At 38.1% G+C, this 72,089-nt stretch overlaps 3 protein-coding genes across 3 annotated transcripts; all 3 read right to left on the reverse strand.

The window, feature by feature from the left end:
• Positions 1-646: 646 nt before the first annotated feature.
• LOC131196994 (vomeronasal type-2 receptor 26-like) lies at positions 647-3,354 on the reverse strand. Its single transcript, XM_058180535.1, has 4 exons — positions 3,210-3,354; positions 2,269-2,456; positions 1,682-1,808; positions 647-1,545 (listed from the first exon to the last, which is right to left on the reverse strand). The coding sequence occupies exons 1-4, from the start codon at positions 3,352-3,354 to the stop codon at positions 647-649; spliced, it is 1,359 nt and encodes a 452-aa protein (XP_058036518.1).
• Positions 3,355-14,969: 11,615 nt separating this feature from the next.
• On the reverse strand, positions 14,970-25,618 carry LOC131196999 (vomeronasal type-2 receptor 26-like). Its single transcript, XM_058180549.1, has 5 exons — positions 25,419-25,618; positions 22,222-22,513; positions 18,758-19,621; positions 16,005-16,131; positions 14,970-15,868 (listed from the first exon to the last, which is right to left on the reverse strand). The coding sequence occupies exons 1-5, from the start codon at positions 25,616-25,618 to the stop codon at positions 14,970-14,972; spliced, it is 2,382 nt and encodes a 793-aa protein (XP_058036532.1).
• A 15,009-nt stretch (positions 25,619-40,627) lies between these two features.
• LOC131197000 (vomeronasal type-2 receptor 26-like) lies at positions 40,628-49,927 on the reverse strand. The gene is made up of 5 exons (XM_058180550.1): positions 49,728-49,927; positions 47,632-47,923; positions 44,493-45,356; positions 41,664-41,790; positions 40,628-41,526 (listed from the first exon to the last, which is right to left on the reverse strand). The coding sequence occupies exons 1-5, from the start codon at positions 49,925-49,927 to the stop codon at positions 40,628-40,630; spliced, it is 2,382 nt and encodes a 793-aa protein (XP_058036533.1).
• Between the last annotated feature and the right edge of the window lie 22,162 nt (positions 49,928-72,089).

A 72,089-nucleotide genomic window follows, 5' to 3' on the forward strand; every position in this document is an offset into this window, starting at 1 on the left:
AAGTATTTGGAAAATCCAGTTGATTCAAAATCCAGCCACCATTATGTTTTTGTCCAAAGCCAGGTATGCACATGTGTCACCTCTCCTGCAGAAGTTGCATTGGCTGACCATTTGCTTCTGGGTAATTTTTTACTAATTTTATGTAGTGCTTTATGAATTGAAAATAGTAAAACCATGAAAATGTCTCTACAGACCTTGGACATCGATTGCATCAACGTCTCAAATATACTAACAGGAATTAAGAAAGCAATGTGAGTGTTGAAAGGGAGAAAAGATTAGGTTCAAGAATCTTGAAAAATGGTGAAATCAAAGCAACATGAGCACTTCTTTTGGAATGTGCAATCACAATAAATCTTACTAATCAAAAATATCCAACATAAATTGTTGTTTAACAAAAGTAAAAAAAAAAAGTTTTATAACTGGTTAGAACAGAGAAACAAAAATGTACAGGAATAAATGTAAATACCTGTAAGAGACATATGACACAGTACTGTTAAGAAATGTTTATTGTTACATAAATTAAAAATAAAAAAAATAAAATTATTTTTTTTAAAAATTTATATACTGTATATTTCCTGTGGACAGCAAACAGTCTTTCTATTTCTTTTTCAGCAATTTTTTCTAGGCAGAAATATCACATGTGGCACTAATTCTTCTTTATGAGTTTCCCACTGTGGTTGAGGTCAGGTTGGAAAACAATGATGTAGCATTTTGGCAAAAATATGCATCCTAGTAATGCAGCACTGGAGGACAAGATGGAGAAGACCTCCACAGCTACCATGGCTTTTCCCTTTGTGCTTAGATAGGCTGGAAAGAAGGAGATCCATACACTGCAATAGGCCAACATGCTGAAGGTGATGAACTTGGCTTCATTAAAGCTGTCAGGTAATTTACGGGCAAGAAAAGCCACAATAAAGCTGGCAATGGCCAAGATACCCATGTAGCCAAAGACACAATAGAAGAAGGAAGCTGACCCTTCATTGCACTGTAAAATCATTTCTTGGAGCTCTGAGTGCATGTCCAACTCAGGGAATGGGGGAAATGTCGACAACCAAAGAATACAAATACATACTTGAAAGAGGGAACATGAAAGGACAATAGAAAAAGCCAATCTTTTCCCCACCCATCTCCTCATCTGAGATCCTGGTTTAGTGGCCATGAAAGCCACAACCACGGTGATGGTTTTGGCCAGTACACTAGAAATGGCCACTGAGAAGGTGATGCCAAAAGTTGGTTGTCGAAGAAGGCAAGTCACTTTGGCAGGTTGGCTAAGGAAGAGCAAAGAGGAGAGAAAACAGAGCTGAAGAGAGACAAGCAGGGTGTAGGTGAGGGACCGATTGTTAGCTTTGACAATGGGAGTATTTCTGTGCTTAATAAAAGTTCTAAGTACCCAAGTTGTCAAGAAGAAGAAACAAAGAGCTGCTGACACTAAACCAATTCCTAAAGTTTCTTCCAACGGTAGAAAAACTACTGGTTTCAGAATACAGCCTTTCTTTTCTTTATTTGGATAATGATCTTCTGGACATTCAGAATAGTCATCCACATCTGCAAGGAAAATCAAGGAATTTGTCATCTACAACTTCCAAATTATTGAAAAATCACTTTACTGATTTTAGACATCCTAAGTAGCATATTAAAGTTTCTTTCATTCTAATGAACTTTGGTAGAATTTCTATCCTACCATTTTGGTTTGAAATCTTCCTTTCTGGGCATGGAACACAGTCATAGCAGCAGAATTGACTTCCCTCAATTCCTTTCTTCCAATATCCAGGGAAACAGGGATCGTTGCATTGTGAAAATGGAAGGTTCTGGTGAGCATAAAAAATGTTTTGAAAAGTTTGGTTTTTAAAACAATTTCTTTTCTTTTTTTCTCTTTTATGGAGTGAAGCTATTTTCGGATTCCCAAATTGATTTTCAATTTATGAACTTGGATTTATAATATAAATTAAAAAGAAGTAGAAATTGCAGTGATATACAAAAAATTCTTTTTAAAATGCAGGGTGAATAAACAATTGCACATGGTGAAAATTTATGGGAAAATAGGCACTCTTGTGATTTCAAATGGAAATGCAGGCCAAAGATGCCAACATGGGTTTTTTGTTATAATATTATTTTGTCCATTTGATCAATGTTTGATGATTAACATCATTTGAAAAGAATATGCCGTGTCTTATTTTAAGAAGCAGAAATTAGATTTCTAAACTGACTATGCTCAATATGGGATTCTAATGGATCCAGGCATGGTTGCATCATTGACTCCTTCTATACCTGATTAAAAGCTGGGTGCCAGACAATCAAATCTTCATCCATGAATAATTCTTTCCCATGGGGAGCCTGGAGATCCATCTTACCAACTCTAACTCTTTGAAGGGATCTGTTTGAAAAAGGGATCAAGTTGATGATGTCGAATCCTCCAGTTGCTTCCCCTTTCTCATTCAGGAACACTCTCTCCCCAGCTGAATTGTTAAAAGAAATACCCTGAAGAAATGGATGGAGCTACTTGAAAGAGAATAAAAGAGGGAGGGAGTACATTTCCACCCTGTTTTTAATTTCGTATTATTTTAAGGAAAAATAGAAAATATCAATCAAACAAAGCAGAATGAAAATATACAAATGCCTTCAATTTTAAATTAAGCCCACTACAGTTAATTAAAACCAGATCATATTTAATCATTCCTGATTGGTAGAAAGCCATAGGACAGTCTTTAGCCAGATTTTAGAACTTGAGACTCAAACAGTTTTCCTTAGATAGATGAGAGATAGAGATTGCTGCAAACAAAAGGTTGTTTCATACTATGGATGCCATATTTAAAAAGGGCCAACCTTTATCTCATTCCTCTGATATATCAGTTTTCTGATAAAGACAGAAAACTCAGCCCATGGAATCTGAAAATCTAATGAGCCACACAAAGTATCTTGAAGAATCGGTTATTTTTTAGGGGACAATGGATAGTAATCTAAATGAATTGTTTTAACCATCTCTTATTAGGAAACCAATGGTGATTTCATACATACCACCTACTGCCATCTAAAAATTTCTCATATACTGGCTTCTCAGTGATCACGTTTAACTTGTTTGCACACGCAGAAAATATTAAAATTTTCCACAATGGTTCCAAAAAGTAATTCTGCTCATTAAAATAAAAGAGGTGTCCAAGGCATAGGGAATACCTGCCAAGCCTGCAGATGTGGAAGGTCAGGTTTTTTACCCATCTTAGTTGTCTTCCTATTGAACCCCAACATGTGTACAACGTGCAAAGCATGAGCCACAGCATAAACAGCATTGTAGATGTTGTAGCTGTGGCCAGTCATTTCCATTTCAAAGACAGCCCCGGGAAGATCCTCCAGCTTCATCTCCCCAGTGCACTGCCTACTCTGCGTTTTTTGTAATTCTGGTTTTGGAAATGAACAATCAAATGTTTGTTCCCAAACATTGTGCAGAAACCCATCTCTGCTGTTTGAAAGAGGATTTACGGTCTGAAGAAATTCCTTGAAACCTGCAACTGCTTTTGAATGAACGGAGAAGGAAATAGTCCCATGGAACATCTGAAATCCCATGAGCTTTGAGTGCCTGATAGTAGAAAATCGATCTGTGCAGTCATGATCCACACCTTTCTTAATAATGCAGTGTCCTTGCTTTCAGGATCTACCAGAAACATGACAACTCTCAGCCACATCATTGCCAATGATTCTCCATAGATGAGGAATGCGTTGGCTTTGCTGCGCATCAAATAAATGGAAATATGGGAGAGTGTGTGATCAAGTTCCATGTAGTCTTCCAAGTGTATTTGTTCTGAAAGCCGTTCTATGAATGATGGGCAGATTCCATTCTCTGAAAGCAAGGGCTGCATTTTCTGTAAGAAATTTTCTCCATTGTTGTTATCAAGCACAAAAATCCCAATCCAGGTCCATCTGAAATGATGAAGCAGTTGGATAATCCCAGTGTACTGATGGTCCTCTTTTGGGGCCATGAAATAAAGCGAAGAGAGCTTACTGGTCTCAAATGCATCTTGGGCTAATGAGCCGTATGTCAGCTGCAAGAAAGTGGAGTAGTATTCTCTTGAGTTGTTGAATCAAATCTGACTGTCCTTTCTAATTTTTGTATAAAATTTTATTTATTTATTTATTTATTTATTTTTGTCACAACAATATATGTAAGTATCATACAGAAAGGTTATATAGTATATAAACATATATATGAGTAAATATTAGGAGGTATAAGCATATATATAAGAGCACAAACGTGCCTACCGTTCCTGTCCTATTGTTTTTCTTTTCTTCTTCATATATATATATATATATATATATATATATATATATATATATATATATATATATATATATATATATATATATATATGTAGGTCTTTGGTTATTCGGGTTTTCTCCCGCGTAAAATTGAAGTATCAGATATATCAGTATAAGCGAGTTTTCAGCACATTTTTGTGCTGAAAACGTCCTCGGCTTATACTGCGGTCTATCCGGCTTATACTCAAGTTTTTTTTTTTTTAAGCCCCTCGGCTTATACTCGAGTATATACGGCTTATACTCGAGTTTTTTTTTTCTTTTTTTCACATTTTACCGGACTGAAGCCCTGCCGGTGCAGTGAGAGGGCGGGGCGGGGGAGCCGCCAGCCTTCTCAGCTGAGGGAGGGAGGGGTTCCCCAACCGGTAGGTGCCTCATTTCCCACCCTCGGCTTATACTCGAGTCCCCAGTTTACCCCAGTTTTTGGGGTAAAATTGGGGACCTCGGCTTATACTCGGATCGGCTTATATTCGAGTATATACGGTATCTTGGCGACGTTTCGACGAAGTCTCGATGAAGCACGAAGCTGAAGCCTGAAGATGACGAATGAGACTTTGTCGAATATATATATATATGGGAAGAGACCACAGAGTCAGGTAAAGTATTCCAAACACTGATGATTCTGTTACAGAAATCATATTTTCTGCAATCTAGATTAAAGCGGTAAATAAATAAATCCAAGATTAAATCTAAATTAATCTAAATTAATCTAAATTAATCTAAATTAAACTAAATTAATCTAAATTAGATTAAAGCGGTAAGTAAATAAATCCAAGGAATTTTTTTTTCCTGGATTTCTTGAAATTATTAATATAGAGAGGAATTACTTGGAATTACTTCAAATTGCCTTATACACTGTAAGCCGCCCTGAGTCTTCGGAGAAGGGCGGGGTATAAATGTAAACAAACAAAAAACAAACAAACAAACAAACAAACAAAAACAAATTCATGTAATACTGTTATATTATATTATATTATAATATGATATTATAATATATTATATAATATATTATATTATATTATCTCCTTCGGGAGATGGGCGGTATACAATATAATAAATAAATAAATAAATAAATAAATAAATAAATAAATAAATAAATAAATAAATAAATAAATAAATATGTACCTGAAGTAATTCCAAGAAATATGGAATACACATTCAACTCTTCCCTCAGCTATGGAATGTCCTGGGACACTAGCTTCATATAACTGGCATTGTAATTTCAGAAAAGACAGCAAAGTATTACTCCTTAAGCCCGTAATGGCAAACCTATGGCATGCATGCCACAGGTGGCACACGGAGCCATATCTGTGGACACGCGAGTGTTGCCCTAGCTCAGCTCCAGCGTGTTTTTCGGGCCTTTTGGGCCCACCAGAAGTTGGGAAACAAGCCATTTCTGGCCTCTGGGGCAGGGGTGGGGAGGCTACTTTTGCCCTCCCCAGCCTCCAAGAAAGCCTCTGGAGCCTGGGGAAGGCGAAAAATGGACCTACCGTGCCCACCGGTAACCTTTTTGCCATTGCATGCCAAAAGTGGGGGGAGCACCGGGACGGCGTTGAATTATGGGTGTGGGCTCTCATGCGCACGATCCCCCATGTGACCCCCACTTTTGGCATACAATGGCAGTGCAGAACATATTAACATTAATCTAAGCCTAATTTTAGATGCATATGAATTATTCCACAGCAACAATAAGATTAAGAATTTTCTTTTCAATCCCTTTTTACCAAAAACATCTGGTAAAAAGAAAGGAGGAGGCTTATGCCTATATATTAGCAGAAACTGGTGTCAAGATTTTAAAATAATTTACAAATTCTGTGACAATAATTTAGAGACTCTAATTATCAACTGCAAACCTTACTATTCGCCTCGGGAATTTTCCTCATTTCTTCTAATTGCTGTTTATGTCCCATCACAAGCCTGTGTAAACAAGACATTATGAACTCTAGCTGACCAAATCATGGAGGCTGAAGCCAAACACCCTGATTCACTGGCCATTGTTTTGGGAGATCTAAACAAGGCAAACTTAAGGAAAGAGCTACCAAAATACTTTCAGCATGTCAATTGTCCCACCAGAGGCAAGAATACTCTAGACCATTGCTACACAACACTAAAAGATGCTTATCGGTCTTTACCACGTGCAGCTGTAGGACACTCTGATCATTGCATGATTCACCTTGTACCTGCTTACAGGCAAAGACTTAAAGCCACAAAACCAATAATTAAATCAGTGAAGACCTGGACGGAGGAATCAAAATTAAAGCTACAGGCATGTTTTGACTGCACTGATTGGAATATTTTTAAAGATACCTCTGCAGACCTGGATGAACTCACAGATACTGTAACATCATATGTCAGCTTCTGTGAAGACCTATGTGTACCTACAAGGAACTTGCAAATATACAGTAACAACAAATCTTGGTTAACACTTAAACTTAAGCAGCTACGTCATTCCAAAGATGAGGCCTACAGAAAAGGTGATAAAATGCTGTACAATCAGGCCAGAAATGCACTAACAAGGGAGATCAGAGCAGCAAAAAGAAGCTACTCTGAAAAGCTAAAGAATCAGTTTTCAGCAAATGAACCAGCAAACATATGGAAAACTCTTAAATATCACTGACTACGGCAAACCTCCTTCCCAGGCTGAAGGAAATCAGCAACTGGCAGATGACCTGAACGTGTTTTCCTGCAGGTTTGAAAGGAAACTACAGCCACCTAACTCCACAACCCCCATCTCAGACACACCAACAACAGCCAAGCCTCCTACAACTGACCCCATTTCATTGGGTTCACAACCCCTAGTGATCAGAGAAAAAGAAGTGCAGGACCTATTTCACAGACAAGAGCCAGGAAAAGCTCCAGGCCCAGACAAGATAACTCCTTCTTGCTTAAAAGTCTGTGCTGACCAATTGGCCCCCATCTTCACCCATATTTTCAATAAATCACTAGAGATGTGTTATGTTCCTTCTTGCTTCAAACGCTCTACCATCATCCCAGTGCCGAAGAAGCCTACCATCAAGGAACTGAATGACTACGGACCAGTTACTCTAACATCTGTAGTCATGAAAACCTTTGAAAGGCTAGTGCTTTCCTACTTGAAAACCATCACGGATCCGCTGTTAGACCCCTTGCAATTTGCATACCGAGCAAACAGATCAACAGATGATGCTGTTAATATGGCTCTGCACTACATCCTACAACATCTTGAGTCTCCAAAGACATATGCAAGGGTCCTTTTTGTAGACTTTAGTTCAGCATTCAATACCATCATTCCAGACATTCTTCTAACTAAGCTAAACCAGCTACAGGTACCGGAACAGACTTGTAAGTGGATCACAAGCTTCCTAACAAACAGGAAGCAGCAGGTGAAGCTAAGCAAGATCACATCAAATACCTGTACAATTAGCACAGGGGCCCCCCAAGGCTGTGTGCTCTCCCCACTTCTCTTCTCTCTGTATACCAATGACTGCATCTCCAATGATCCATCTGTTAAGCTACTGAAGTTTGCAGATGACACAACAGTGATTGGTCTCATTCGAGACAATGACAAATCCGCATATAGACGAGAGGTCGAACGACTAGCCTTGTGGTGCAACCAAAACAATCTGGAACTGAACACACTGAAAACCATAGAAATGGTGGTAGACTTTAGGAGAAACCCTTCCATACTTCCACCTCTCACAATACTAGACAACACAGTATCAACAGTAGAAACCTTCAAATTTCTAGGTTCTATTATTATATCGCAAGATCTAAAATAGACAGCTAACATTAAAAACATCATTAAAAAAGGACAACAAAGAATGTTCTTTCTGCGCCAACTCAGTAAGCTCAAACTGCCCAAGGAGCTGCTGATTCAGTTCTACAGAGGAATTATTGAGTCTGTCATTTGCACCTCTATAACTGTCTGGTTCGGTTCTGCAACCCAACAAGAAAAACACAGACTTCAGAGGATAATTAGAACTGCAGAAAAAATAATTGCTACCAACCTGCCTTCCATTGAGGACCTGTATATTGCACGAATCAAGAAGAGGGCCGTGAAAATATTTACAGACCCCTCGCATCCTGGACATAAACTGTTTCAACTCCTACCCTCAAAACGACGCTATAGAGCACTGCACACCAGAACAACTAGACACAAGAACAGTTTTTTCCTGAAGGCCATCACTCTGCTAAACAAATAATTCCATCAACACTGTCAAACTATTTACTGAATCTAAGAATATAAATATAGAACAGAAACAGGAAATGATTACTTATAAAGAACTTTTGTATGCTGAAGGAGGTAGATTGCAATTAAAATCATTACAGGTATTAAATGAAGAAGGGAGGAATTATACTTGGTTTCAATATGGGCAAATAAGTGCTAGATGGAAAGAAGATCAAAAAATTGGTATAATGCAAAGGGAGGAAAATTTAATAAAGCAAATTAGAAATCAGACCCAGGAGCATATAAAGAGATTGTATAATGTGTTGCTTGAAATAGATTCGGAAAAGGATTTGGTAAAGGACTGTATGATAAAATGGGCACAGAATATTCAGGAACCCATAATGTTGGAAACATGGGAGAAAATCTGGGTTAGAAATGTTAAGTTTACACAAGCACAGAATTTAAGGGAAAATTTTTATAAGATGTTTTATAGATGGCACTTAGATCCCAAAAAATTATCACGTATGTATCCTAATATCCAAGCGAAATGTTGGAGGTGTGATTGTGATGACGCTACATATTTTCATATTTGGTGGACTTGCAAGAAAATTAAGGCCTTTTGGATAAGAATTTGGTGGATTATTCAAAATGTACTGAAGAAGAAGATAAAGTTCCTGCCACAATTTTTCCTTTTGGGAATTATAACGGATTGTACAGGGATTGAGACTAAACTGATTCTGAATTTAATAACAGCAGCAAGACTGTTGATTGGACAATATTGGAAGAAAGAAGAGGGACCTACAATAGAAGAATGGATACTGAAAGTCATTAATTTGGCTGAGATGGCTAAAATCTCAGCTTTTTTAAAAGACAATACGCAGGAAAGATATTTAATTGAATGGAAAAAATGGATTGATTATCTACAAAACAGATATCAGATTAAGAAATATCAGATTGCCTTTGAATAATTAGAAAATTATTTTATCTAATGGGGAGGGGGTTGGGAGATGAAAAGTTTTGGATGAGGTTAATTGGATTGGAAGGGAAAATTTTATTCTATGTTTGGTTTATTTATTTATTTATTTATTTATTTCGATTTTTATACCGCCCTTCTCCCGGAGGACTCAGGGCGGTGTACAGCCAAGTAAAAATTCAATATATAAACATTAAAAAGAAGTTAAAAAGAAATATTATAATGTGGCCAAAATTTTAAAACCATTTAAAATCTTAAAACATAAATACCCCAATAAAATTTCAATCCAGTCCCGCTTGAATAAATAGGTAAATATTGTTATGTATAACAATACCTTGTGATTGACCCGGGAAGCCGGGGGGGGGAAGGGAGGGGGGAAGGGGGTTTTCTGGGAGGGAGGGGGAAAAAAAGGGGGGAAAATGTCTTTGTTTTTTTAAAAACTTTTTCAATAAAAAAAAAACTATTTACTGAATCTGCACTACTATTAATCTTCTCATAGTTCCCATCACCAATCTCTTTCCATTTATGACTGTATGACTATAACTTGTTGCTGGCAATCCTTATGATTTATATTGATATATTGACCATCAATTGTGTTGTAAATGTTGTACCTTGATGAACGTATCTTTTCTTTTATGTACACTGAGAGCATTTGCACCAAGACAAATTCCTTGTGTGTCCAATCACACTTGGCCAATAAAAATTCTATTCTATTCTATTCTATTCAGAACTTACTTGCAGAATCTTGAAGAAACCTGCAATTTCAGCTATATAAAATGATGTATCGAACCCCAGTCCTCCAACAATAGCCATGAGATTCTTCTGTCTATCACATTTGTAGTTCGGGACAAATTCCCGGGATTTGAAAAGCAGGTCCAGAGTGGTGCGATAGGTCATTCTTGAATTGTAGTAACTATCATAGATGTGGAATCCAAGAGTGACGTTAGGTAAGATCTGGAAGTCCTCATTGATCTCCTTCACAGCAAAGGCCAAGGCAAGGATGTGCTGGTAGAATTTGATTATTACACTGCAAATGATTTAAATACCGCAGTTGAAAAAGGAAATTGACAGTTCTCATAAAATGGCATTATAGCTATATAAATATCAAACTTTTCTCTCATGGAAGATAATAGGCTTTTTAAAATGCTCAATAATTTGTACAGGTGTTTGTTTTTTTAATACAGTATTTCCATAGTTTGCCACAAATATCTACTACTAGAAACAAAAACAGTGCTTTTTTTTTTTTTACGGTACACATTTATTTTACCTTTTTTTAACAATTCAGAAGGATCAGTCGTTTATTGTATGCGTGTTTTGTTAAGAATTTTTTTAAAAAAATTTTTTACAAAAAATTCCTTAAGCTCACTAAGTGTTCTTCAGAAGATTTCTTCCGCTAAAATATCATATATTATAGGTCAAACGCTTTGCCATAAAGTAAAAAAAAAAAATCTCCCATAACTAGAAAGAGACAGAGATGATTAGATTAGCAATAGTAATAGCAGATATTATATTGCCATCTCTAAATGGCTGTAAGTCCACACATTGCCTCCAATGATCTGGATCCTGATTTTACTGACTTTGGAAAGATTGAAGGCTGAGTCAACCTTGAGCCCTTCAGGATCAAACTCCTGGAGAAAGCATTCGCTCATTGTCTTCATTCTAACTGCTGCACCACCATAGTTCCTTACATAGATTACATATAAAAACCTACATTTTTGCTGAAAACCTTTTACTCATATAAGCAATTTTGGGGGAGCTTATTAAGATTAGAAATAAAATCCTTACTTTGATGAGTTGTTAAGTCCCATACAACGATTTTCCTTAAACTTCATTTCATAGAAATTGTAAATGATGTGGGATGCCATCCCACCAATGATGAGATCACCAGGCTGGTACCACTCATGAGGAACAATGAAAGTATCACTCGTAGAGCAGCTCAGAGTCACTATTTTCGTCATCAGGAACATCAAAAGGAGCCACATCTTCCATTCTTAAAAACGTACCTCTTCCATCTTCTCCTATCCTACACCCGATGGAAGTTTGAATTATTACAGTGGTGAATCTTGAGATTAATGGAAGGAATTTAATCTGAGAGTGCACTTAATCAGAAAACCCACCGTTGTCTATTTGAAGAGCCACAAGCGTGCAAATTGGCGTCTTGAATATCACCAGGGTTTGAACACATGTAGCTCCGACACAATCATGGTTACCCTTGTGCCAATCTCCCTGGAGTTCATATAACCATATAGATACAGTGTGCTTTTTGTTGTTGAATTGAAATAGCCTTCTGTGCAAAATTCGATGTTTTGACTAGTTAATAAATATGGTGAATCCTACAGGAGATAATTATTTTGGTTAAAGAATAAGTGGCTGATGGTTAAACTCCTTTTTTTTTTTCAAATGCATACCTGCTAATAAAATGTATAGAGGGGAATTTGCAAAACAAAATACACTTGATTTTGGAAAGTTATTTTATTTTGTATGATGAATGGTAAGTGTTGGCATAGTATTAAGATATCTGGATATTGTATTATGTCATTGGCTTACTTTAAGAGGTAACAGTAACAGTGTTGGAAGATACCTTGGAGGTCATCTAGTCCACCCCCTTCTTACGCAGGAGACCTATACTATTTCTGACAAATGGCCGTCCAATCTCTTCTTAAAAGCCTTAAAAGGAAGTTTGTGCACGCACAATTTCCCAATGCAATTTGTTCCACTGATCGATTGCTCTCATTGTTAGGAATTTTCTCTCCTAATTAGTCTCCATCCATTGCTTATTTTCTTAACTTCAGGTGCTTTGGTAAATAAGTTGGCCCCCTCTTCCTTTTGGACCCCCTTAGAAGGGAGGGGACATCTCTTGTTGATGATGTAAACCCTCCGAGTTACCTGAACCATGAGATGGCTAGCAAATAAATTTGATAAACACATCAATAAATAAACAAATAAAATGTGATAGCTTTTTTTCCCTTTGTGTGTTGGTTGGGTGACCCTTCCACTTATATTAGCTATGAGAAGGCAGTAAGTTGTTTTATTTTATTTTGAAATGGACAGGAAACTGTAGCTTCAGATCTAAATATGGTCTCTTCCTCCTCCACCTCCTCCTTCTCCTCCTCTCCCATCCCTTTCTCGTTTCATTTTACTTTCACTGCTGAACAGAAGAGTACTGAAAACCTCACAAACTAAAATGCACCAAGTGAGAATTCACAGTAGATATCTACAGTATGCGATAGAGCATATAAAGGAGAAAAGAGGCATTGTAGCCTAACATTTATATGTAATGCTAACATTTATGCTCTCTTCAGGTCATCAGCTCAATAGTAGAAGCCAGAGCTCTGTTTTACTGTAGTAGAAATGCAAGGAGTCTGAATTTCTAAAGGACAGCAAAGAGCTACAACGACACTGAAAAAGGTAACTTATGACCATTTTTCACATTGGAAAGTCTAATGAAGAGAAACCCTATGGGTGACATGGTAGCAGTGTTCCAATACTTGCAAGAAGTAATGGATGGAAACAACAACAATGGATGGATCAACAAGAGACCCAACTTAGAATTAAGGAGAAATTTCCTGAGACAGTGAGAACAAGTAAACATTGAAAATGCTTGCCTTAAGAAGTTTTGAGCTCTATCATTAGTGGTTTATAAGGAGAGATTGGACAGGCAATTGTCTGGAATGTCACAGGGTCTCCTGCTTGTGCAAGGGGTTGGAATAGAAGACCTCCACAGTCCTTTCCAACTCTGTTATTCCGTTAAATATTGAGATCTAGACTATACTTTGCTGTACTTTGAGTTCAGGTTTCTAACATTAACTGTTAGATCCAATGATGGAAGATACGGACACCGTTCTTTAAGTAATAACAGCTCTTTATTAGTAGACCAGTACAACCCAACAGAGGGCTTGTCTGGCAGTATCCTCTTTTATAGAGGGCTGCCAGATGGCTTAACCAATGAGCTTTAAGTATTTTCCCGCTCTTTTGGAGGACCTGAGTGAAACCTATCGCTCACTCCTTATATGGTACATAACATTAACCATAACTGCAATGAGAATTGCACTTTCATATTAATTGAGGCCATTTGTCCAGTCCATAGATACTCTGCCTCTCTGCCTCTCCATCTCTCCTCCTTTCTTTCTCTCCATTCCTACCTACATACCTACATATGTCAGCTTTGGAAGCCATACTAGGCCGGAAGCTTCCCTGCTTCCATTTTCTCATGTGTGGGAAAGTAGGAGGGGGGGATTTAGTAGAGGGGCCCATTAGACACAATAACATTCTTCCTTCCGGTCAAGGTCAGGCCAGTCCTGCAGCTGGAGAAGGAGGGGTTGAAGCGATGTATCAAAATGGGATGGTTGGTGATTGGAGCATGTGATCAGCAGAGGAATCAGGGAGTAGTTTGGGGTTTTTGATTTACTGAGGTAAAACCCGGACCTATCAGATTCGGATTTTCCCAGATGTGCCAGTTTACCTATCTTAGTAAAAAACTTTGAAAGATGCCTGCTTCGGAGTTTTTGCTTGGGGAGGGGGCTTTCTGGAACGCTGACAATATACTTATTAATCATCTCCATATAGGAGCAGGGGTGTTAAACACAAGGCCTGCAGTCCGTATTTGGCCTGTGGGGCCATCCTGGTCTACCTGGTGCAAAGAGAAAAGATCGGGCCAGCGTGGCTTTGGCCCAGTCTATACAATATGAAGAAGAAACATGCCAGCAGTTTGTGGAGTGGCATCAAGTTGGCCACGCCTATGCAGTTGGCCAAACCCACCCAGTTGGCCACACCCAGCCATGCCCACCTGGTCCCCCGAGGTCAACCACAGCCCTGATGCAGTGCTCAACAAAATTGAATTTGACACCCCTGATGTAGGGGAACACTCACAATTTTTCCCCAGATATTTTCAGCTTTGTTGTTCCTTTGTTCACCTTTGGTTTTATTGAAAAAAAATGCCAGATTTCTAATTCCAAACCAATTCAAATCACACTTTATTATGGTCTTTGGTCAGCACAACTTTGAATAAAGGATGAAGCAGAAGGAAGAATACATTTCATTTCATTTCATCAAATTTTTCATATTATTGAAATCTGAAAACAGGTTGCAATAAAGATAGATTCATGGGCAGAGAACAAATGGTTATGACCGAGCATGAAAGTCTACTATAAAATGCAGTTAAATGTATGGGATTCACAAACTCAATAGGTTTTCATTTTGAAGAAGTCTAACAAATCCAAAAGTGATATCCTATAATACAATGTTAAAGATATATTCATAAAATGGTAATTAGCTTTTAAATATGTTTAAGTAGGGCTTTATGAAAGAATCTTGGAAAACATTAAAAATGTGGCAACTTTATTGTCACTTTAAATGTACACACGTTAAAAGAAAATTTCATTGCATACAGCTCTCAGAGGGTCACCACCTCCAATATACACTATATAAACATGACAAAATAAATAAATACAAAATTATGCATATGCCATTATACCCACATACATTATATGACACAAAGAAACAACACAGTATAGTTCAGATTTGTACATTAGTACACTTGGGGTACTAATTCCTCTTTATGAGTTGCTCTCTGTGATTTAGGTCAGGTCTGAAAACAATGATGTGGCACTTTGGCAAGAATATGCATCCCAGTAATGCAGCACTGGAGGCCAAGATGGAGAAGACCTCCACAGCTACCATGGCTTTTCCTTTGGTGCTCAGATAGGCTGGAAAGAAGGAGAGCCACACACTGCAAAAGGCCAACATGCTGAAGGTGATGAACTTGGCTTCATTAAAGCTGTCAGGTAATTTACGAGCAAGGAAAGCCATAATAAAGCTAGCAATGGCCAAGATACCCATGTAGCCCAAGACACAGTAGAAGAAGGAAGCTGACCCCTCATTGCACTGTAAAATCATTTCTTGGAATGCAGAGTGCATGTCCAACTCAGGGAATGGGGGAGAGGTTGACAACCAAAGAATACAAATCCATACTTGTAATAGAGAACATGAAAGCACAATGGAAAAGGCCAATCTTCTTCCTACCCATTTCCTCATCTGAGATCCTGGTTTAGTGGCCATGAAAGCCACAACCACAGTGATGGTTTTGGCCAGTACACTAGAAATGGCCACGGAGAAAGTAATACCAAACATTGATTGTCGGAGAAGGCAGGTCACTTTGCCAGGTTGGCTGAGGAAGAGCAAGGAGGAGAGAAAACAGAGCTGAAGAGAGACAAGGAGGGTGTAGGTGAGGGACCGGTTGTTAGCTTTGACAATGGGAGTATCCCTGTGCTTAATAAAAGTTCCAAGTACCCAAGATGTCAAGAGGAAGAAACCAAGAGTTGATGAGGCTAAACAAATTCCCAAGGTTTCTTCAAAGGTTAGAAAAACCTCTGGTTTCAGGATACAGCCTTTTTTTTCTTTATTTGGATAATGATCTTCTGGACATTTAAAACAGTCATCCATATCTGCGAGGAAAGTCAAGAAATTTGTCATCAAGGCATTCTAAATTATGGAAATTCATTTTATTAATTTTATGCATCCTAAACTTGTATATTAAAGCTTGCTTAAGTCTAAGGAAAATTGATAGAATTCCTACCCTACCATTTTGATTTGAAATCTTCCCCTCCATGCACGGAACACAGGCAAAGCAGCAGAACTGATTTCCTTCAATTCCCTTCTTCCAGGATCCAGGGAAACAAGGGTCATTGCATCGAGAAAATGGAGGAACCTGACGATAAACATGAAAATGTTTGGAAAAAGAGGGTTTTTAAAACAGTTTCTGAATTTTCTCCTTAATGGAGTGACATGATTACTGACTTCCCAAAAGAAGACTGAATTTAACAACTTCCATCAACAGATGTAGAATTTACAATGATGTACAAAAGTTCCTGTTTGAAGGGAAGGGGAAAGATAGGGGAAAGGGAAGTTGTGAATGTTCCAACACTGGAAATTTTTAAGAAAATGTTGGATAACCATCTGTCTGAGATGGTGTAGGGTTCCCCGCATGGGCAGGGGTTGAACTAGAAGGCCTCCAAGGTCCCTTCCAACTCTGTTGTTGTTGTTGTTATTATTATATTCTAGCACACGGTGATAATCTCATGAAAACATAGACACTCTTGTGGATTCAAATGGAAATGCCCACCAAATAGGCAACCATGTTTTTTTATTAAAATATCGTTTTGGTCAATTTGAGGAATGCTTGACTGTAAACATTGCAAAGTGTTAAGTTGGGAGAAGGAGGAGACTGGAGACAAGCTTCAGAGAACAGCTCTTTATTCAGTAACTACGTACAATCCAGCAGCTAGCCTCTCTGACAGCTTGCCGTTTTATAGGGAGCTGTGAGGGGGCTCAGCCAATCGGGTTTGAGAATTCTACCCGCTCAAACAGCGGACCAGATAGAAAACTATACAAACTGTCAATTTCTAACACAAAGAATATGCCATTGTTTATTTGTTTATTTGTTTTTTTTAAAAAAAAACAGAAATTAGATTTCTAAAGAGTCTATGTTCAATATGGGATCATAACAGATCAAGGCATGGTGGATTCATTAACTCGATACCTGGTTAAAAGCTGGACTCCAGACAATCGGATCTTCATCAATCCATAATTCCTTCCCCTTTGGAGCCTGTAGATCCATCTTTCCAACTCTCACTCTCTGAAAGGATCTGTTTGGAAAAGTGATCAAGTTGGTGATGTCGAATCCACCTGTTGCTTCCCTTTTCTCATTCAGGAACACTCTTTCCCCAGCTGAATTGTTAAAAGAAATGCCTTGAAGAAATGAATGGAGCTACTTGAAAAGGAATGAAAGAGAGAGGGAATTAAAAGCATTATAATAGAGAAGAGAAAAACATGTTCAAGTTTCATTCACTTGTTCTTCCTATCCCTATAACCATTATTAAGTATGAAAACTTAGAAATTTGACAAACAATATTACTTGATATGTACATGTCCACACTATATAGATATAGTTTGATATTAATATAAGAAAGAGTAAGAATGAGCTGAAGCAGAATGAATAAAAGGTCCTGGAATTATGTACCTTCATTAAATTATGATTTAGATCAGGGATGTAAAACTCACATGGTCATATTGTCATCATGTGACATATTGTGACTTTTCTCCCTTTCACTAAACAAGGGGTGAGCGTGGCCAGTGTGTGACGCATCTAACATGCGGACTGCGAGTTTGACACTCTTGATTTAAATTCACTACATAAAGAACTAATTCGACGTAGATCATATCTAATCTTTCCTCATTGTCCCTTACTAAAATTTAAAATCTGAGACTCAAGCATTTTATTTTATTTATTTATTTTATTTCATTTATTTCATCAAGCATGTATTTTATGACAGATACAAGTGTAAACTTAATTATAAATACATGTAAAGGATATGAATAACAGGAAACATTAGGACAGGGACGGAAGGCATGCTGGTACACTTATGCATTCCCCTTAGAGACCTTTTAGGAATGGGGTGAGGTCTACAGTAGACAGTCTAAGGTTAAAGTTTTGGGGATTTGGGGAAGAGACCACAGAGTCAGGTAGTGCATTCCAGGCGTTGACAACTCTGTTACTGAAGTCATATTTTCTGCAGTTTGGTTTGGATTGGTTTACCATGGGTTTGTATCTATTGTGTGCTCTTGTATTGTTTTGGTTGAAGCTGAAGTATTCATTGGCTGGTAGGACATTGCAGCAGATGCAAAATAGAGATTATTGCAAACGTGTTTCCTTAATTCATCCTATAGATGCCACATCTAAGAAGGGCCACTTTTATTTCATTACTCTAAAACTCTGATGGAGACAGAAAGCTCAGCTTGTTAGCCATGAAAAGTCCATGAGCCACATAGAAAAATCTTGGAGAATTCATTATTTTTGGAGGAGGCAATGAAAAGTAATCTAAATTATCATTTGAACTGTCTCTTCTTATGCAATGTATGGTGATTTACTAAGTAACCTCTACTGACTACTAAACCATAATTTATACAGTATTTTCTCGATGTTCAGAATAACAAAAGAAACTATTTTTTCTATATCTATTTCAGACAGAAGAGTAAGTTAGGGTCAAGAGGAGGCTGGAGGTCCTCTAATCCAACATCCTACTCAAGGAGGAGACCTTACGATATTTCAGACAAGTAGCTGTCCTTCTCTTCATAAATATCTCCAATGTTGAAGGTCTGAAGGCAAACTGTTCATTGTTCTCACCATCAGGAAATTTCTTCTTATCTCTAGGTTGCTTTCTCATGCTTGATTCCATGTGCAGAAAATACTAAGACTGTCCACAATGGGATCAAAACATAATTCTACATCAAACTGCTTATTAAAATAAAAGAAGTGTCCAAGGCGAAGGGAATACCTGCCAAGCCTGGAGATGTGAAAGGTTAGGATTTTTACAGATCATAGGTTTTTTTCTATTGAAATGTAATGTGTACAGAGCCTGCAAAGCATGAGCCACAGCATAAACAGCATTGTAGATGCTGTAGCTTTGGCCTGTCATCTCCATTTCAAAGGCAGGTCCAGGAAGATCCTCCAGCTTCATCTCCCCAGTGAATTTTCTACTCTGCATTTCTCGTAACTCTGGTTTTGGAAATGAACAATCAAATGCTTGTTCCCAAACTTCCTGTAGAAACTCATCTCTGGAAACTGAAAGAGGATTTACAGTCTGAAGAAACTCCTTGAAACCTGCAACTGCTCTTGAATGAACAGTGAAGGAAAGAGCCCCATGGAACAGGTGGAGATCCCACTTGATTTGAAATCCTGATAATATGAAATCAATCTGTGCAGTCATGATCCACACCCTTCTATATAAGGCAATTTCCTTGCTTTCAGGATCTACTATAAATGTGACAAATCTGAACCAAAGAATTGTCAATGATTCTCCATAGACAAGAAATGCATTGGCTCGGCTATTTATCCAACTCATGGAAATAATTAAGATTCTTTCAATTACTTCTGGGAAGTTTTCGAAGTGGACTAGCTGTGCAAGTCTTTCTATGAACGCTGAGCAGATTCCATTCTGTGAAAGTAAAGGCTGCATTTTCTGTAAGAAATTTTCTCCATCATTGTTGTCAACTGAAAATATCCCAATCCACGTCCACCTGAAATGACGAAGCAATTGGATAATCCCAATATATTGATGGTCCTCTTTGGGGACCATGAAATAAAGTGAAGAGAGCTTACTGGTCTCAAATTCCTCTTGGGGTAATGAGCCGTATGTCAGCTGCAAGAAAGTGAAGTAGTATTCTCTAGAGTTGTAAGATCAATTGCAATTGTCCAGATCTAGTTCTCATACAAAATATATTCAAAGAAGGAATTGTTTTCCTGAAATTATTCTAGGTATTAATATGGAAATGAATGTATTGGAATTATTTCAAACACATATAACAAACCTAACCTAACCTAACCTAACCTAACCTAACCTAACCTAACCTAACCTAACCTAACCTAACCTAACCTAACCTAACCTAACCTAACCTAACATAACATAACATAACATAACATAACATAACATAATGTAATAACAGAGTTGGAAGGGACCTTGGAGGTCTTCTAGTCCAACCCCCTGCCCAGCCAGGAAACCCTACAATGGTTATCCAACATTTTCTTAAAAATTTCCAGTGTTGGAGCATTTACAACTTCTGCAGGCAAGTTGTTCCACTTATTAATTGTTCTAACTGTCAGAAAATTTCTCCTAAGTTCTAAGTTGCATCTCTCCTTGATTAGTTTCTACCCATTGCTTCTTGTTCTACCCTCAGGTGCTTTGGAGAATAGTTTGACTCCCTCTTCTTTGTGGCTGATATGCTTAATTGATTATTTCTTGATATTAATCGTTTCATAGTTCCCATCACCAATCTCTTTCCACTTATGACTGTATGACTATAACTTGTTGCTGGCAATCCTTATGATATATTGATCATCAATTGTGTTGTAAATGTTGTACCTTGATGAACGTATCTTTTCTTTTATGTACACTGAGAGCATATGCACCAAGACAAATTCCTTGTGTGTCCAATCACACTTGGCCAATAAAATTCTATTCTATTCTATTCTATTCTATTCTATTCTATATGATTGATCAGTTATTTTGATAGAAGCAAAGAACTCTATTTTCAAATCTTTCCTCAGGTATGGAATGTCTCCAGATGCTCACTTCTTATATTTGGCATTGTGGTTTCAAAATTATGCCAACTAATAGACCTTAAAAGAATAGAATAGAATAGAATAGAATTTTATTGGCCAAGTGTGATTGGACACACAAGGAATTTTTCTTGGTACATATGCTCTCAGTGTACATAAAAGAAAAGATACGTTCATCAAGGTACAACATTTACAACACAACTGATGATCAATATATCAATATAAATCATAAGGATTGCCACCAACAAGTTATAGTCATACAGTCATAAGTGGAAAGAGATTGGTGATGGGAACTATGAAACGATTAATAGTAGTGCAGATTCAGTAAATAGTCTGACAGTGTTGAGGGAATTATTTGTTTAGCAGAGTGATGACCTTCGGGAAAAAACTGTTCTTGTGTCTAGTTGTTCTGGTGTGCAGTGCTCTATAGCGTCGTTTTGAGGGTAGGAGTTGAAACAGTTTATGTCCAGGATGCGAGGGATCTGCAAATATTTTCATGGCCCTCTTCTTGATTCGTGCAGTTTACAGGTCCTCAATGGAAGGCAGGTTGGTAGCAATTATTTTTTCTGCAGTTCTAATTATCCTCTGAAGTCTGTGTTTTTCTTGTGGGGTTGCAGAACCGAACCAGACAGTTATAGAGGTGCAAATGACAGACTCAATAATTCCTCTGTAGAATTGGATCAGCAGCTCCTTGGGCAGTTTGAGCTTACTGAGTTGGCGCAGAAAGAACATTCTTTGTTGTCCTTTTTTAATGATGTTTTTGATGTTAGCTGTCCATTTGAGATCTTGCGATATGATAGAACCCAGAAATTTGAAGGTTTCTACTGTTGATACTGTGTTGTCAAGTATTGTGAGAGGTGGAAGTATGGAAGGGTTTTTCCTAAAGTCTACCACCATTTCTACGGTTTTGAGTGTGTTCAGTTCCAGATTGTTTTGGTTGCACCACAAGGCTAGTCGTTCGACCTCTCGTCTATATGCGGATTCGTCATTGTCTCGAATGAGACCAATCACTGTTGTGTCATCTGCGAACTTCAGTAGCTTAACAAATGGATCATTGGAGATGCAGTCATTGGTATACAGAGAGAAGAGAAGTGGGGAGAGCACACAGCCTTGGGGGGGCCCTGTGCTAATTGTACAGGTATTTGATGTGATCTTGCTTAGCTTCACCTGCTGCTTCCCGTTTGTTAGGAAGCTTGTGATCCACTTACAAGTCTGTTCCGGTACCTTTAGCTGGTTTAGCTTAGTTAGAAGAATGTCTGGAATGATGGTATTGAATGCTGAACTAAAGTCTACAAAAAGGACCCTTGCATAGGTCTTTGGAGACTCAAGATGTTGTAGGATGTAGTGCAGAGCCATATTAACAGCATCATCTGTTGATCTATTTGCTCGGTATGCAAATTGCAAGGGGTCTAAGAGCGGATTTGTGATGGTTTTCAGGTAGGAAAGCACTAGCCTTTCAAAGGTTTTCATGACTACAGATGTTAGAGCAACTGGTCTGTAGTCATTCAGTTCCTTGATGGTGGGCTTCTTCGGCACTGGGATGATGGTAGAGCGTTTGAAGCAAGAAGGAACATACAATATATCTTAATACAAAGCTAACGCTAATGTTTATTGCTTCTTGATTAATCCAAAACAACATCAAGAACAGAATTTAGAATTGTTCTCCTTAGACCTTAGACTTACTTGTGGAATTTTGAAGGATCCTGTAATTTCAGCAATATGAGATGATGTGGCAAAATCCAGTCCCCCAATGATAGCCCTGAGATTCTTCTGTCTATCACACTTATAGTTAGGGACAAATTCCTGGGATTTGAAAAGCAGGTCCAGAGTGGTGTGATAGGTCATCCTTGCATTGATGTAGCTGTCATAGATGTGGAACCCAAGAGTGACGTTAGGTAAGAGCTGGGAGTCCTCATTGATCTCTTTCACAGCAAAAGCCAAGGCAAGGATGTGTTGATGAAATTTGGGGATTAGACTGCAAATAATTTCAATAGTTGAAAGTGTAAATTGACAATTCTCATAAGGGGACAACATTTCTGTATAAATAACAAACATTTATTTCTGTGATGGTAATAGAGAGAAAATAGCCTTTCCAAAATTCTTAATTTCTAGAATGATCTTTGGTGCTGTCTGAGCTTGGTTGCTTTCTTGCAGACATTTAACTACCCAAAGTAGGTAACATCATTGCAACTCAACACTGATGTTGTTTGTTTTTTTTTTTATTAAAAAAGTTTTACAACAATTAAATTTTTCCCCCTCCCCCCATCCCTCCTAAACCCCCCTCCCCCCCCCGGACTTCCCGGAGCAAACACAAGGTATAGTTCCTTAAACAAAACAGTCATACATTAAACTTTTTAAATCTAACACAATTATAATCTTTCTCTCACATAACCTGACTTCTTCCATTAAAATCAAAAATAACATCCTTCATTCAAAAGCAATCCGAAATTTCTTAATCCGATATCTATTTTGAATATAATCAATCCAGTTCTTCCATTCATTTAAATATTTTTCTTGAGTACTGTCTTTCAAGAAGGCTGAGATTTTAGCCATCTCAGCCAAATTGGAAACTTTCAATATCCATTCTTCTATTGTGGGTAATTCTTTTTTCTTCCAATATTGTCCAATCAACAGTCGTGCTGCTGTTATTAAGTTCAAAATCAACTTAGTCTCAATTACTGTACAGTCCGTTGTTATTCCCAAAAGGAAAAATTGCGGTAGGAACTTTATCTTCTTCTTCAGAACATTCTGCATAATCCACCAGATTCTTATCCAGAAAGACTTAATTTTCTTACAAGTCCACCATACATGAAAATATGTAGCATCATCACAATTACATCTCCAACATTTCGCTTGCATATCTGGATACATACATGATAATTTCTTAGGATCTAAATGCCATCTATAAAACATCTTATAAAAATTTTCCCTTAAATTCTGCGCTTGCGTAAATTTAACATTTCTAACCCAAATTTTTTCCCATGTTTCCAACATTATTGGTTCCTGAATATTCTGTGCCCATTTTATCATACAATCCTTTATTAAATCTCTTTCAGAATCTATTTCTATCAACACAGTATACAATCTCTTTATATGCCCCTGAGTTTGATTTCTAATTTGTTTAACCAGATTTTCTTCATTTTGAATGATACCAATTTTCTGATCTTCTTTCCATCTAGCCTTTAACTGTCCATATTGAAACCAAGTATAATTCCTCCCTTCTTCTTTTAATGTATCCAAAGATTTTAGTTGTAAATTTCCCCTCTCATTGTATAAAAGATCTAACACTGATGTTGTTATCTGCAAGAAAACATTCAATGTCAGAGGACCCCCCATTATGAACAGATTCAGGAGCAATCACTTATTTACAGCATGTATGTTTTGTGAGAAGAGATAATGCCAAATCTTTCTAAAAATTATCTTTATTCCAGTAAATCTTCAAATAGAGGCTTCTTGGTCTGACGTTTTGTACATTTCATGTGAAAGACTTTGAAAATAATGTAAAGAAAGTTATTTCTTCTTTCATAACCAGATACAATTGAAAGAAAAAACCCCTTCACAAATGGATATCTGCTTTTCTGTCTAACAGACAACAAGTGGTCAAAATTGGCAATGCTCTATCTAATCCTGTTCCTGTCAGGAGTGGAGATCTTCAAGGCAGCGTTCTTGGACCAACACTCTTCATACTATACATTAATGATCTTTGTGACCATATCTCAAGTAATTGTGTTCTCTTTGCTGATGATGTCAAACTAATTAACACCACACACAATACTTCTATCATTCAAAAAGACCTTGATCATCTAACCGCTTGGTCTAAAACTTGGCAACTCCAAATTTCAATCAGCAAATGCTCAGTCTTACATATTGGAAAAAAGAACCCAAACAGTAAGTACATACTAGATAGACATTACCTTACAGATGACCCCCATCCCGTTAAAGACCTTGGAGTTTTCATGTCAAATGATCTAAGTGCCAAAGCCCACTGCAACTACATAGCAAAAAAGGCTCCAAGAGTTGTAAACCTGATCTTGCATAGCTTCTTTTCCAAAAACACTACACTACTAACCAGAGCATATAAAACATTTGCTAGACCAATTCTAGAATACAGCTTGCCTGTTTGGAACCCTCACCGCATCTCTGACATCAATACAATTGAACGTGTCCAGAAATATTTTACAAGAAGAGTTCTCCATTCCTCTGAAAACAACAAAATACCTTATCCCACCAGACTTGAAATCCTAGGCTTAGAAAACTTGGAACTCCATCGCCTTCGACAAGACCTGAGTTTAACTCATAGGATCATCTATTGTAAAGTCCTTCCTGTTAAAGACTACTTCAGCTTTAATTGCAATAATACAAGAGCAACCAATAGAAACTTAATGTTAACCGCTTTAATCTAGATTGAAGAAAATATGACTTCTGTAACAGAATCATAAGTGTTTGGAACACTTTACCTGACTCTGTGGTCTCTTCCCATAATCCTAAAAACTTTAACCAAAAACTTTCTACCATTGACCTCACCCCTTTCCTAAGAGGACCATAAGGGTTTATGCATAAGAGCATAAACGTGCCTATCGTTCCTGTCATATTGTTTTTTCTTTTCTTCTTCCTATATATATATGCTTATACCTCCTAATATTTACTCATATATATGGTTATATACTATACAATTTTTTTGTATGACACTTATATATATTGTTGTGACAAAATAAAAAAATAAAAAATAAAATAAATAAAATAAATATGAAGGCATAGATGATGTTAAAACCCTACATTTATGATGAAATATCTTTTAATCATATAAAGGAAATATCTTTTAATCATATAAAGGATTTTTGACAATCTGAGTAAGCTAAGATAGAGAAAAAAATTCTTACATTGGTATTTCATAAGGTTTCTTGGAAGGATTTTCACTAAATTTAATTTCGTAAAGGTGGTAACCGAAGTGAGACGCCATTCCACCAACGATGAAGTCTCCAGGCTGGTACCACTCATGTGGAATAAGGAAAGCATCATTTGCAGGGCATTTCAGAGTAACTACTTTGTGTACCAAAAACATCACAAGAAACATCTTCATGCTTTTGCTATTGTGAAAATGTTTTCCCTTCCATCCTACTGGTCACAAAGTACATATAATCCAATACTTCACCTAAAGATTGATCCAAGGTTTATATCTGAGAATGTTCCTAATGAGAAAATCTATTATTTTCTATTTGAAAATCCATGTAAATGAAATTTGTGTCTTGAATGCCACCAGGATTTGAACAGATACTCTGGCAGAAAGGAACAGAGGGTGGATACTTGAAACAACAAATCTGGCAGAGATGTTATTACCTCTTGTCAAAACTCCTTGTGCTTTGTTGTTGTATTTCAATAGCTTTCTGTACAGCCTTTAAAGTTTTAGCCTATAGTAATTCCTCTGGGATATAATTATTTTGTTTTGATGAAATAATACGTAGCTGATGGTTCAGCTATTTTTTTTAAAAAAAGAGCAATGCCAATGAAAGTAGCCTATGGAAGACTTGCAATCGAATATATATTTAATTTTTAAAAATAATGCTTTTTTCAAAGTACCACATTTATTTTCTATCGATTTTTGACAAAATAAAACACGAACAAATCCAATAGGTATCAATTTTTTATTGTATGTATTTTTTTTCAGAGTAACAATGCAGAACCTTTAAAAAAAAAAAAGCTCACTAGAAAACTTCAAAAGATTCCTGGTACCCAAGTATCATACATTCTAATGCAAACACTTTAATATAACCTAAAGCAGAGGTCCCCAACCCCTGGCCATGGCAGAAACCAAGCCCATGGAAACAAGAGATGCCCTATCCATGGGATACAGGTAGCACGTGAAACAACATTTTTCCAGTATGCAGGAAAACCTCCCCCCTACCAGATAGTTTCATATTGGTGATATTTCTAGGATTTGGGCTGAATTTCATATTTGATTTTCTTGAAAAATGCCAGACTCTTTCTTATGGTCATTAGTCAGTATACATTTTGAATCATGGGTGAGACAGAAGGAAGAATACAAAGAATATCAAATAATAGAGTTGGAAAGGAACTATAAGGTCTTCTCATCCACACAACCCCTCCCCACTGAGCAGGAGACCCTAGACCATTTCAAACAATTGGTTCTCCAGTATCTTTATCAAAGCTTCCAGTGATAAAGCACCTCCAACCTCTGAAGGCAAGCTATTCCATTAGTTGATTGCTCTCACCATTAGGAAATTTCTCCTTAGTTCCAAGTTGCTTCCTCCTTGCTTAATTTCCATTCATTGTTTCTTGTCTTTCCTTTTGATGCTTTTTAAAATAGTTTGACCCCCTTGTCTTTTTAGGAGTCCCTCAAATATTGGGAAAGTGCTATCATGTCACCCCACTTCTTCTTTTCTCTGGACTAGTCATACCTAGTTCCTCTAACTGTTGTTCATATGTTATATCTTCCAGCTGCTAATCATTCTTGTCTGCACTCTTTCTAGAGTCTCAGCATCATTTTTTATACTCTGGTGACGAGAACTGGATACAGTTTTCCAAGTGTGGTTTTACTAAGGCTTTGTAAAGTGATACTAGAACTCAATGTGATCTTCATTCTATCCCTCTGTTAATGCTTTCTAGGATTGTAGTGTGTTCGTTTGTTTTTTTGCCTGGGAAAATCTCATTTTAATAAATTTCCTATATTATTAATCTTGATAACAGTTTACAGTGGAAATAGATTTATGGGTAGGGAGTGAATGATTGGGACCCAGTATGAAATCTGTTTTCTTTCAATACAGTTATATATTCAGGATCCACAAACTCAGCATGTATTACGTTTCAAAGCACCCTAACAAACCCAAACTAATGTCTTTATAACAGTATATTAACTATATATTCATAAAATGGTAGTCAGGTTCTTACTATATTTGTATAGTACTTTAGGAACAAAAGTATAAAACCCATGAAAATGACACTGCAAAAATTGGACATCATTTGAATGATGATGAAATATCATAACAGCAAGAAAAGAAAACTAGATCAAAGTCAAGTTCAACAGGTGAAAAGGAGAATGAATGAGGTCAAAGAATCTAGGAAAATGGTGGAAATGTAGGAACTTAAGCACTTACTGTAGAATGGGCTTCAATATGAATAAATCTTAAATATCCTACATAAAACCTTCCTTGACAGAAAAAATAAATTATATTCCTATAGTTTTTTATAAATACTTCTTTAGACAGCAGTTTTTCTATTCTTTTTTTTCCAGCATTTTTTACACAAATCCTTCTTTGGCGACGACAACAACAACAACAACAACAACAACAACAACAACAATAATAATAATAATAATAATAATAATAATAATAATAATAATAATAATTGTTCCTACAACTTTATATATGTGTCTTACAGACTGCATTCTTTCTATTTCTTTTTTCAGGAAATTTTATAAACAAGAAAGATTGCATGATTTACTAATTTCTCTTTGTGAGTTGTTCTCTGTGGTTGAGGTCAGATCTGAAAACAATGATGTAGCACTTTGGGAAAAATATGCATCCCAGTAATGCGGCACTGGAGGCCAAGATGGAGAAGACCTCCACAGCTACCATGGCTTTTCCTTTTGTGCTCAGGTAGGATGGAAAAAAGGAGATCCAAACACTGCAAAAGGCCAACATGCTGAAGGTGATGAACTTGGCTTCGTTAAAGCTGTCAGGTAATTTACGGGCAAGGAAAGCCACAATAAAGCTGGCGATGGCCAAGATACCCATGTAGCCCAAGACAATAGAAGAAGAAAGCTGAACCCTCATTGCACTGTAAAATCATTTCTTGGAGCTCTGAGTGCATGTCCAATTCAGGGAATGGGGGAAATGTTGACATCCAAAGAATACAAATCCATACTTGGAAGAGAGAGCAGGAAAGGACAGTAGAAAGAGCCAATCTTCTCCCCACCCATCTCCTCATCTGAGATCCTGGTTTCGTGGCCATGAAAGCCACAACCACAGTGATGGTTTTGGCCAGTACACTAGAAATGGCCACTGAGAAAGTGACGCCAAACATTGATTGTCGGGCAAGGCAGGTCACTTTGCCAGGTTGACTGAGGAAGAGCAAAGAGGAGAGAAAACAAAGCTGAAGAGAGACAAGCAAGGTGTAGGTGAGGGACCGATTGTTGGCTTTGACAATGGGAGTATCCCTGTGCTTAATAAAAGTTCCAAGTACCCAAGATGTCAAGAGGAAGAATCCAAGAGCTGCTGAGACCAAACCAATTCCTAAGGTTTCTTTGAAATTTAGAAAGACCAGCAGTTTCAGGACACAACCTTCCTTTTCTTTATTTGGATAATGATCTTCTGCACATTTAAAGCAGTCATCCATATCTGGGAGGAAAGTCAAGAAGTTTGTCATCTAGGCATTCCAAATTATTGACACTCATTTTATTAATTTTATGTATCTTAAATTTGTATATTAAAGTTCTTTTAAGTCTAATGAAAAATGGTAGAATGCATAACCTACCAATTTGATCCGAAATCTTCCCTTCTGGGCAGGGAACACAGTCATAGCAGCAGAACTGTTCCCCCTCAATCCCTTTCTTCCAGGATCCGTGGAAACAAGGGTCATTGCATCGAGAAAAGGAAAGACAAATGGCTATCCAACATTTTGTTAAAAATTTCCAGTGTTGGAGCATTTACAATTTCTGCAGGCAAGTTGTTCCACTGATTAATTGTCTAACTGTCAGGAAATTTCTCCTAAGTTCTAAGTTGCATCTTTCCTTGATTAGTTTCCACCCATTGCTTCTTGTTCTACCCTCAGCTGCTTTGGAGAACAGCCCGACTCCCTCTTCTTTGTGGCAACCCCTGAGATATTGGAACGCTGCTATCATGTTTCCCCTAGTCCTTCTTTTTATTAAACTAGGCATACCGAGTTCCTGCAACCATTCTTCATATGTTTTAGCCTCCAGTCCCCTTATCATCTTTAAAAACTTCTAGAAATTTCAGTGTTGTAAAAAAGGTCCTGTTTGAAGGGCAGTATGACTATTTAATTACACATGGTGACAATCTCATGGAAACATGGCCAGTCTTGTGATTTCAGAAAGAAATGCCCAGCAAATTTGCAACTCTGGCTCTTACGTTGTAATATCGTATTTATCAATCTGAGGAATGCTTGATCATCAACAGCCTTTGAAAGCATATACCATTGTTTATATAAAAAAGAGAAATCGGAGACTATGTTCAATATGAGATCATAGTGGATTAAGGCATGGTGGATTCACTAATTCGATACCTGGTTAAAAGCTGGACTCCAGACAATCACATCATCATCAATCCATAATTCCTGCCCTTTTGGAGCCTGTAGATCCATCTTTCCAACTCTAACTTTCTGAAAAGATCTGTTTGGAAAAGTGATCAAGTTGGTGATGTCGAATCCACCTGTTGCTTCTCCTTTCTCATTCAGGAACACTCTCTCCCCAGCTGAATTGTTAAAAGAAATGCCTTGAAGAAATGAATGGAGCTATTTGAAAAAGAATGAAAGAGAAAGGGAGTTGAATACAATGTAGTGGGGAGGAGAACACCATATTCAAGGTTCATTCATTCATTCATTCTTTCCATTCCAATAACTATTTCTAAGTATGACCATTCAGAAATTTGACAATCAATATTGCTCGATAATGTACATGTTTGATATTAATATAAGGAAGAGTAAGAATGAGCTAGGGACGTGGTGGCTCAGGGGCTAGGACGTTGAGCTTGTCGATTGAAAGGTCGGCAGCTCAGTGGTTCGAATCCCTAGTGCTGCCATGTAACGGGATGAGCTCCCGTTACTTGTCCCAGCTTCTGCCAACCTAGCAGTTTCGAAAGCATGTAAAAATGCAAGTAGAAAAAATAGGGACCACCTTTGGTGGGAAGGTAACAGCGTTCCGTGCACCTTTGGCGTTGAGTCATGCCGGCCACATGACCACGGAGAAGTCTTCAGACAACGGTGGCTCTTGACTTTACAGATGAGCCACCCCTAGAGTCGAAATGATGCGTATGTCGAGGAACCTTACCTTTAAGAATGAGCTGAAGCAGAATGAATAAAAGGTTCTGGAATTATGTACCTTCCTTAAGTTATGATTTAGATCAGGGATGTCAAACTCACATGGTCATATTGTCCTCATGTGACATATCGTGACTTTTCCCCCTTTCTCTTAACCACAGGTGAGCGTGGCCAGTGACGGATCTAACATGCGGACTGCGAGTTTGACATTCTTGATTTAAATTCACTACATAAAGAACTAATTCAACCTAGATTGGATCTAATCTTTCCTCATTGTCCTTACTAAAATTTAAAATCTGAGACTCAAGCATTTTATTTTATTTCATTTATTTCATCAAGCATGTATTTTATGACAGATACAAGTGTAAAGATAATTATAAATACATGTAAAGGATACAAATAAAAGAAAACATTAAGACAGGGACAGTAGGCATGCTGGTGCACTTATGCATTCCACTTAGAGACCTCTTAGGAATGGGGTGAGGTCAACAGTAGACAGTCTAAGGTTAAAGTTTTGGGGATTTGGGGAAGAAACCAGAGTCAGGTAGTGCATTCCAGGTGTTGACAACTCTGTTACTGATGTCATATTTTCTGCAGTCTGGTTTGGATTGGTTTACCATGATTTTGTATCTATTGTGTGCTCTTGTATTGATTTGGTTGAAGCTGAAGTATTCATTGGCTGGTAGGACATTGTAGCAGATGCAAACTAGAGATTATTGCAAACGTGTTTCCTTAATTTGTACTATAGATGCCACATCTAAGAAGGGCCACTTTTATTTCATTTATTTCATCAAGCATGTAAAAATGCAAGTAGAAAAAATAGGGACCACCTTTGGTGGGAAGGTAACAGCGTTCCGTGCACCTTTGGCGTTGAGTCATGCCGGCCACATGACCACGGAGAAGTCTTCAGACAACGGTGGCTCTTTGGCTTTGAAACGGAGATGAGCGCCACCCCCTAGAGTCGGCAACGACTAGCACGTATGTGCGAGGGGAACCTTTACCTTTACCTTTAAGAATGAGCTGTAGCAGGATGAATAAAAGGTTCTGGAATTATGTACCTTCCTTAAATTATTATTTAGATCAGGGATGTCAAACTCATACGGTCATATTGTCGTCATGTGACATATCATGACTTTTTCCCCTTTGCTAAACCAGGGGTGAACATGACCAGCATGTGATGCATCCAGCCTGCGAGCGGTGAGTTTGACACTAATGATTTGGATTCACTACATAAAGAACTAATTCAACCTAGATTGGATCTAATCTTTCCTCATTGTCCTTTACAATGAACGTATCTTTTCTTTTATGTACACTGAGAGCATATGCACCAAGACAAATTCCTTGTGTGTCCAATCACACTTGGCCAATAAAAAATTCTATTCTATTCTATTCTATTCTATTCTATTCTATTCTATTCTATTCTATTCTATTCTATTCTACTCAAATTTAAAATCTGAGACTCAAGCATTCCTCCATAGAGAGATGCAAGACGGAGATTGTTGCAAACATGTTTCATGTTTCATACTATGGAGGCCACATCTAAAAAGGGCCACTTTTATTTCATTACTCTAAAACTTTGATAGAGACAGAAAGCTGAGCCTGTTAGCCATGAAAAGTCCATAAGCCACATAGAAAATTCTTGGAGAACTGATTAGTTTTGGATGAGGCAATGAAAAGTAATCTAAATTATCATTTTAACTAACACTTATGATGCAACTTAGAACTAAGGAGAAATTTCCTGATGGCTAGAACAATTAATCAGTGGAACAACTTGCCTGCAGAAGTTGTAAATGCTCCAACACTGGAAATTTTTAAGAAAATGTTAGATAGCCATTTGTCTGAAATGGTGTAGGCTTTCCTGCCTGGGCAGGGGGTTGGACTAGAAGACCTCCAAGGTCCCTTCCAACACTGATATGATGATGATGATGATGATGCAATGTATGGTGATATATTAAATAACCTCTACTGACATCTAAACCATAATTTATACAGTATTTTCCTGATGATCAGAATAACAACAGAAAATATTTTTTTTATATCTATTTCAGAGAGAGCAGTAAGTTAGGATCAAAAGGAGGCTGGAGGTCTTCTAATCCAAACCCTACTCAAGGAGGAGACTCTATGATATTTCAGATAAGTGGTTGTCCTTCTCTTCAAAAAAATCTCCAAAACTTCTGAAGGCAATTCCATTAATTAATTGTTCAATGTTCTCACCATCAGGAAATTTCTCCTTATTTCTAGGTTGCTTTCTCATGCTTGATTCCACATGCAGAAAATAAAGGACATTCAACAATGGCTTCAAGACATATTTCTACATCAAACTGCTCATTGAAATAAAAGAAGTGTCCAAGGCAAAGGGAATACCTGCCAAGCCTGGAGATGTGGAAGGTCAGGATTTTTACAGATCATAGGTTTTTTCCTATTTAAATGTAATGTATACAGAGCCTGCAAAGCATGAGCCACAGCATAAACAGCATTGTAGATGCTGTAGCTTTGGCCAGTCATCTCCATTTCAAAGGCAGGTGCAGGAAGATCCTCCAGCTTCATCTCCCCAGTGCATTTTCTACTCTGCGTTTCTTGTAATTCTGGTTTTGGAAATGAACAATCAAATGCTTGTTCCCAAACTTCCTGCAGAAACCCATCATTGTATTCTGAAAGTGGATTGATGGTCTGAAGAAATTCCTTGAAACCTACAACTTCTGTTGAATGAACAGTGAAGGAAATTGCCCCATGGAACATCTGGAGGTCCAAGCTGATTTGAAGTCCTGGCAATATGAAATCAATCTGTGCAGTCATGATCCATACCTTTCCAAATAAAGTAACGTCAGAATTTGAATTGCTGTCAGAATTTACTGGAAGCATTACAACTCTTAGCCACATAATTATCAATGATTCTCCATAGACAAGAACTGCATTGACTTTCCTATTCATCAAATGAATGGAAATCATTGAGAGTCTTTGAAAAAAATCTTGGAATTCTTCCATGTGGGCCAGTGGTGAAAGCCTTTCTATAAACGTTGAGCAGATTCCGATCTGTGAAAGTAAGGCTGTATTTTTTGTAAGAATTTTTCTCCATTGTGGTTATCAACAGCAAACATCCCAATCCATGTCCACCTGAAATGATGAAGCAGTTGGACAATGCCAGTGTACTGGTTGTCTTCTTTGGGGACCATGAAGTAAACTGAAGAGAGCTTACTGGTCTCAAATTCCTCTTTGGATAATGAGCCATATGTCAGCTGCAAGAAAGTGGAGTAGTATTCTCTTGAGTTGTTAGATCAAATGCAATTGTCCTGATCTAGTCTTTATACAAAATATATGCAAGGAAGGAATTGTATTCCTGAAATTCTTCTAGGTATTAATATGGAAAGGAATTTATTCGAATTATTTCAAACACATATAATTGATCAATTATTTTGATAGAAACAAAGAACACTATGTTCCATCAGGGACGAAGTGTCTGTGGATACTCACTTCTTGTTATTTGGCATTGCAGTTTCACAATTATGCTAAGTAAAGGTAAAGGTAAAGGTTCCCCTCGCACATATGTGTTAGTCGTTCCTGACTCTAGGGGGAGATGCTCATCTCCGTTTCAAAGCCGAAGAGGCAGCGCTGTCCCAAGACGTCTCCGTGGCCATGTGGCCGGCATGACTCAACGCCAAAGGCGCACAGAACGCATACCTTCCCACCAAAGGTGGTCCCTATTTTTTCTACTTGCATTTTTACGTGCTTTCGAAACTGCTAGGTTGGCAGAAGCTGGGACAAGTCATGGGAGCTCACCCCGTTACACGGCAGCACTAGGGATTCAAACCGCCGAACTGCCGACCTTTCGATCGACAAGCTCAGCTGTCTTAGCCACTGAGCCACCACGTCTCACTGAGCCACCGCATCCCACTGCTAAGTAATATACCTTATATGCTAGGTATATGTTAAGTATATGCTAAGTATATGCTAAGTAATATACCTTAAATCAGGGAGAACATCTTAATACAAACATAAATTTAATCTTTAATGCTCCTTAATTAATCCATAACAACATCAAGAACAGAATGTAAAATTTTTCTCTTTAGCCCTTTCACAACTTACTTGTGGAATTTTGAAGAATCCTGTAATTCCAGCAATATGAGATGATGTGACAAAATCCAGTCCTCCAATGATGGCCATGAGATTCTTCTCGCTATCACACTTGTAGTTAGGGACAAATTCCTGGGATTTGAAAAGCAGGTCCAGAGTGGTGCGATAGGTCATCCTTGCATTGAGGTAACTCTCATAAATGTGGAACCCAAGAGTGATGTTAGGTAAGATCCGGGAGTCCTCATTGATCTCCTTCACAGCAAAGGCCAAGGCAAGGACGTGTTGATGAAATTTGGGGATTATACTGCAGATAATTTAAATAGTTGAAAGAGTAAATTGAGAATTCTCATAAGGTGGCATCATTTCTGAATGAATAACAAACAATTTTGTCTCTGACAATAGTAAAAAGATAATCACTTTTCTAAAATTCTTAATAATTTCTACAGAGGGGTCCTTGGTGTTATCTGAGCTTGGTTGCTTTCTTTCAGATATTTCATTACCCAAAGTAGGTAACATTATCACTGCCTGGCACTGAGGATGTTATCTAGTTTGGATGATGAAATGTCCGCAGGCAAACAATCAATTTCAAAGGACCCATCATTTTCACCCTGAACTAAAATATTCTCCTTTATCGGTAATTTATTTTACAAAGCATTTCCCTGACTTTCAAGAAATATGTACTGCAATAAAGACAAGTTGTCACTTTTTTTTCCAAAGTACTAAATTTTCTATGACGTTTTCAAAAAAATGTATATGAACAGATTCAGGAGCTATCACTTCTTTAACTGAATGTATGTTTTGCAGGGGCACAGTTGCTCAGCAGCTCAGCGGTTCGAATCCCTAGTGCTGCGGTGTAACGGGGTGAGCTCCTGTTACTCGTCCCAGCTTCTGCCAATCTAGCAGTTTCGAGAGCACATCAAAATGCAAGTAGAAAAAACAGGGACCACCTTTGGTGGGAAGGTAACAGCGTTCCGTGCACCTTTGGCGTTGAGTCATGCCGGCCACATGACCACGGAGACCTCTTCGGACAGCGCTGGCTCTTCGGCTTTGAAACAGAATGAGATGAGCAGCGCCCCCTAGAGTCGGCAACGACTGGCACGTATGTGCGAGGGGAACCTTTACCTTTACCTTTACCTATGTTTTGCGAGGAGAGATAATGCCAATCTTTCTAAAATTATCTTTATCCCAGTAAATCTTCATATAGAGTCTTACTGATCCGAATTTTTTTACATTTTATGTGAAAGATTTTTAGATAATGTAAAGAAGGCTATTTCTTCTTTCAAACCCAGATACAATTGAAAGAAAGGGAAGGCAGAGATTATATTTTAAACCCTACATTTATGATGAAATATCTTTAATCATATAAAGGATTTTGACAAAATAAAAAATAAAATAAAATAAAATAAATATATTTTAAACCCTACATTTATGCACAAATAACTTTTTAGTCATATAATGGATTTTTGAAAATCTGAGTAACATTAGATAAAGAAAAAAATTCTTACAGTGGTATTTCATAAGGTTTTATAGAAGGATTTTCACTAAATTTAATTTCATAAAGGTGGTAACCGAAGTGAGACGCCATTCCACCAATGATGAAGTCTCCAGGCTGGTACCACTCATGTGGAACAAGGAAAGCATCACTTGCAGGACATTCCAGAGTAATTACTTTGTGTACCAAAAACATCACAAGAAACTCCTTCATGCTTTTGCTATTGTGAAAATGTTTTTCCTTTCAACCTACCGATCAGAAAGTACATATAATCCAATACTTCACCTAAAGTATTTAGGTTTATATCTGAGATTGCACCTAATGAGAAAATCTATTATTTTCTATTCGAAGATCCATGTGAATGCAAATTTGTGTCTTGAATGCCACCAGGATTTGAACAGATACTCTGGCAGAAAGGAATAGAGGGTGGATACTTGAAACAACAAATCTGGCAGAGATGTTATTACCTCTTGTACCAAACTCCCTGTGGTTTCTTGTTGAATTTCAATATCCTTCTGTGCAGCCTTTAAAGTTTTAGCCTATAGTAATTCCTCTGGGATATAATTATTTTGTTTTGATGAAATAATACGTAGCTGATGGTTCAGCTATTTTTTTTAAAAAAATGAGCACTGCCAATGAAAGTAGCCTATGGAAGATTTGCAATGGAATATATATTTAATTGTTAAAAACAATGCTTTTTTCAAAGTACCACATTTATTTTCTACCGATTTTTGACAAAATAAAACACGAACAAATCCAATAGGTATCAGTCTTTTATTGTACGTATTTTTTTTCAGAGTAACAATGCAGAACTTTTTTTAATAAACAACAACAAAAACTACCTGAAGCTCACTAGAAATCTTTAAAAGATTCCTTCTACTGAAGTTTTATGCATTCTATTGCAAAGGCTTTTAAGATAACTTAAAGTAGAGGTCCCCGACCCTTGGACATGCCAGAAACCAAGCCCATGGAAACAAGAGATGACCTATCCGTGGGATGCAGGCACCACATTCATCCAGACTACAGGAAAACCTTTCCCCCCCAGTAGCCTGACTAGGTGGCTCAGTGTCTAAGACACTGTGTCGTGTTCCACTCCTCCTCTGACGGCCAGGTCGGGGAAGTCCGTATCAAGCGTGCCTCTGCAGCTCTGCCAAAGTCCTATCAGAGTCCTCAGGACAGGTAGGAATCCAAGGTGTGACTTCAGCAATCAAGATTAGACTTTGCCTGACTCAGAGAATGCCAGAAAGCAGATCCTTTATATAGGCCATGGGGTGTGACTCCATGACTCAGCACTTATACAGGCCTGCCCCTCCCTTCCTTTTTCTGACGTCGCCTCTCCATTCTCCGGAAGCGTGGATCTATCCATTGCATCTTTTCGTCTCCAGCTGTTGGTAATCCCAGCTCGTGGCTGGCTTCAGGCACACATGCTATCGGAGGGAGGTTTGTTTGTTCGGTTTGTCCGGGCATGGTGCCAGGGCTGGGGGCTGGAGGCATGCCAGGACATTCTTCAGCACTATCAGCGTCCGGCAGGAGATAAGAGGGGCCCAGCTGCGGCGGAGGGGGCGAGCGAGGCACAACACACTGGTTTGTCGATCAGAAAGGTTGGCAGTTTGGTGGTTCAAATCCCTAGTACAGGTCTCCTGCGTGAGCAGGGGGTTGGACTAGATGACCTCCAAGATCCCTTCCAACAATGTCACTGTTGCTAGTTTCATGTTTGTCATATCTCCTTCAATCACAGAGGAATGTACGTTTGTTCTAGGATTTGGGCTGAATTTCATATTTGATTTTTAAAAAAAAAAATAATGCCAGACTTCGAATTGAAAGCCAAATCAAGTCACTCTTTATTATGGTCATTAGTCAGTATGTCAACTCACAAAGCATCCCTGGCCTGCTCTCGAACTGCCATAGGCAAGAGGGATGGGAATCCGAGCAAGCATCATGGCAGCCAAATGTGAAAGCACATTCCAGACATATCTATCTCAAGGCTGTCTCCAGGGTTACCCACAGTGACCTGATGAAAGTGAGCGCTACAACCCGTGAAACTGCTCTGTTGACAAATGTGATAGATCACGCATCCTGGGAGGACGGGCGGGGGGGAGGAAAGAGTCATGATTGGGGCATAAACTATGTGGGTCAGAATTGGCTTCATTTGGAACGTCCCGACATGAAGCTCCTAATAAATAACTGGATTTCTTTTGAAGATTGGCTTGAGGCTCATGATTTAATTAGGACATCCGTCAGAACCCTGACAGCAAGCCAGCTCTCACCCCACGTAATTTATATTTTGAATAAAGTCTGAGAGAGAAGGGAGAATACAAATAATAGAGTTGGAAAGGACCTTATAGGTCTTCTTATCCACCCCTCCCCTGCTGAACAGGAGATCCGATGCCATTTTAAAGGAATATTGTCCTGTCTCTTTGTCAATGCTTCCAATGATGAAGCACCCCCAACCTCTGAAGGCAAGCTATTCCATTAGTTGATTGCTCTCACCATTAGGAAATTTCTCCTTAGTTCCAAGTTGCTTCCCTCCTTGCTTAATTTCCATTCATTTGTCTTGCCTTTTGGTGTTTTTAAAAATACTTTGACCCCCCCTGTCTTTTTAGGAGTCCCTCAAATATTGGGAAAGTGCTATCATGTCACCCCACTTCTTCTTTTCTCTGGACTAGTCACAACCACGCGTTTCCGCCTGATACGCCAGTTGCGTCCCTTCCTAGACTGGGATTCCCTATGCACGGTCACTCAAGCCCTCGTCACTTCCTGCCTGGACTACTGTAATGTTCTCTACATGGGGCACCCCTTGAAGAGCACCCAGAGGCTCCAACTGGTCCAGAATGCGGCTGCGCGGGTAATAGAGGGAGTGACTCGAAGCTCCCATGTAACACCTCTCCTGCGCAAGCTGCACTGGCTTCCGGTGATCTTCCGGGTGCAATTCAAGGAGTTGGTTACCATCTTTAAAGTGCTCCATGGCATAGGACAGGGGTATTTACGAGACCGCCTGCTGCCACGAATGGCCTCCCAGCGACCTGTGCGCTCCTATATGGAGGGCCTCCTCATTGTACCGTCAGTCAAACAATGTCGACTGGCAACATCCAGGGGGAGGGCCTTCTCCGTGGGGGCTCCTGCCCTCTGGAATGAGCTGCCTCCGGGGATACGACAACTCCCCGACCTCCGGACCTTTCGTCGCAAGTAAAGACCTTTTTGTTTTATTGCGCAGGGCTAGCCTAACGTATTTTAAATGTGGGTTTTATTATGGTTTTATCACTGTTTTTATTCATTTTGGCCTAATTTGAATTAGATTTTTAAAATATTTTTTAATTTTTGTAACTTCATTTTTATCTGGCTTTAAACCGCCCTGAGTTCTTCGGGAGAAGGGCGGTATATAAATAAATAAATAAATAAATAAATAAATAAATAAATAAATAAATAAATAAATAAATAAATAAATAAATAAATAAATAAATAAATAAATAAATAAATAAATAAATAAATAAATAAATAAAACAGTTCCTCTAACTGTTGTTTATATGTTTTAGCCTCCAGCCCCTAATCATACTTGTTGCTACTCTCTGCACTCTTTTCAGAGTCTCAACATCTTTTTTATACTCTGGTGACCAGAACTGGATACAGTTTTCCAAGTCTGGTTTTACTAAGGCTTTGTAAAGTGATACTAGAACTCCATGTGATCTTCATTCTATCCCTGTATTAATGCTTTCTAGGATTGTAGTGTGTTTGTTTGTTTGTTTTGCCTGGGAAAATTTCATTTCAATAAATTTCCCATATTATTAATCTTGATAACAGTTTACAATGGAAATAGATTTATGGGTAGAAAGTGAAGTGTTATGACCCAGTATGAAATCTGTTTTCTTTCAGTACAGTTTTCAATACAGTTTTCTTTCAATACAGTTCAATATTCGGGATTCACAAACTCAGTGTATATTACATTTCAAAGCACCCTAACAAATCCAGACTAATATCTTTAAAACAGTATATTAAATATATATTCATAAAATGGTAGTCATCTTTTTACTATATTTGTATAGTGCTTTAGGAATCGAAATATAAAACCGATGAAAATGTCGCTGCAAAAATTGGACATTATTTCATTGATGATGAAATATCATAACAGCAAGAAAAGAAAACTAGATGAAAGTCAAGTTCAACAGGAGTGTTGAAAGGGAGAATTAATTAGGTTAAGGAATCTTGGACAATGATGGAAATGCAGGATCATGAGCACTTACTGAAGAATGGGCTTCAGTATGAATGGATCTTAAGTATCCTACACAAAACGTTCCTTGACAGAAAAAATAAATTATGTTCCTATAGTTTTTTATAAATACTTCCTTAGAGCAAACAGTTTTTCTATTCTTTTTTTAGCATTTTTTTTAACACAAATCCTTCTTTGAATAAAATAATAATAATAATTGTTCCTGCAATTTATATATGTTTCTTACAGACTGCATTATTTCTATTTCTTTTTGCAGGAAATTTTATAAACAAGAAAGATTGCATGATTTACTAATTTCTCTTTGTGAGTTGTTCTCTGTGGTTGAGGTCAGGTCTGAAAACAATGATGTAGCACTTTGGGAGGAATATGCATCCCAGTAATGCAGCACTGGAGGCCAAGATGGAGAAGACCTCCACAGCTACCATGGCTTTGCCTTTTGTGCTCAGATAGGCTGGAAAGAAGGAGATCCACACACTGCAAAAGGCCAACATGCTGAAGGTGATGAACTTGGCTTCATTAAAGCTGTCAGGTAATTTACGGGCAAGAAAAGCCACAATAAAGCTGGTGATGGCCAAGATACCCATGTAGCCCAAGAGACAATAGAAGAAGGAAGCTGACCCCTCATTGCACTGTAAAATCATTTCTTGGAGCTCTGAGTGCATGTCCAACTCAGGGAATGGGGGAGATGTGGACAACCAAAGAATACAAATCCATACTTGTAATAGAGAACATGAAAGCACAATAGAAAAGGACATTCTTCTCCCTACCCATTTCCTCATCTGAGATCCTGGTTTAGTTGCCATGAAAGCCACAACCACAGTGATGGTTTTGGCCAGTACACTAGAAATGGCTACTGAGAAAGTGACGCCAAACATTGATTGTCGGAGAAGGCAGATTACTTCACCAGGCTGGCTGAGAAAGAAGAAAGAGGAGAGAAAACAGAGCTGAAGAGAGACTAGCAGGGTGTAGGTGAGGAACCTGTTGTTGGCTTTGACAATGGGAGTATTCCTGTGCTTAATAAAAGTTCCAAGTACCCAAGATGTCAGGAAGAAGAAACCAAGAGCTGCTGAAGCTAAACCAATTCCTAAGGCTTCTTTAAAAGTTAGAAAGACCAGAAGTTTCAGGATACATCCTTTCTTTTCTTGATTTGGATAATGATCTTCTGCACATTTAAAACAGTCATCCATATCTGGAAGAAAAGACAAGAAATTGGTCATCTAGGCATTCCAAATTATTGAAATTCATTTTATTAATTTTATGCATCCTAAACTTGTATATTAAAGTTTGCTTCAGTCTCATGAAAATTGGTAAAAATTCCTACCCTACCATTTTGATTTGAAATCTTCCCCTCCATGCATGGAACACAGTCAAAGCAGCAGAACTGATTTCCCTCAATCCCCTTCTTCCAGGATCCAGGGAAACAAGGGTCATTGCATCGAGAAAATGGAAGTACCTGACGATAAACATGAAAATGTTTGGAAAAGGAGGGTTTTAAAAACAGTTTCTGAATTTTCTCCTTAATGGAGTGACATGATTACTGACTTCCGAAAAGGAGACTGAATGTAACAACTTCCATCAACAGATGTAGAATTTACAATGATGTACAAAAGTTCCTATTTGAAGGGAAGGGGAAATATAGGGGAAAGGGAAGTTGTGAATGTTCCAACACTGGAAATTTTTAAGAAAATGTTGGATAACCATCTGTCTGAGATGGTGTAGGGTTCGCCGCATGGGCAGGGGATTGGACTAGAAGGCCTCCAAGGTCCCTTCCAACTCTGTTGTTGTTGTTATTATCATTATATTCTAGCACATGGTGATAATCTCATGAAAACATAGACACTCTTGTGGATTCAAATGGAAATGCCCACCAAATAGGCAACCATGTTTTTTTATTAAAATATAGTTTTGGTCAATTTGAGGAATGCTTGACTGTAAACATTGCAAAGTGTTAAGTTGGGAGAAGGAGGAGACTGGAGACAAGCTTCAGAGAACAGCTCTTTATTCAGCAACTACGTACAATCCAGCAGCTAGCCTCTCTGACAGCTTGCCGTTTTATAGGGAGCTGTGACGGGGCTCAGCCAATCAGGTTTGAGAATTCTACCCGCTCAAACAGCGGACCAGATAGAAAACTATACAAACTGTCAATTTCTAACACAAAGAATATGCCATTGTTTATTTGTTTATTTATTTAAAAAAAAACAGAAATTAGATTTCTAAAGAGTCTATGTTCAATATGGGATCATAACAGATCAAGGCATGGTGGATTCATTAACTCGATACCTGGTTAAAAGCTGGACTCCAGACAATCGGATCTTCATCAATCCATAATTCCTTCCCCTTTGGAGCCTGTAGATCCATCTTTCCAACTCTCACTCTCTGAAAGGATCTGTTTGGAAAAGTGATCAAGTTGGTGATGTCGAATCCACCTGTTGCTTCCCTTTTCTCATTCAGGAACACTCTTTCCCCAGCTGAATTGTTAAAAGAAATGCCTTGAAGAAATGAATGGAGCTACTTGAAAAGGAATGAAAGAGAGAGGGAATTAAAAGCATTATAATAGAGAAGAGAAAAACATGTTCAAGTTTCATTCACTTATTCTTCCTATTCCTATAACTATTATTAAGTATGAATACTTAGAAATTTGACAAACAATATTACTTCATAATGTACATGTCCACACTATCTATCTATCTATCTATCTATCTATCTATCTATCTATCTATCTATCTATCTATCTATCTATCTATCTATCTATCTATCTATCTATCTATCTATCTAGTTTGATATTAATATAAGGAAGAGTAAGAATGAGCTGAAGCAGAATGAATAAAAGGTCCTGGAATTATGTACCTTCCTTAAGTTATGATTTAGATCAGGGATGTCAAACTCACATGGTCATATTGTCCTCATGTGACATATCGTGACTTTTCCCCCTTTCGCTAAACCACAGGTGAGCGTGGCCAGTGACGGATCTAACATGCGGACTGCGAGTTTGACATTCTTGATTTAAATTCACTACATAAAGAATTAATCCGACGTAGTTCATATCTAATTTTTCCTCATTGTCCCTTACTAAAATTTAAAATCTGAGACTCAAGCATTTTATTTTATTTATTTATTTTATTTCATTTATTTCATCAAGCATGTATTTTATGACAGATACAAGTGTAAAAATAATTATAAATACATGTAAAGGATACAAATAAAAGAAAACATTAGGACAGGGACGGTAGGCATGCTGGTGCACTTATGCATTCCACTTAGAGACCTCTTAGGAATGGGGTGAGGTCAACAATAGACAGTCTAAGGTTAAAGTTTTGGGGATTTGGGGAAGAAACCAGAGTCAGGTAGTGCATTCCAGGCGTTGACAACTCTGTTACTGATGTCATATTTTCTGCAGTCTGGTTTGGATTGGTTTACCATGATTTTGTTTCTATTGTGTGCTCTTGTATTGTTTTGGTTGAAGCTGAAGTATTCATTGGCTGGTAGGACATTGCAGCAGATGCAAAATAGAGATTATTGCAAACGTGTTTCCTTAATTCATCCTATAGATGCCACATCTAAGAAGGGCCACTTTTATTTCATTACTCTAAAACTCTGATGGAGACAGAAAGCTCAGCTTGTTAGCCATGAAAAGTCCATGAGCCACATAGAAAAATCTTGGAGAATTCATTATTTTTGGAGGAGGCAATGAAAAGTAATCTAAATTATCATTTGAACTGTCTCTTCTTATGCAATGTATGGTGGTTTACTAAGTAGCCTCTACTGACTACTAAACCATAATTTATACAGTATTTTCTCGATGTTCAGAATTTAAAAAAAACTATTTTTTCTATATCTATTTCAGACAGAAGAGTAAGTTAGGGTCAAGAGGAGGCTGGAGGTCCTCTAATCCAACATCCTACTCAAGGAGGAGACCTTACGATATTTCAGACAAGTAGCTGTCCTTCTCTTCATAAATATCTCCAATGTTGAAGGTCTGAAGGGAAACTGTTCATTGTTCTCACCATCAGGAAATTTCTTCTTATCTCTAGGTTGCTTTCTCATGCTTGATTCCATGTGCAGAAAATACTAAGACTGTCCACAATGGGATCAAAACATAATTCTACATCAAACTGCTTATTAAAATAAAAGAAGTGTCCAAGGCGAAGGGAATACCTGCCAAGCCTGGAGATGTGAAAGGTTAGGATTTTTACAGATCATAGGTTTTTTTCTATTGAAATGTAATGTGTACAGAGCCTGCAAAGCATGAGCCACAGCATAAACAGCATTGTAGATGCTGTAGCTTTGGCCTGTCATCTCCATTTCAAAGGCAGGTCCAGGAAGATCCTCCAGCTTCATCTCCCCAGTGAATTTTCTACTCTGCATTTCTCGTAACTCTGGTTTTGGAAATGAACAATCAAATGCTTGTTCCCAAACTTCCTGTAGAAACTCATCTCTGGAAACTGAAAGAGGATTTACAGTCTGAAGAAACTCCTTGAAACCTGCAACTGCTCTTGAATGAACAGTGAAGGAAAGAGCCCCATGGAACAGGTGGAGATCCCACTTGATTTGAAATCCTGATAATATGAAATCAATCTGTGCAGTCATGATCCACACCCTTCTATATAAGGCAATTTCCTTGCTTTCAGGATCTACTATAAATGTGACAAATCTGAACCAAAGAATTGTCAATGATTCTCCATAGACAAGAAATGCATTGGCTCGGCTATTTATCCAACTCATGGAAATAATTAAGATTCTTTCAATTACTTCTGGGAAGTTTTCGAAGTGGACTAGCTGTGCAAGTCTTTCTATGAACGCTGAGCAGATTCCATTCTGTGAAAGTAAAGGCTGCATTTTCTGTAAGAAATTTTCTCCATCATTGTTGTCAACTGAAAATATCCCAATCCACGTCCACCTGAAATGACGAAGCAATTGGATAATCCCAATATATTGATGGTCCTCTTTGGGGACCATGAAATAAAGTGAAGAGAGCTTACTGGTCTGAAATTCCTCTTTGGGTAATGAGCCGTATGTCAGCTGCAAGAAAGTGAAGTAGTATTCTCTAGAGTTGTAAGATCAATTGCAATTGTCCAGATCTAGTTCTCATACAAAATATATTCAAAGAAGGAATTGTTTTCCTGAAATTATTCTAGGTATTAATATGGAAATGAATGTATTGGAATTATTTCAAACACATATAACAAACCTAACCTAACCTAACCTAACCTAACATAACATAACATAACATAATGTAATAACAGAGTTGGAAGGGACCTTGGAGGTCTTCTAGTCCAACCCCCTGCCCAGCCAGGAAACCCTACAATGGTTATCCAACATTTTCTTAAAAATTTCCAGTGTTGGAGCATTTACAACTTCTGCAGGCAAGTTGTTCCACTGATTAATTGTTCTAACTGTCAGAAAATTTCTCCTAAGTTCTAAGTTGCATCTCTCCTTGATTAGTTTCTACCCATTGCTTCTTGTTCTACCCTCAGGTGCTTTGGAGAATAGTTTGACTCCCTCTTCTTTGTGGCTGATATGCTTAATTGATGATTTCTTGATATGATTGATCAGTTATTTTGATAGAAGCAAAGAACTCTATTTTCAAATCTTTCCTCAGGTATGGAATGTCTCCAGATGCTCACTTCTTATATTTGGCATTGTGGTTTCAAAATTATGCCAACTAATAGACCTTAAAAGAATAGAATAGAATAGAATAGAATTTTATTGGCCAAGTGTGATTGGACACACAAGGAATTTGTCTTGGTGCATATGCTCTCAGTGTACATAAAAGAAAAGATAAGTTCATCAAGGTACAACATTTACAACACAATTGATGATCAATATATCAATATAAATCATAAGGATTGCCAGCAACAAGTTATAGTTATACAGTCATAAGTGGAAAGAGATTGGTGATGGGAACTATGAAACGATTAATAGTAGTGCAGATTCAGTAAATAGTCTGACAGTGTTGAGGGAATTATTTGTTTAGCAGAGTGATGACCTTCGGGGAAAAACTGTTCTTGTGTCTAGTTGTTCTGGTGTGCAGTGCTCTATAGCGTCGTTTTGAGGGTAGGAGTTGAAACAGTTTATGTCCAGGATGCGAGGGATCTGCAAATATTTTCACGGCCCTCTTCTTGATTCGTGCAGTTTACAGGTCCTCAATGGAAGGCAAGTTGGTAGCAATTATTTTTTCTGCAGTTCTAATTATCCTCTGAAGTCTGTGTTTTTCTTGTGGGCTTGCAGAACCGAACCAGACAGTTATAGAGGTGCAAATGACAGACTCAATAATTCCTCTGTAGAATTGGATCAGCAGCTCCTTGGGCAGTTTGAGCTTACTGAGTTGGCGCAGAAAGAACATTCTTTGTTGTCCTTTTTTAATGATGTTTTTGATGTTAGCTGTCCATTTGAGATCTTGCGATATGATAGAACCCAGAAATTTGAAGGTTTCTACTGTTGATACTGTGTTGTCAAGTATTGTGAGAGGTGGAAGTATGGAAGGGTTTTTCCTAAAGTCTACCACCATTTCTACGGTTTTGAGTGTGTTCAGTTCCAGATTGTTTTGGTTGCACCACAAGGCTAGTCGTTCGACCTCTCGTCTATATGCGGATTCCTCATTGTCTCGAATGAGACCAATCACTGTTGTGTCATCTGCGAACTTCAATAGCTTAACAAATGGATCATTGGAGATGCAGTCATTGGTATACAGAGAGAAGAGAAGTGGGGAGAGCACACAGCCTTGGGGGGGCCCTGTGCTAATTGTACAGGTATTTGATGTGATCTTGCTTAGCTTCACCTGCTGCTTCCTGTTTGTTAGGAAGCTTATGATCCACTTACAAGTCTGTTCCGGTACCTGTAGCTGGTTTAGCTTAGTTAGAAGAATGTCTGGAATGATGGTATTGAATGCTGAACTAAAGTCTACAAAAAGGACCCTTGCATAGGTCTTTGGAGACTCAAGATGTTGTAGGATGTAGTGCAGAGCCATATTAACAGCATCATCTGTTGATCTATTTGCTCGGTATGCAAATTGCAAGGGGTCTAAGAGCGGATTTGTGATGGTTTTCAGGTAGGAAAGCACTAGCCTTTCAAAGGTTTTCATGACTACAGATGTTAGAGCAACTGGTCTGTAGTCATTCAGTTCCTTGATAGTGGGCTTCTTCGGCACTGGGATGATGGTAGAGCGTTTGAAGCAAGAAGGAACATACAATGTATCTTAATACAAAGCTAACGCTAATGTTTATTGCTTCTTGATTAATCCAAAACAACATCAAGAACAGAATTTAGAATTGTTCTCCTTAGACCTTAGACTTACTTGTGGAATTTTGAAGGATCCTGTAATTTCAGCAATATGAGATGATGTGGCAAAATCCAGTCCCCCAATGATAGCCCTGAGATTCTTCTGTCTATCACACTTATAGTTAGGGACAAATTCCTGGGATTTGAAAAGCAGGTCCAGAGTGGTGCGATAGGTCATCCTTGCATTGATGTAGCTGTCATAGATGTGGAACCCAAGAGTGACGTTAGGTAAGAGCTGGGAATCCTCATTGATCTCTTTCACAGCAAAAGCCAAGGCAAGGATGTGTTGATGAAATTTGGGGATTAGACTGCAAATAATTTCAATAGTTGAAAGTGTAAATTGACAATTCTCATAAGGGGACAACATTTCTGTATAAATAACAAACATTTATTTCTGTGATGGTAATAGAGAGAAAATAGCCTTTCCAAAATTCTTAATTTCTAGAATGATCTTTGGTGCTGTCTGAGCTTGGTTGCTTTCTTGCAGACATTTAACTACCCAAAGTAGGTAACATCATTGCAACTCAACACTGATGTTGTTATCTGCAAGAAAACATTCAATGTCAGAGGACCCCCCATTATGAACAGATTCAGGAGCAATCACTTATTTACAGCATGTATGTTTTGTGAGAAGAGATAATGCCAAATCTTTCTAAAAATTATCTTTATTCCAGTAAATCTTCAAATAGAGGCTTCTTGGTCTGACGTTTTGTACATTTCATGTGAAAGACTTTGAAAATAATGTAAAGAAAGTTATTTCTTCTTTCATAACCAGATACAATTGAAAGAAAAAACCCCTTCACAAATGGATATCTGCTTTTCTGTCTAACAGACAACAAGTGGTCAAAATTGGCAATGCTCTATCTAATTCTGTTCCTGTCAGGAGTGGCGTTCCTCAAGGCAGCGTTCTTGGACCAACACTCTTCATACTATACATTAATGATCTTTGTGACCATATCTCAAGTAATTGTGTTCTCTTTGCTGATGATGTCAAACTAATTAACACCACAGACAATACATCTATCATTCAAAAAGACCTTGATCATCTAACCGCTTGGTCTAAAACTTGGCAACTCCAAATCTCAACCAGCAAATGCTCAGTCTTACATATTGGAAAAAAGAACCCAAACAGTAAGTACATACTTGATGGACATTACCTTACAGATGACCCCCATCCCGTTAAAGACCTTGGAGTTTTCATGTCAAATGATCTAAGTGCCAAAGCCCACTGCAACTACATAGCAAAAAAGGCTCCAAGAGTTGTAAACCTGATCTTGCGTAGCTTCTTTTCCAAAAACACTACACTACTAACCAGAGCATATAAAACATTTGCTAGACCAATTCTAGAATACAGCTTGCCTGTTTGGAACCCTCACCGCATCTCTGACATCAATACAATTGAACGTGTCCAGAAATATTTTACAAGAAGAGTTCTCCATTCCTCTGAAAACAACAAAATACCTTATCCCACCAGACTTGAAATCCTAGGCTTAGAAAACTTGGAACTCCATCGCCTTCGACAAGACCTGAGTTTAACTCATAGGATCATCTATTGTAATGTCCTTCCTGTTAAAGACTGCTTCAGCTTTAATTGAAATAATACAAGAGCAACCAATAGATTTAAACTTAATGTTAACCGCTTTAATCTAGATTGCAGAAAATATGACTTCTGTAACAGAATCATAAGTGTTTGGAACACTTTACCTGACTCTGTGGTCTCTTCCCATAATCCTAAAAACTTTAACCAAAACCTTTCTACCATTGACCTCACTCCTTTCCTAAGAGGACCATAAGGGGCGTGCATAAGAGCATAAACGTGCCTACCGTTCCTGTCATATTGTTTTTTCTTTTCTTCTTCCTATATATATATATATATATGCTTATACCTCCTAATATTTACTCATATATATGTTTATATACTATATAATTTTTTTGTATGACACTTATATATATTGTTGTGACAAAATAAAATAAAATAAAAAATAAAATAAATAAATAAATATGAAGGCATAGATGATGTTAAAAACCCTACATTTATGACGAAATATCTTTTAATCATATAAAGGATTTTTGACAATCTGAATAAGCTAAGATAGAGAAAAAAATTCTTACATTGGTATTTCATAAGGTTTCTTAGAAGGATTTTCACTAAATTTAATTTCATAATGGTGGTAACCGAAGTGAGACGCCATGCCACCAATGATGAAGTCTCCAGGCTGGTACCACTCATGTGGAATAAGGAAAGCATCACTTGCAGGGCATTTCAGAGTAATTACTTTGTGTACCAAAAACATCACAAGAAACATCTTCATGCTTTTGCTATTGTGAAAATGTTTTGCCTTCCATCCTACCGATCACAAAGTACATGTAATCCAATACTTCATCTAAAGATTGATCCAAGGTTTATATCTGAGATTGCACCTAATGAGAAAATCTGTTATTTTCTATTTGAAGATCCATGTAAATGCAAATTTGTGTCTTGAATGCCACCAGGATTTGAACAGATACTCTGGCAGAAAGGAACAGAGGGTGAATACTTGAAACAACAAATCTGGCAGAGATGTTATTACCTCTTGTACCAAACTCCCTGTGGTTTCTTGTTGTATTTCAATATCCTTCTGTGCAGCCTTTAAAGTTTTAGCCTATAGTAATTCCTCTGGGATATAATTATTTTGTTTTGATGAAATAATACGTAGCTGATGGTTCAGCTATTTTTTTTAAAAAAATGAGCAATGCCAATGAAAGTAGCCTATGGAAGACTAGCAATCGAATATATATTTAATTGTTAAAAATAATGCTTTTTTCAAAGTACCACATTTATTTTCTACCGATTTTTGACAAAATAAAATAGGAACAAATCCAATAGGTATCAATCTTTTATTGTATGTATTTTTTTTCAAAATAACAATGCAGAACCTTTAAAAAAAAAAACTACCTTAAGCTCACTAGAAAACTTCAAAAGATACCCAAGTTTCATACATTCTAATGCAAACACTTTAACATAACCTAAAGCAGAGGTCTCCAACCCCTGTCCATGGCAGAAACCAAGCCCATGGAAACAAGAGATGCCCCATCCATGGATGCAGGCAGCACATGAAACAACATTTATCCAGTATGCAGGAAAACCTCCCCCCTCCCAGATAGTTTCATATTGGTGATATTTCTAGGATTTGGGCTGAATTTCATATTTGATTTTCTTGAAAAATGCCAGACTCTTTCTTATGGTCATTAGTCAGTATACATTTTGAATCAAGGGTGAGACGGAAGGAAGAATACAAAGAATATCAAATAATAGAGTTGGAAAGGAACTATAAGGTCTTCTCATCCACACAACCCCTCCCCACTGAGCAGGAGACCCTAGACCATTTCAAACAATTGGTTCTCCAGTATCTTTGTCAAAGCTTCCAGTGATGAAGCAGTTCCAACTTCTGGAGGCAACCTATTCCACTAATTGATTGCTCTCACCATTAGGGAATTTTTCCTTAGTTCCAGGTTGCTTCCCTCCTTGCTTAATTTCCATTCATTGTTTCTTGTCTTTCCTTTTGATGCTTTTTAAAATAGTTTGACCCCCTTGTCTTTTTAGGAGTCCCTCAAATATTGGGAAAGTGCTGTCATGTCACCCACTTCTTCTTTTCTCTGGACTAGGCATACCCAGTTCCTCTAACTGTTGTTCATATGTTATATCTTCCAGCTGCTAATCATTCTTGTCTGCACTCTTTCTAGAGTCTCAGCATCTTTTTTTATACTCTGGTGACGAGAACTGGATACAGTTTTCCAAGTGTGGTTTTACTAAGGCTTTGTAAAGTGATACTAGAACTCCATGTGATCTTCATTCTATCCCTGTATTAATGCTTTCTAGGATTGTAGTGTGTTTGTTTGTTTTTTTGCCTGGGAAAATCTCATTTTAATAAATTTCCCATATTATTAATCTTGATAACAGTTTACAGTGGAAATAGATTTATGGGTAGGGAGTGAATGATTGGGACCCAGTATGAAATCTGTTTTCTTTCAATACAGTTCAATATTCGGGATTCACAAACTCAGTGTATATCACATTTCAAAGAACCCTAACAAATCCAAATTAATATCTTCATAACAGTATATTAAATATATATTCATAAAATGGTAGTCAGCTTCTTACTATATTTGTATAGTGCTTTAGGAACAAAAGTATAAAACCCATGAAAATGTCGCTGCAAAAATTGGACATCATTTGAATGATGATGAAATATCCTAACAGCAAGAAAAGAAAACTAGATGAAAGTCAAGTTCAACAGGAGTGTTGAAAGGGAGAATGAATGAGGTCAAAGAATCTAGGAAAACGGTGGAAATGCAGGAACTTGAGGACTTACTGTAGAATGGGCTGAAATATGAATAAATCTTAAATATCCTACATAAAACCTTCCTTGACAGAAAAAATAAATTATATTCCTATAGTTTTTTATAACTACTTCGTTTTTACTAATTTCTCTTTGTGAGTTGTTCTCTGTGGTTGAGGTCAGATCTGAAAACAATGATGTAGCACTTTGGGAGGAATATGCATCCCAGTAATGCAGCACTGGAGGCCAAGATGGAGAAGACCTCCACAGCTACCATGGCTTTGCCTTTTGTGCTCAGGTAGGATGGAAAAAAGGAGATCCAAACACTGCAAAAGGCCAACATGCTGAAGGTGATGAACTTGGCTTCGTTAAAGCTGTCAGGTAATTTAGGGCAAGGAAAGCCACAATAAAGCTGGCAATGGCCAAGATACCCATGTAGCCCAAGACACAGTAGAAGAAGAGAGCTGACCCCTCATTGCACTGTAAAATCATTTCTTGGAGCTCTGAGTGCATGTCCAATTCAGGGAATGGGGGAGATGTTGACATCCAAAGAATACAAATCCATACTTGGAAGAGAGAGGAGGAAAGGACAGTAGAAAGAGCCAATCTTCTCCCCATCCATCTCCTCATCTGAGATCCTGGTTTAGTGGCCATGAAAGCCACAACCACAGTGATGGTTTTGGCCAGTACACTAGAAATGGCCACTGAGAAGGTGATGCCAAAAGTTGGTTGCCGGAGAAGGCAGGTCACTTTGCCAGGCTGACTGAGAAAGAGCAAAGAGGAGAGAAAACAGAACTGAAGAGAGACAAGCAGGATGTAGGTGAGGAACCGATTGTTGGCTTTGACAATGGGAGTATCCCTGTGCTTAATAAAAGTTCCAAGAACCCAAGATGTCAAGAAGAACAAACAAAGAGCTGCTGAGACCAAACCAATTCCTAAGGTTTCTTTGAAATTTAGAAAGACCAGCAGTTTCAGGATACAACCTTCCTTTTCTTTATTTGGATAATGATCTTCTGCACATTTAAAGCAGTCATCTATATCTGGGAGGAAAGTCAAGAAATTTGTCATCTAGGCATTCCAAATTATTGACACTCATTTTATTAATTTTATGTATCCTAAATTTGTATATTAAAGTTGTCTTAAGTCTAATGAAAAATGGTAGAATGCATAACCTACCAATTTGATCCAAAATCTTCCCTTCAGGGCATGGAGCACAGTCATAGCAGCAGAACTGTTCCCCCTCAATCCCTTTCTTCCAAGATCCGTGGAAACAAGGGTCATTGCATCGAGAAAGTGGAAGAACCTGGTAAAAAACTTGAAAATGTTTTGAAAAGGAGGGTTTTTAAAACAGCTTCTGAATTTTCTCCTTAATAGAGTGACATGATTACTGACTTCCCAAAAGGATACTGAATTTAACAACTTCATCAACAACTTAATAATAATAATAATAATAATAACAACAACAACAACAACAACAACAACAACAACAACAACAGAATTGGAAGGAACCTTGGAGGTCTTCTAGTCCAACTCCCTGCCCAGGCAGGAAACCCTACACCATTTCAGACAAATGATTATCCAACATTTTCTTAAAAATTTCCAGTGTTGGAGCATTCACAACTTCTGCAATTAATCCACTGATTAATTGTTCTAACTGTCAGGAAATTTCTCCTTAATTCTAAGTTGCATCTCTCCTTGATTAGTTTCTACCCATTGCTTCTTGTTCTTCCCTCAGGTGCTTTGGAGAATAGTTTGACTCCCTCTTCCTTGTGGCAACCCTTGAGATATTGGAACGCTGCTATCATGTTTCCCCTAGTCCTTCTTTTTATTAAACTAGGCATACCAAGTTCTTGCAACCGATCTTCATATGTTTTAGCCTCCAGTCCCCTAATCATCTTTAAAAACTTCTAGAAATTTCAGTGTTGTAAAAAAGTGCCCTTCTTGTTTGAAGGGCAGTATGACTAATTAATTAACACATGGTAACAATCTCATGGAAACATGGCCATTCTTGTTATTTCAGAAAGAAATGCCCAGCAAATTTGCAACTCTGGCTCTTACGTTGTAATATCGTATTTATCAATTTGAGGAATGCTTGATCATCAACAGCCTTTGAAGGCATATACCATCGGAGACTATGTTCAATATGGGATCATAGTGGATTAAGATATGGTGGATTCACTAATTCGATACCTGGTTAAAAGCTGGACTCCAGACAATCACATCATCATCAATCCATAATTCCTTCCCTTTTGGAGCCTGTAGATCCATCTCTCCAACTCTAACTTTCTGAAAAGATCTGTTTGGAAAAGTGATCAAGTTGGTGATGTCGAATCCACCTGTTGTTTCCATTTTCTCATTCAGGAACACTCTCTCCCCAGCTGAATTGTTAAAAGAACTGCCTTGAAGAAATGAATGGAGCTATTTGAAAAAGAATGAAAGAGAAAGGGAGTTGAATACAATGTAGTAGGGAGGAGAACACCATATTCAAGGTTCATTCATTCATTCATTCTTTCCATTCCAATAACTATTTCTAAGTATGACCACTCAGAAATTTGACAATCAATATTGCTCGATAATGTACATGTTTGATATTAATATAAGGAAGAGTAAGAATGAGCTAAGGATGTGGTGGCTCAGGGGCTAGGAAGTTGAGCTTGTCGATCGAAAGGTCAGCAGCTCAGCAGTTCGAATCCCTAGTGCTGCCATGTAACGGGATGAGCTCCCGTTACTTGTCCCAGCTTCTGCCAACCTAGCAGTTTCAAAAGCATGTAAAAATGCAAGTAGAAAAAATAGGGACCACCTTTGGTGGGAAGGTAACTGTGTTCCGTGCGCCTTTAGTGTTAAGTCATGCCGGCCACATGACCACGGAGACATCTTCGGACAATGCTGGCTCTTCGGCTTTGAAACGGAGATGAGCGCCGCCCCCTAGAGTCGGCAACAACTAGCACGTATGTGCGAGGGGAACCTTTACCTTTAAGAATGAGCTGTAGCAGGATGAATAAAAGGTTCTGGAATTATGTACCTTCCTTAAATTGTTATTTAGATCAGGGATGTCAAACGCATACGGTCATATTGTCATCATGTGACATTTCGCGACTTTTTCCCCTTTGCTAAACCAGGGGTGAGCATGACCAGCATGTGATGTATCCAGCCTGCGAGCGGTGAGTTTGACACTACTGATTTAACATAACATAACATAACATAACATAACATAACATAACATCAGAGTTGGAAGGGACCTTGGAGGCCTTCTAGTCCAACCCCCTGCCCAGGCAGGAAACCCTACACCATCTCAGTCAGATGGTTATCCAACATTTTCTTAAAAATTTCCAGTGTTGGAGCATTCACAACTTCTGAAGGCAAGTTGTTCCACTTATTAATTGTTCTAACTGTCAGGAAATTTCTCCTTAGTTCTAAGTTGCTTCTTTCCTTGATCAGTTTCCACCCATTGCTTCTTGTTCTACCCTCAGGTGCTCTGGAGAACAGCCCGACTCCCACTTCTCTGTGGCAGCCCCTGAGATATTGGAACACTGCTATCATGTCTCCCCTGGTCCTTCTTTTTGTTAAACTAGACATACCCAGTTCCTGCAACCGTTCTTCATATGTTTTATCCTCCAGTCCCTAATCATCTTTGTTGCTCTTCTCTGCACTCTTTCTAGAGTCTCAACATCTTTTTACATCGTGGCGACCAAAACTGGATGCAATATTCCAAGTGTGGCCTTACCAAGGCATTATAAAGTGGTACTAGCACTTCACGTGATCTTGATTCTATCCTCTGTTTATGCAGCCCAGAACTGTGTTGGCTTTTTAACAGCTGCTGCACACTGCTGGCTCATATCTAGATGGTTATCCACTAGGACTCCAAGATCCCTCTCACAGGTACTACTATTGAGCAAGGTACCACATATACGGTACTGGTGCATTTTGTTTTTGGCCTAAATGTAGAACCTTACTTTTTCACTGTTGAATTTCATTTTGTTAGATAGCGCCCAATGTTCAAGTCTGTCAAGATCTTTCTGTAACTTGAGCCTATCTTCTGGAGTGTTGGCTATTCCTGCCAGCTTGGTGTCATCTGCAAATTTGATGAGTTCCCCATCTATCCCTCGTCCAAGTCATTGATGAAGATGTTGAAGAGTACTGGGCCTAAAACAGAGCCTTGGGGTACTCCACTGCATACTTCCCTCCATGTGGATGTAGTTCCGTTGAGGACTACACGTTGAGTGCGGTTGGTCAGCCAGTTACGAATCCATCTGGTGGTGGTGCTGTCTAACCCACATTTTTCTACTTTATCTAGTAGTAGGTTATGGTCTACTTTATCAAATGCTTTACTGAAGTCCAAGTAAATTATATCAACAGCATTCCTCTGGTCTACTAATTTTGTCATTTTGTCAAAGAATGCGATAAGATTAGTCTGGCATGATCTGTTTTGACAAACCCATGTTGGCTTTTGGTTATTACTTTGTTTGCTTCTAGGTGTTCGTGATTCGTTGCTTGATTATCTTTTCCAGAATCTTCCCGGTATTGACGTCAGACTGATAGGTCTGTAGTTTCCTGGATCTGTTTTTTTTTCCTTTTTTGAAGATGGGAACTACATCAGCTCTTTTCCAGTCCTCTGGCAGCTCCCCTGTGCTCCAGGATCTTTGAAAGATATAGTTCAGTGGTTCTAAGATCACGTCTGCCAGTTCCTTCAGAACCTTGGGGTGTAATCCATCCGGTCCTGGTGATTTGAACTCGTCTAGGGTAGACAGGTGTTCACTTACCATTTTCTTCCCTATTTTAACTTGTGTTTCTAATCTGTTTTTGTAGTGCTGTTTTGATAGGTTGGATTGTTTTTCCTTTTGTGTAAAGACAGATGCAAAATATGAGTTAAGTAGATCTGCTTTCTCCCTGTTGCTTGTCATCTTCTTGCCACTTTCTCCCAGCAATGGGCCAATTGTTTCCTTGACTTTTTTCTTGTTTTTAACATGTTGGAAGAAGCTTTTTTTATTATTTTTTACTTTTGTCGCTAGCCTTTGTTCATTGTGAGCCTTAGCTTTCCTCACTTCATCTTTACAGGCTCGGGCTATTTGCTGATATTCTGCCTTAGTTATTTGCCCCTCTTTCCATTTTCTATATTTGTTCATTTTGTCTTTCAATTTGTCAGATAGTTCTTTATGCATCCATGCTGGTTTCTTTTGTGATCTACTATTTTTCTTCTTCATTGGTATTGTGTTAGACTGTGCTTTTATAATCTCACTTTTCAAAATTTCCCAAGCTTCTTGAGCTGTTTTCCCCCTGAGGATTCTCATCCATTGAATCCTTCTCAAGATCTCTCTAAGTTTATTGAAATTAGCTCTCTTAAAGTCCAAGACTCTAGTTTGACTTTGTTCTACTACTTGTATTTGCTTAATGTTGAATTCCAATATTGCGTGGTCACTTGCCCCCAAGGTTCCTGTAGCTTCAACACCTTCTATCATTTCATCTCTGTTAGTGAGAATTAAGTCCAATATGGCTGACCCCCTTGTCGCCTTCTCTATTTTTTGGGAAACAAAGTTGTCTGCTAGGTTTGTTAGGAACCTGTTGGATTTTCCACTTGGTGCAGAGTTTGTTTCCCAGTTGATGTCAGGGTAATTAAAATCCCCCATTACTACTGTGATGTGCTTCCTACATACCTTAGTTAGCTGACTAGCAAAAAGTTCATCTACTTCCTCTGTTTGGTTGGGTGGCCTATAGTATAGACCTATGGCAATATCGTTTTTCACCCCTTTTATATTGACCCAAATACATTCAAGATGATTTTCATCATTGTTGTGCTCTATTTCTGTAGAGATGTAGTTATTTCTTATATATAGTGCAACTCCACCTCCTCTTTTATTTGGTCTATTTCTTTTAAATAATTTATATCCCTCTAGTTGTATGTTCCATTTGTCAGTTTCATCCCACCAAGTTTCCGTAATGGCAACAATATCATATCTACCCTCATTTACTTGGATTTCTAATTCACCCTGTTTATTCCTCATACTCTGTGCATTGGTGTATAGACATTTGAGTCCATTTGGATTGATCTTGTGTTTACTGTCTACATAACCTGTGTTGACTGCCCCTACTTTCATGCCACCTGTTGGTTTAGTGCACATGGTATGGCACTCACTGTTAAATGCTTGGTTTTGCTTGATAGCATGGTTGATAGTCTTACCCATACAGACATCTATGTTACATGCACTGATAACCCTTTTAGTTTTCGATTGCTGGGGACAGAAATTTTCCATATCAGTTAATTCTCTGTCCCCACTGTCCGGTTTAAATGTTTATCCAGAAAATCTGTGAATGTATTGCTAAGTAACTCAGTCCCTTTCTTTGATGGATGCAATCCATCTCTTTTGTACAATCCATCTCTTTTGTACAATCCATCTCTTTAGATTCACTACATAAAGAACTAATTCAACCTAGATTGTATCTAATCTTTCCTCATTGTCCTTTACAATGAACGTATCTTTTCTTTTATGTACACTGAGAGCATATGCACCAAGACAAATTCCTTGTGTGTCCAATCACACTTGGCCAATAAAATATTCTATTCTATTCTATTCTATTCTATTCTATTCTATTCTATTCTATTCTATTCTATTCTACTCTACTCTACTCTACTCTACTCTACTCTACTCTATTCTATTCTATTCTATTCTATTCTATTCTATTCTATTCTATTCTACTCAAATTTAAAATCTGAGACTCAAGCATTCCTCCATAGAGAGATGCAAGACGGAGATTGTTGCAAACATGTTTCATGTTTCATACTATGGAGGCCACATCTAAGAAGGGCCACTTTTATTTCATTACTCTAAAACTTTGATAGAGACAGAAAGCTCAGCCTGATACCCATGAGCCATATAGAAAATTCTTGGAGAACAGATTATTTTTGGAGGAGGCAATGAAAAGTAATCTAAATCATTTTAACTAACTTTTATTATGCAATTTAGAACTAAGGAGAAATTTCCTGACGGCTAGAATAATTAATCAGTGAAACAACTTGCCTGCAGAAGTTGTAAATTTATTATTATTTATTTATTATTTAAATTTTTATACCGCCCTTCTCCCGAAGGACTCAGGGCGGTTTACAGCCAGATAAAATAAACAGTACTATTACAAAATAAATACTATTAAAATACCACTAAAAAACGTATTCAATTTGGCCGCAATTAAAATTTAGCAAATAATAAAACCCATTAAAAACCCATTTAAAACCCATTTAAAACCCCTTAAAAACCCACGAATTTAAAAACTAATCCAGTCCTGCGCAGATGAATAAATGTATTTTAAGCTCGCGACGGAAGGTTCGGAGGTCTGGAAGTTGACGAAGTCCTGGGGGGAGTTTGTTCCAGAGGGTGGGAGCCCCCACTGAGAAGGCCCTTCCCCTGGGTGTCGCCAGACGACACTGTCTCGCTGACGGCACCCTGAGGAGTCCCTCTCTGTGAGAGCGCACGGGTCGGTGAGAGGTATCCGGTAGCAGTAGGCGGTCCCGTAAGTAACCCGGCCCTATGCCATGGAGCGCTTTGAAGATGTTCACCAAAACCTTGAAGCGCACCCGGAAGGCCACAGGCAGCCAGTGCAGTCTGCGCAGGATAGGTGTCACACGGGAGCCACGAGGGGCTCCCTCTATCACCTGCGCAGCTGCATTCTGGACTAACTGAAGCCTCCGGATGCCCTTCAAGGGGAGCCCCATGTAGAGAGCATTGCAGTAATCCAGACGAGACGTCACGAGGGCGTGAGGAACCGTGCACAGGGCATCCCGGTCTAGAAAGGGGCGCAACTGGCGCACCAGGCGAACCTGGTAAAAAGCTCTCCTGGAGACGGCCGTCAAGTGATCTTCAAAAGACAGCCGTTTATCCAGGAGGACGCCCAAGTTGCAGTTCTCCATGGGGCCAATGACTGCCCCGACAGTCAGCCAAGACTCAGCTGACTGTACCGAGATGCCGGCATCCACAGCCACTCTGTCTTGGAGGATTGAGCCTGAGCCTGTTTCTCCCATCCAGACCCGTCGGCTTCCAAGCACCGGGACAACACAAATAGCTTCGTTGGGGTGGCCCGGTGTGGAAAAGTACAGCTGGGTGTCATCAGCGTACAGCTGGTACCTCACACCGAAGCCACTGATGATCTCACCCAGCGGCTTCATATAGATGTTGAACAGAAGGGGCGAGAGGATCGACCCCTGCGGCACCCCACAAGTGAATGCTCCAACACTGGAAATTTTTAAGAAAATGTTAGATAGCCATCTGTCTGAAATGGTGTAGGGTTTCCTGCCTGGGCAGGGGGTTGGACTAGAAGACCTCCAAGGTCCCTTCCAATATGATGATGGTGGTGGTGATGATGATGATGATGATGCAATGTATGGTGATATATTAAATAACCTCTACTGACATCTAAACCATCATTTACACAGTATTTTCCTGATGATCAGAATAACAACAGAAAATATTTTTTTCTATATCTATTTCAGACAGACCAGTAAGTTAGGGTCAAGAGGAGACTTCTAATCCAACTTCCTACTCAAGGAGGAGACCCTATGATATTTCAGATCAGTGGTTGTCCTTCTCTTCATTAAAATATCCAATGTTGGAGCATCCAAAACTTCTGAAGGCAATTCCATTAATTAATTGTTCAATGTTCTCACCATCAGGAAATTTCTCCTTATCTCTAGGTTGCTTTCTCATGCTTGATTCCATGTGCAGAAAATATGAAGACTTTCCGCAATGGAATCAAAACATAATTCTACATCAAATTGCTTATTGAAATAAAAGAAGTGTCCAAGGCAAAGGGAATACCTGCCAAGCCTGGAGATGTGAAAGGTCAGGATTTCTACAGATCATAGGTTTTTTTCTATTGAAATGTAATGTGTACAGAACCTGCAGAGCATGAGCCACAACATAAACAGCATTGTAGATGCTGTAGCTGTGTCCAGTCATTTCCATTTCAAAGGCAGGTCCAGGAAGATCCTCCAGCTTCATCTCCCCAGTGCATTTTCTACTCTGCATTTCTTGTAATTCTGGTTTTGGAAATGAACAATCAAATGCTTGTTCCCAAACTTCCCGTAGAAACTCATCTCTGGAAACTGAAAGAGGATTTACAGTCTGAAGAAACTCCTTGAAACCTACAACTTCTGTTGAATGAACAGTGAAGGAAATTGCCCCATGGAACATCTGGAGGTCCAAGCTGATTTGAAATCCTGGCAATATGAAATCAATCTGTGCAGTCATGATCCATATCTTTCCAAATAAAGTAACATTCTTGCTGTCAGAATTTACTGGAAGCATTACAACTCTTAGCCACATAATTATCAATGATTCTCCATAGACAAGAACTGCATTGACTTTCCTGTTCATCAAATGAATGGAAATCATTGAGAGTCTTTGAAAAAAATCTTGGAATTCTTCCATGTGGGCCAGTGGTGAAAGCCTTTCTATAAACACTAAGCAGATTCCAATCTGTGAAAGTAAGGGCTGCATTTTCTGTAAGAAATTTTCTCCATCGTTGTTGTCAACAGCAAATATCCCAATCCATGTCCACCTGAAATGATGAAGCAGTTGGACAATGCCAATGTATTGATGGTCCTCTTTGGGGACCATGAAGTAAACTGAAGAGAGCTTACTGGTCTCAAATTCCTCTCTGGATAATGAGCCGTATGTCAGCTGCAAGAAAGTGGAGTAGTATTGTCTTGAGTTGTTAGATCAAATGCAATTGTCCTGATCTAGCCAGCGCTGTTCGAAGACGTCTCCGTGGTCATGTGGCTGGCATGACTCAATGCCAAAGGTGCATGAAAACACTGTTACCTTCCCACCAAAGGTGGTCCCTATTTTTTCTACTTGCATTTTTATGTGCTTTTGAAACTGCTAGGTTGGCAGAAGCTGGGACAAGTCATGGGAGCTCACCCCATTACACGGCAGCACTAGGGATTCAAACCGCTGAACTGCCAACATTTCAATCGACAAGCTCAACTGTCTTAGCCCCTGAGCCACCACGTCTCACTAAGCCACTGCCTCCCACTGCTAAGTAATATACCTTATATGCTAGGTATATGTTAAGTATATGCTAAGTATATGCTAAGTAATATACCTTAAATCAGGGAGAACATCTTAATACAAACATAAATTTAATCTTTAATGCTCCTTAATTAATCCATAACAACATCAAGAACAGAATGTAAAATTTTTCTCTTTAGCCCTTTCACAACTTACTTGTGGAATTTTGAAGAATCCTGTAATTCCAGCAATATGAGATGATGTGACAAAATCCAGTCCTCCAATGATGGCCATGAGATTCTTCTCGCTATCACACTTGTAGTTAGGGACAAATTCCTGGGATTTGAAAAGCAGGTCCAGAGTGGTGCGATAGGTCATCCTTGCATTGAGGTAACTCTCATAGATGTGGAACCCAAGAGTGATGTTAGGTAAGATCTGGGAGTCCTCATTGATCTCCTTCACAGCAAAGGCCAAAGCAAGGACGTGTTGATGAAATTTGGGGATTATACTGTAGATAATTTAAATAGTTGAAAGAGTACATTGAGAATTCTCATAAGGGGGCATCATATCTGAATGAATAACAAACAATTTTGTCTCTGACAATAGTAAAAAGATAATCACTTTTCTAAAATTCTTAATAATTTCTACAGAGGGGTCCTTGGTGTTATCTGAGCTTGGTTGCTTTCTTTCAGATATTTCATTACCCAAAGTAGGTAACATTATCACTGCCTGGCACTGAGGATGTTATCTAGTTTGGATGATGAAATGTCCGCAGGCAAACAATCAATTTCAAAGGACCCATCATTTTCACCCTGAACTAAAATATTCTCCTTTATCGGTAATTTCTACAGAATTCTAATTTATTTTACAAAGCATTTCCCTGACTTTCAAGAAATATGTACTGCAATAAATACAAGTTGTCACTTTTTTTTCTTTTTTTTTTTTATTGAAAGAGTTTTAAAAAACAAAAACATTTTCCCCCCTTTTTTCCCCCCTCCCTCCCAAAAAAACCCCTTCCCCCCTCCCTCCCCCTCCCCGGCTTCCCGGGTCAATCACAAGGTATTGTTATACATAAACCAAACATAGAATAAAATTTTCCCTTCCAATCCAAATAACCACATCTACAGCTTTTCATCTCCCAACCCCCTCCCCATTACATAAAATAACTTTCTAATTATTCAAAGGCAATCTGATATTTCTTAATCTGATATCTGTTTTGTAGATAATCAATCCATTTTTCCCATTCAATTAAATATCTTTCCTGCGTATTGTCTTTTAAAAAAGCTGAGATTTTAACCATCTCAGCCAAATTAGTAACTTTCAATATCCATTCTTCTATTGTAGGTATCTCTTCTTTCTTCCAGTATTGTCCAATCAACAGTCTTGCTGCTGTTATTAAATTCAGAATCAATTTAGTCTCAATCCCTGTACAATCCGTTATAATTCCCAAAAGGAAAAATTGTGGCAGGAACTTTATCTTCTTCTTCAGTACATTTTGAATAATCCACCAAATTCTTATCCAAAAGACCTTAATTTTCTTGCAATTCCACCAAATATGAAAATATGTAGCGTCATCACAATCACACCTCCAACATTTTGCTTGGATATTAGAATACATATGTGATAATTTTTTGGGATCTAAGTGCCATCTATAAAACATCTTATAAAAATTTTCCCTTAAATTCTGTGCTTGTGTAAACTTAACATTTCTAACCCAAATTTTCTCCCATGTTTCCAACATTATTGGTTCCTGAATATTCTGTGCCCATTTTATCATACAATCCTTTACCAAATCCTTTTCCGAATCTATTTCAAGCAACACATTATACAATCTCTTTATATGCTCCTGGGTCTGATTTCTAATTTGCTTTATTAAATTTTCCTCCCTTTGCATTATACCAATTTTTTGATCTTCTTTCCATCTAGCACTTATTTGCCCATATTGAAACCAAGTATAATTCCTCCCTTCTTCATTTAATACCTGTAATGATTTTAATTGCAATCTACCTCCTTCAACATACAAAAGTTCTTTATAAGTAATCATTTCCTGTTTCTGTTCTATATTTATATTCTCTATTGCATGTCTAGGGCTCGCCCATATAGGAATCTTATAATCTAATTTATAGGAATATTTTTTCCAGACCATAAAGAGCACTTCTCAACACATGATTCTTAAAAGCCCTATCCACTTTTTTTTCATAAAATAAGTACGCATGCCATCCATATAACAAGTCATAACCTTCTATATTCAAAATTCTTTCCTCTGTTAAGTTAAACCAGTCACTTATTACTGAAAGGGTTACTGCTTCATAATATAGTTTAAAGTTAGGCATTCTTAAACCACCTCTTTCTCGTGAGTCCTGTATTATTTTCATTTTAACCCTCGCCTTTTTACCCTGCCATATAAATTTGTTAATCCCAATCTGCCAATCTTCCAAATTTTTATCCTTTTAATTATTGGTATCATCTGGAACAGAAACAAAAATCTAGGTAACACATTCATTTTAATAGCCGCAATCCTTCCCAATAGCGATAACTGCAATTTTTTCCAAACACTCATATCATTCTGAACTTTTTGCCATAGCAAGTCATAATTATTCTTATAAAGTTTCTTGTTCGATGAGCTAATATAAACCCCTAAGTATTTAACCTTTTTTTCTACCTCAAATCCTGTCATTTCCTCTTGTTTTGTTTCTGTTGTATAGACATATTTTTAATTATCACTTTTGTTTTATTCTGATTTATTTTAAATCCTGATACCTTTCCATATTTATCAATTACTTCCAACAAAAATCTACTTGAATTTATAGGATTTGTTAAAGTAACCACTACATCATCTGCAAAAGCTCTAACTTTATACTCATATTGTCTAATCTTAATTCCCTCTATTTTCGTTAATTCTCGTATTTTATCTAATAATGGTTCCAGAGTCAAAACAAACAATAATGGTGATAAGGGACATCCCTGTCTCGTTCCTTTCGCAATCTTAATAACTTCTGTCAAACTACCATTTATTATAATCTGTGCTGTTTGCTCTCCATAAATCGCTTTAATTATTCTAACAAAACAATCTCCAAATTGCATTTTCTCTATTAATTTAAATAAAAAATCCCAATGCAATCGACCAAAGGCTTTCTCTGCATCCAAAAAAATAAATGCTGCTGAAGTATTCTTCTTTTCCAAATATTCCAATATATTAATAATCTGTCTAACATTATTCCTCATCTGCCTCCCTTTTATAAAACCAGATTGATCAGTATGAATTCTTTGTTGTAAAACTAACATTAATCTATTTGCTATTATTTTTACAAAAATCTTATAATCATTATTTAAAAGTGAAATCGGCCTGTAGTTACCGGGTTTAGAGCAATCTTGCTCCTCTTTTGGTATCAGTGAAATAAAAGATGTTTTCCATGACGGGGGTATTCCCACTCCTAATTGTATCTGATTAAATAATTCTTTAAGTGGGCCTAATATTTCATCCTGTGTTTTTTTATAATAAGTTGCTGTAAGACCATCTGTACCAGGGGTTTTCCCCATTTTTAATTGTTTAATTGCCTCTACTATTTCTCCAGTAGCTATCGGCCGATTCAGCTCCTCCCTCTGTTCTAATGTTAGAATATTAACCTTATAATCTTTCAAATAATCATAAATGTCCCTATTCAATATTTTGTCTTTTGCATATAATGCAGTGTAAAATTCTGAGAATGCCTTTTTAATTTTATCCTGTTGATATATCTCTTTACCTTTATATTCTATTTTTTGTATGACACGTGCTTTCTGTTTTTTCCTTAAGTTATATGCCAACCATCTCCCAGGTTTATTTGCATTACAAAAGGTATTATGTTTAGCATATTGTATATTCGTTGCCACCTGGTCTGCCATTAACATATTAAATTGACTCTGTAATATTTTTATAGCCTCTTTAAGTTTGTGATCTTGTGGGTTTTGAATTAATAACTGTTGCTTCCTTTGAATTTCTTCTTCCAAGTACCTACGCTGCCTTTGTTTATTATTCCTTTGCCTATTGTCCAAGTAAATCAATATCCCTCTAATAAACGCTTTGCTCGCCTCCCACACAGTTCCTATAGGTGTCCCTTTGTACATATTAAAATCAAAAAATTCTTTCAACTGTTTCTTACAATAAGTTACATTATCCTCATATCTAAACAGATTTTCATTCAACCTCCATGTTCTACCACCTTTTTTCCCTTGTAATAATTCCATCCATACTGGGCTATGGTCAGTTAAACACCTCGGAAATATCTTCATTTTCTTCACCCTAGAAAGCAAGTCATTAGAAATTAAAATAAAATCAATACGTGAAAAAGATTGATGCCTATCAGAAAAAAAAGTAAAATCTCTCTCATCTGGATTCCGTAACCTCCATATATCTCTAAACTCAAAGTCTTCCATCATTTCAAAAAAGGATTTTGGTAGTTTTGCATGTATAGGTATCTTCTTGGAGGAGGTTCTCTTATCCCTTCTTGTATCAATTACTCCATTCCAGTCTCCTAATAAAATAAATGAACTATAATCCCAGAGGGTCAGCCTCTCATGTAACATTTTGTAAAACTTTTCTTGTTGCTGATTAGGTGCATAAATACCTATCAGCAAAGTCTTTTTTGCATCTATCACCAGTTCAATAGCAATAAATCTTCCTTGAATATCTGCCTCAATTAACTTAGCTGGTATATCCTTCCTGATATATACAACAATTCCATGCTTCTTTTCCAAAGCTGATGCAACAAAATGGTTACCCAATTTTGAATTAATTAAATATTTTGGTCTGATAATTTTATATGTGTCTCTTGCAAACAAATCACATCATTTTAAATTGTTTCAAGTAGTGAAATATTTTCCTTCTTTTCTGAGCTGAATTCAAGCCATTAACATTCCATGACAAAATTCTATTTGCCATTACTGGCCTCCTGAAGCTTTGAAGCAGACAACGGAAGCTCCTCCTCCGGTATCTTCCGTCTAGCTCCTCCCACAGCTTCCATGCTGGGATCCTGGCTTTTACTTTGAGACTGTTGCTCTTCTTTACGCTTAAGAGCTCCTCTTGTCACCCTTTGCTCTTGTGGTTCCTCTAATACTGGCAGCAATGAAGGCTCTTGGATCACCACGCCTTCTTGAATCTCTTGAAGTTTTTCTATCACTTCTATTTCGACTTTCAAAACTGTAGAAAGAAAATCCTTTGCCTTTAAAACAGTGTCAATTCTATATCTCCTTCCTTGTTAGAATACTGTCAGTCCAACTGGCATCTCCCATCTGAATTGAATCTGATGTTTTTTAAGTTCTTGTGTAAAAAAAGCAAATTCCTTCCTATCTCTTAACATCTTTGAAGGAATCTCTTTCAACACCTTCAGCTCCTGTTCTCCAATTTTTAAAGTTGTCTGATATGAAACTTGCAGAATCTGATTTCTCATAGTCCTTTTCACAAAATAAACCACAATGTCCCGAGGAAGCTTTCTCTGTCTTGCAATCCAGGAATTAACTCTATATATTTTATCAATTTGGTAAGCTACCTCTTGGGGTTCCACTTCAATAAATTCAGCCAATGCTTCTGATATAATTTTTCTTAAGTCTTCTCTCGCTCTTCTTGCATACCACGATTCTAAGAGCTCCTTCCATAAGTTTATATTGTAATATCACAACCTGATCTTCATTTTGATCCACTTTTTCTGAACACCTTTCATTTTGTCTTCTAAATGCTTATTTGACTGAGAGATCTGTTGCATTTCCACTTCCAATCCTCAATTTTTTACTCAGTCCTTGAACTGCCATAAGAATATCTTCTCTTATTTTTGCATTAAAATTCTCCATCATCTCTTTTTGCCTATCTTCAGAAAGTTTTAATTGTTCTTTCAATATTTCCTCAAGACTTGGTTCAGATCCCCTTCTTCCAGAAGGCTTTAAAGGTTTAGCTGCCATTCTGTCTTCAAAAGAATCAGGAATTTAAACTTAACAACTTTCCTTCCCTCCTTTCAGTATAAAAAAAACTCCGTTTGTAACAATCCACAAATAACGCTACTTTATCGTACTAAAAATTTTTTACTTTCACTTTCAGACGCCATTTTAAAAGTCAATTAATCAAAGACAAAGAAAGGTTTCAGGTTTCAGAAAGGGAGTCGGTACTTGCCGTGCTGATTCTACATCAAAGATCGAATGCTTGTGAAATTCCCGTCTGCTTAGAAGATCAATCAATTTAATAAGTCCTTTTGAGCAGAAGCGACTCCTACTCCTTTTTCCTGATAAAAACCAGGAGCGTGTTTGAAGTTGGAGGGAGTGGAATTCGGTGGGACCATAAATCCAGGAAAATTCGCTCTTAAGAGCAAACCCCCTGTCAGATCTTCCACTTTTTCACAACTCTGCATAACCCCCTTTTTCCCATAGGGTATGCTAAGCTCAGTGAACAGTGATTTTTTTCTGTTTCACTGACTTTTACAATCTTCTAACACGGAGTGCTCTGTCAGAGCACCCAGCAGGAGCGGTGACGTCACTGGAGCCGTCACTTTTTTTTCAAAGTACTAAATTTTCTATGACGTTTTCAAAAAAAAATGTATATGAACAGATTCAGGAGCTATCACTTCTTTAACTGAATGTATGTTTTGCAGGGACGCGGTGGCTCAGGGGCTAGGATGTTGAGCTTGTCAATCGAAAGGTCAGCAGCTCAGCGGTTCGAATCCCTAGTGCTGCCGTGTAACGGTGTGAGCTCCCGTTACTTGTCCCAGCTTCTGCCAACCTAGCAGTTTCGAAAGCACATAAAAAATGCAAGTAGAAAAAACAGGGACCACCTTTGGTGGGAAGGTAACAACGTTCCATGCGCCTTTGGCGTTGAGTCATGCCGGCCACATGACCATGGAGATGTCTTCGGACAGCGCTGGCTCTTCGGCTTTGAAACGGAATGAGATGAGCACCACCCCCTAGAGTCGGCAATGACTAGCATGTATGTGTGAGGGGAACCTTTACCTTTACCTTTACCTATGTTTTGTGAGGAGAGATAATGCCAATCTTTCTAAAATTATCTTTATCCCAGTAAATCTTCATATAGTCTTAGTGATCAGAATTTTTTTACATTTTATGTGAAAGACTTTTAGATAATGTAAAGAAGGCTATTTCTTCTTTCAAACCCAGATACAATTGAAAGAAAGGGAAGGCAGAGATTATATTTTAAACCCTACATTTATGCACAAATAACTTTTTAGTCATATAATGGATTTTTGAAAATCTGAGTAACATTAGATAAAGAAAAAAATTCTTACAGTGGTATTTCATAAGGTTTTATAGAAGGATTTTCACTAAATTTAATTTCATAAAGGTGGTAACCGAAGTGAGACGCCATGCCACCAATGATGAAGTCTCCAGGCTGGTACCACTCATGTGGAATAAGGAAAGTATCACTTGCAGGGCATTTCAGAGTAACTACTTTGTGTACTAAAAACATCACAAGAAACGCCTTCATGCTTTTGTTATTGTGAAAATGGTTTTCCTTCTATCCTACTGATCAGAAAGTACATATAATCCAATACTTCACCTAAAGTATTTAGGTTTATATCTGAGATTGCACCTAATGAGAAAATCTATTATTTTCTATTAGAAGATCCATGTGAATGCAAATTTGTGTCTTGAATGCCACCAGGATTTGAACAGATACTCTGGCAGAAAGGAATAGAGGGTGGATACTTGAAACAACAAATCTGGCAGAGATGTTATTACCTCTTGTACCAAACTCCCTGTGGTTTCTTGTTGAATTTCAATATCCTTCTGTGCAGCCTTTAAAGTTTTAGCCTATAGTAATTCCTCTGGGATATAATTATTTTGTTTTGATGAAATAATACGTAGCTGATGGTTCAGCTATTTTTTTTTAAAAAATGAGCACTGCCAATGAAAGTAGCCTATGGAAGATTTGCAATGGAATATATATTTAATTGTTAAAAACAATGCTTTTTTCAAAGTACCACATTTATTTTCTACCGATTTTTGACAAAACAAAACACGAACAAATCCAATAGGTATCAGTCTTTTATTGTACGTATTTTTTTTCAGAGTAACAATGCAGAACTTTTTTTAAAAAAACAACAACAAAAACTACCTGAAGCTCACTAGAAATCTTTAAAAGATTCCTTCTACTGAAGTTTTATGCATTCTATTGCAAAGGCTTTTAAGATAACTTAAAGTAGAGGTCCCCGACCCTTGGACATGCCAGAAACCAAGCCCATGGAAACAAGAGATGACCTATCCGTGGGATGCAGGCACCACATTCATCCAGACTACAGGAAAACCTTTCCCCCCCAGTAGCCTGACTAGGTGGTTCAGTGTCTAAGACACTGTGTCGTGTTCCACTCCTCCTCTGACGGCCAGGTCGGGGAAGTCCGTATCAAGCGTGCCTCTGCAGCTCTGCCAAAGTCCTATCAGAGTCCTCAGGGCAGGTAGGAATCCAAGGTGTGACTTCAGCAATCCAGATTAGACTTTGCCTGACTCAGAGAATGCCAGAAAGCAGATCCTTTATATAGGCCATGGGGTGTGACTCCATGAATCAGCACTTATCCAGGCCTGCCCCTCCCTTCCTTTTTCTGACGTCGCCTCTCCATTCTCCGGAAGCGTGGATCTATCCATTGCATCTTTTCGTCTCCAGCTGTTCTCGAACTGCCATAGGCAAGAGGGATGGGAATCCGAGCAAGCATCATGGCAGCCAAATGTGAAAGCACATTCCAGACATATCTATCTCAAGGCTGTCTCCAGGGTTACCCACAGTGACCTGATGAAAGTGAGCGCTACAACCCGTGAAACTGCTCTGTTGACGAATGTGATAGATCACGCATCCTGGGAGGACGGGCGGGGGGGGAGGAAAGAGTCATGATTGGGGCATAAACTATGTGGGTCAGAATTGGCTTCATTTGGAACGTCCCGACATGAAGCTCCTAATAAATAACTGGATTTCTTTTGAAGATTGGCTTGAGGCTCATGATTTAATTAGGACATCCGTCAGAACCCTGACAGCAAGCCAGCTCTCACCCCACGTAATTTATATTTTGAATAAAGTCTGAGAGAGAAGGGAGAATACAAATAATAGAGTTGGAAAGGACCTTATAGGTCTTCTTATCCACCCCTCCCCTGCTGAACAGGAGATCCGATGCCATTTTAAAGGAATATTGTCCTGTCTCTTTGTCAATGCTTCCAATGATGAAGCACCCCCAACCTCTGAAGGCAAGCTATTCCATTAGTTGATTGCTCTCACCATTAGGAAATTTCTCCTTAGTTCCAAGTTGCTTCCCTCCTTGCTTAATTTCCATTCATTTGTCTTGCCTTTTGGTGTTTTTAAAAATAGTTTGACCCCCCCTGTCTTTTTAGGAGTCCCTCAAATATTGGGAAAGTGCTATCATGTCACCCCACTTCTTCTTTTCTCTGGACTAGTCACAACCACGCGTTTCCGCCTGATACGCCAGTTGCGTCCCTTCCTAGACCGGGATTCCCTATGCACGGTCACTCAAGCCCTCGTCACTTCCTGCCTGGACTACTGTAATGTTCTCTACATGGGGCACCCCTTGAAGAGCACCCAGAGGCTCCAACTGGTCCAGAATGCGGCTGCGCGGGTAATAGAGGGAGTGACTCGAAGCTCCCATGTAACACCTCTCCTGCGCAAGCTGCACTGGCTTCCGGTGATCTTCCGGGTGCAATTCAAGGTGTTGGTTACCATCTTTAAAGCGCTCCATGGCATAGGACAGGGGTATTTACGAGACCGCCTGCTGCCACGAATGGCCTCCCAGCGACCTGTGCGCTCCTATATGGAGGGCCTCCTCAGGGTACCGTCAGTCAAACAATGTCGACTGGCAACATCCAGGGGGAGGGCCTTCTCCGTGGGGGCTCCTGCCCTCTGGAATGAGCTGCCTCCGGGGATACGACAACTCCCCGACCTCCGGACCTTTCGTCGCAAGTAAAGACCTTTTTGTTTTATTGCGCAGGGCTAGCCTAACGTATTTTAAATGTGGGTTTTATTATGGTTTTATCACTGTTTTTATTCGTTTTGGCCTAATTTGAATTAGATTTTTAAAATATTTTTTAATTTTTGTAACTTCATTTTTATCTGGCTGTAAACCACCCTGAGTCCTTCGGGAGAAGGGCGGTATATAAATAAATAAATAAATAAATAAATAAAT

Source organism: Ahaetulla prasina, chromosome 4 (assembly GCF_028640845.1).
Source record: "Ahaetulla prasina isolate Xishuangbanna chromosome 4, ASM2864084v1, whole genome shotgun sequence".
NCBI classification, from domain to species: Eukaryota; Metazoa; Chordata; class Lepidosauria; order Squamata; family Colubridae; genus Ahaetulla; species Ahaetulla prasina.

What these genes read in the sequence shown, in the direction of transcription:
- LOC131196994 (XM_058180535.1), bottom strand. Translation starts at nt 3,354, where the DNA reads ATGAAGCTGGAGGATCTTCCCGGGGCTGTCTTTGAAATGGAAATGACT. An exon ending in GGCACCCAGCTTTTAATCAG is followed by an intron (nt 1,809 to 2,268) that starts GTATAGAAGGAG and finishes TATGCTCACCAG; the next exon opens with AACCTTCCATTTTCACAATG. An exon ending in GAAGATTTCAAACCAAAATG is followed by an intron (nt 1,546 to 1,681) that starts GTAGGATAGAAA and finishes TTTTCCTTGCAG; the next exon opens with ATGTGGATGACTATTCTGAA.
- LOC131196999 (XM_058180549.1), bottom strand. Translation starts at nt 25,618, where the DNA reads ATGAAGATGTTTCTTGTGATGTTTTTGGTACACAAAGTAGTTACTCTG. An exon ending in GATCCTTCAAAATTCCACAA is followed by an intron (nt 19,622 to 22,221) that starts GTAAGTCTAAGG and finishes ACTTTCTTGCAG; the next exon opens with CTGACATACGGCTCATTACC. An exon ending in GAAGATTTCAAATCAAAATG is followed by an intron (nt 15,869 to 16,004) that starts GTAGGGTAGGAA and finishes CTTTCCTCGCAG; the next exon opens with ATATGGATGACTGTTTTAAA.
- LOC131197000 (XM_058180550.1), bottom strand. Translation starts at nt 49,927, where the DNA reads ATGAAGATGTTTCTTGTGATGTTTTTGGTACACAAAGTAATTACTCTG. An exon ending in CACATCTCCAGGCTTGGCAG is followed by an intron (nt 41,791 to 44,492) that starts GTATTCCCTTCG and finishes GTTTATCGTCAG; the next exon opens with GTACTTCCATTTTCTCGATG. An exon ending in GAAGATTTCAAATCAAAATG is followed by an intron (nt 41,527 to 41,663) that starts GTAGGGTAGGAA and finishes CTTTTCTTCCAG; the next exon opens with ATATGGATGACTGTTTTAAA.